The sequence below is a fragment of the Copadichromis virginalis genome, linkage group LG3 (assembly GCF_057382275.1).
Source record: "Copadichromis virginalis isolate Kocher_CV1m ecotype Utaka linkage group LG3, C_Virginalis_male_GT1.1, whole genome shotgun sequence".
Classification (NCBI taxonomy): domain Eukaryota; kingdom Metazoa; phylum Chordata; class Actinopteri; order Cichliformes; family Cichlidae; genus Copadichromis; species Copadichromis virginalis.
The window spans coordinates 34,577,294-34,640,895 of NC_140620.1; the positions used below are offsets into that span (position 1 = coordinate 34,577,294).

Genomic DNA, 63,602 nt, shown 5'->3' on the forward strand with positions numbered 1-63,602 from the left:
TTTAGTCAAACCGCTTCCAAACATGGCCTTAGACAAACAAACAGCACAGTCATCGACTTGGCCCCATACACCTTTTACATCATCCAAAGCTGTTGATGGGTACAAAAATGGAAACTTGGCTGATGTAGGCTGTACCCATACTACAGAAGAGGAAAATCCCTGGTGGAGAGCTGACTTATTAGCTGTCTATAAGGTCAGTGTTGTCACCATCATTAACAGACAAGATAATTTAATTGAAAGGATTCTTGGGGCAGAGATTCGGATCGGGGACTCACTGGATCAAAATGGAAATCAAACCCCGAGGTGAGACATGATTTCTGACAGCAGATAAATGTTTAAACAAATATTAGGTCAAACTGACACATTTCTCTTTGATGTTTCTACAACTCCATCAGGTGTGGCATTATTGAATCATTGGATGGTACACCAACATACACATTCCAGTGTAATGAAATGGAAGGTCGCTACATCAGTGTGATCATACCAGGATCTCAGAAAATTCTGACGCTGTGTGAAGTGGAGGTGTTTGCTTCTCTGCCTGGTATAGTGGTTGTGTTTTAGCGGTATATGTGGAAGCTGCTTGTTTTTATTTTCCCTTTTTTATATTTTTTCTCATATTTATTATTTTACATGGGAATAATTGGACTTAATTCACCTTGCTGACTTTCTAGCTTTTAGTGTTCATTTTCATTTACTTTGGAGCTGAAGGAAACATTACAGTTGAGCCTCTCAAAACATAACAAACTCTCCTAACAAACTTTGCTCTCCAGCACCAGAAGCTGTTACTCCTTCACCAACTCCTCCAACACCTCCTACTGCTCCTCCCACTGTGAGCATGCAGTTTGGTGGCAGGAACGTGACGGTGGTGGGAGAGAGGCTCTGCTGGTCCGATGCTCTGATGTACTGTAGACGTTATTACTGGGACCTGCTCAGCCTTCACAGCCAACAGGAGCAAAGCGAGTTGGAGCAGCCGCTGGGCCTCGTTCCTTTCTCTCTCACAGACCACGTCTGGCTGGGACTGCGCAGGTACTGATACAGAAGATGCTTCTAACAACTCAATGAATGAACAGGGAGGACACAGAGTCATCCAGGATTCAAAAGGTCATAGTTCAAGTTTTCTTGTGCAGGTACTCAATTCCACCAAATTAGCCCTGATAGTATACATTATCAAAACACAGATATCAAAAGCAGATCAAAATAATTTCACTCCTTACCAGGGCGTCTGTATCCACTAAGGATCCCCAGGCTAGGTCCCCAAGCCTACCTTGGATATGAGCGAGAGAGATATAACTGAAGCCATACCAGCTCGGATGTTGCTTGGATTAACAAGGTCTACATCAGGTGTTAAGGAACCAGGACACCCTGACAAGAAATGTGGCTACTGGACCAAGAAGGCCAAGAAGGCATAGATGGACAAGGGATGGGGACAGGGTGTTGTTGGAATGCTATTATGCAAATAACACCAGCAGAAGGGATTCCATGAAAAGGCTGTGGGACCTATGGAATCATCAATACCCAGCATCCAGACTGACGGTGAAACAACTAATAGCCAAGTATTCCAAAATTCAGAAGAACCAACTGATGATTTACCACTGTCACAACTAGAGATTCATGATGTACAACACAAATCACAGGTCAAGAGAGTCAACTGTACGAGATCAACAGGAACCTTCAGGAATTCAATAGGGATGTGACAAAAACCACTAGAGGCCAACTTCATGCCAATTACACAAGTCAAGTGTGTTACACAAGTGTGGGATTTACCAAGGAGATGCTCCATCTTCACTGCTGCTCTGCATATAAGATTATTGACAAGACTGACTACGTTTACTGCCTATGGAATGGAGCAATTATCAGCCACCTCCTCTACATGGATGATATCAAGTTGAATGCCAGGAGTAAACAAGACATCAATTTACTGATCCACATCACTAGGATGTACAGCACTGATATTGGACTTTCATTCGCACAGGAGAAGTGTAGTCAGATGGTAACAAAGCGAGGGAAGGTAGAAGTGAGGGGATTGCACTACTATAAGGCATCATTGCAGATTTCAAGGACAGCTACAAGAACCTGGGAATTGCACAGGCAATAGGAACCATGGAGAGGCTGCTAGGAAAGCTGGGACCATCAAATGCCTACAGAGAGTAAGGCAAGTCCTGAAGAGTCTGCTAAATGAGAAGAACAAGATCCAACGTCAATCAACACCTACACCCTGCTGGTGATTATATATATACACCTTGCTAGGATAGTAAGCTGGGCAAAGAAGGAGATCGAAGCCACTGACATTAAGACAAGCTTCTTACCATTAATGGAGGGTTTCGCCCCAAATCCAGCACCCTGAGACTAAGTGAAAGGAAGGAAGCCGATGACTGGTAAGTGGCAGAACCACTCTTCAGGATGAAACAACATAACATCCATGAGTACATGAGGAAGATGACCACAACTGACTGTGTGCTTAGAGAATACCTCAGACAGCAGAAACCCAAGAAAGAAAAGGAGCAACTAGAAGAACCATCATGGAAGGACAGGCCCGTTCACGGTATGTACTACTGTCAGATAGAAGAAGTGGCTGACATCTAGAAATCCTACCATCGGCTGGACAAAGCTGAACTGAAAGACAGCATAGATGCACTAATCATGGCAGCACAGGAACAAGCTCTGAGCAAAAGATCCTTTGAGGCTGGGGTCTATCACACCAGGCAAGACCCCAGGTGCAGGCTGTGCAAAGATGCGCCTGAGACAATCCAGCACATAACAACAGGGTGCAAGATGTTGGCAGGGAGGACATACATGGAACGCCATAACCGAGTGGCCTGTAGAGCATACAGGAAAATATGTGCTAAGAATGGCCATGAGGTCCTGATGTCAAAATGGGGGACTTCTAGATACGTACTGACAAACTGGTGATATTGAACCAACCAGAGATGGTATTTGTGGACAAGCAGAGTAAAACGGCTGTTGCGACAGATGTAGCTATACCAGGTAACTGCAACATCAGGAAGAAAGAACATGAGAAGATCAAGAAGTACCAAGGGCTGAGAGAGGAACTCCAGGAGATGTGGTGAGAGAGGGCAACAGTGGTCTCAGTGATAATCAGAGCACTCGGGGCAGTGATCCCCCATGCTGGGCGTGTGGCTTCAGCAGATCCCAGGAACCACACAAAATCTCTGTCCAGAACAGTGCAGTTCTTGAAGGATAAAGATCGGGGTTGTGGGAAATTTCTTTCATAGTGCCTGCAAAATAGTGACAGACCAAAAGTCCTGTTACCGTTGCAAATCAAAGTCACAACAGTTCAGACAATGAATGCTTGCATTTTCTTATTTTCATCGCTGCCATGCCAAACAGATAGCTTTAAATGCCCTAACCTCATATGACCCTGAATGGGTAAGAGGAAGAAGCTGAATGAATACTTGGAGTGTTCATCATTAAGACAGTGTCATAAAGATAAAATTGGATCATATAACTTGAAAATGTGAAACAAGTGTTAAAATCAGTAGGCTACATAATTAGCATTTTTATTCACTACGTCCAACAGATCCCTAAGAGGAGACGACTGGTTCTGGATGTCTGGACAACCCATGAATTTCTTTAATTGGCCACAAGATTTTGTCCCTCACTATTACTCCAGCATCTGTGGAGCCATGGGCAATGGAGAGCTTTTCATGTGGCAGGACCTGCACTGTGGGGAGCAGCTCAACTTCATCTGCCAATCAGGTTGGACTTATACCACACCAATGCATCTGCACACTTTATTGTACACTCGGGGTTCCTCAGAAAGTTTTGTGCTTCTGAGGATTAATTACTCTACCTTCTCTATTTATATATGTGTGTGTGTGTGTGTGTGTGTGTGTGTGTGTGTGTGTGTGTGTGTGTGTGTGTGTGTGTGTATATATATATATAATATTCTGTAACTCTGTAACTTCTGTCAGTGCTGTGCTTTTGGAAACCGAATTTCCCAGAGGAACCCACCCGAGGGATTAATAAAGTTTGATCTTATCTTATCTTCATTTAGGTGCTGGGGATGATATGCAAAGAGTGTATTTCCACAGCACCATTAATGTCACAACTTTAAAGTAAAGCCATACTCTAAGACTTTACAAGTTAAACTTTTTTTGTTGGTTTGTTTTTTTCAGTTTAACAATGTAAACCATTCTGTAGAAGACCTAATAAAAACTATCACACTGAATTTAGCTGTAATTATCAAATAGTATGGTACCTTGTGTTAACCTTTAAATGAAATCTGAAAGAGTGCAATGCACCAGGATCCTTTTTTTATGTAGCTGACAGCTGGTAACTGTGCAGGGGTCTAGCAAAGTTTTGCCAGGGGCCAGGTAGGGCATTAACAGGGAAAGGGGGGCATTTAAAATATCATTTATCATTTAAAATATCTAGCTTTTAAAAAAATAATTATCTGAATCTTACAACAAACGATTGATAGATTGATGCATATATACCATCAAAACAGTGTACATCACTGTCACAACAGCGTTTGTTTTCATTCAAAGGCTCTATGGTGGGCCGGTCTCTAGTCAAAACGCCCGAGCCGATTTTTTGTCCCAGTCCAGCCCTGTATGCAGCTCATCTGCAGTCTGGTGTTACTTACACCTTCCTAATTGGAATGGTCGGGGGAAGTGATCCAAACAGCCAGGGAAGGCCGGAAAAGAGCTGTTGTAGCTGGGTTTGAACTACGTGGCAAAGATCTTCTGGAGAGTTTTCCAGCCACAGGCCAAGGAGAATCTTCACACTGTAGGTAACGTCGACCCGGAGCTCCTTGGACGGATTTAGTGCCGCTGGGTGCATGGGGGCTGGCTCGTACTGTCACGGGTTGCCGGGGCAAACAGTGCGTGAATTATTTAGAACCCAAGATGTGGCAGCTCTGGTGCAAGTGAGTTTATTTACCAAATGTGGATTCAACAGAGATGGCGAGGGTGAACATGAAACTGAGAAAACCTAAACTGGGAAAAACTAACAGAAACTAACCAGAAACAGAGATGCAGGGAGTCAAAGGGAAATACGCAGAATGACCGCCGGAGATTACGCAGACAAACCAGCAACTAACAGAGGCAGACACAAGGCTTAAATACACAGAGGGATAACGAGGGAATGAGACACAGAAGGAGGGCACAGCTGGGAGTAATCAGACATGATGGGACAGGGGAAACGTAAATTGAACACACTGAGATTAGATACAGACCTTCAAAGTAAAACAGGAAACACACCAACTGAACACAAGCCACACAAACCTAACACAGACTGGGGGACACAGAACATAGGAACATGAAATGTGAAAAAGGAGCACAAAAATCCATAATAATAATAAACTTAAACTTAAACGCGGAGTCACAGACTCCGGACCATGACAGTAACTGTATCAACAGTCTGTTGTTTAAAAGGGAAAATACTTTTTTGATGTAGTATTTATGATCATGGTGGAAAAAGTGGCAGTGTAGGTGAGCCCCGTTCCACTCTCAATATTTCCATGGCTGACATCTACCAGCTGTCTCCTTAAGCCCCAGGTAAACTCAAAATTGGCAGAGGATAAGTGAAGACCTATCCACTTCATTTAAGTCAGGGGTAGGCAACTAATGGCCTCAAGTGCCAGTGTCCTGCCGGTTTTGGATGTGTGCTTGATCCAGCACAGCTTATTTAAAATGCTAAATTCCCTCCTCAGCATGTCTTGAGGTCTGGTAATGAATCAATCGTCTGGTTCAGGTATGTTGACCCCAGTGTTGGGCAAGTTACTTTGAAAAAGTAATTAATTATAGTTATTAGTTACTTCTTCAAAAAAGTAACTGAGTTAGTAACTGAGTTACCAGATTCTAAAAGTAATTAATTACTTGAAAAGTAACTACTGGTTTACTTTAAAAAATGTTTAACCCTCTGGGATCCGGGGTATAATTGGCTATTTTTAACCCCTTTTGATTTTACCTCTAAAGTTCACCTTTAAATATTATTTACTTTGCCTTGTTTGGTATCATCCTTTTCAGCACAACCTCATGTGTCTTTTACAGATGTTTTCATTTTGACATACTGTATTAAAAAAATTGATCTAAAATCAGACAGTAGATAAAGTTATATATTTTTTTACTGTAATAACTAGAAACATGTTTATTAAATCATATTTCATAACTTTAAATGCAAATATAAATTGTCAATTTTAAAATCATATGCACAAATTTTGCAGCCATTTTACCCTTTTTTTAATAACCATTTCAAACTATTTACAGAACAATCAGCTGTTCTGCATTCAATAAGATGCCACAAATTATTTGTGCCACTCCAAAAAATTAATTTCTGTCCATTATAAAGGAGAACATCACAGCCTGATACCTGCAGGTCTGACAGCAGCAGGTGTATCACTCCTGTTTCTACCTGGAGACAGCAGTCAGCTCATTGTTCTAACACACAACACAAAACTATCCACAACACTACACACTAACTACACAAGACAACACATTAAATACATACTCCAAACACGCTAAACGTCACAAATCTCTCAACATCTCAAAACTCGCTCTCTCTCCTTTTCTGTTGTCTTTCTTTCTCTCTCACTCTCTGTCACTCCCACTCCCTAAACCTCCCCCCTCTTTCTAAACAACCAAATGTCATGTTGCCATATCATTTTTGATTGGTCAACATGGTACATTTTTCCACCAACACGAAAGGGGTGAGGTTTTTTTGTTGTTGTTTTTTTTGCTCATAAGCAGAGAGTGCTTGCTGCGCTGTCCTTGGACAGTAAACGTGACGAAACTATTGAGGAAAAAACGCCGCGTATATTGTTTATCATGACTCTGGTTTTATGTGGCCTCTCAACACAATTTAAAAACTGGTATATATCACCTTGTTGCTTTGTCTTTAAGTGGTCATGTGATTGGCTTACCACGACTACTTTATTCTTCCTCAGTCAAACTGCAGCACTCATGCGATTGTTTTGCCCCCTTAGCTCCAGGTGTTGTGCCAAAAAGTGATGGTTGGGCAGAAAGTGATTGCCGTCCGCACAAGCGCGCGCAGCTGCTTAAAGCTATAGCGCCCAGATTACTTACAGCTATTCCGTGCAACTGATATAAGATGCAGTAAGCTGAACACAGCTTCAACTGTCTGTTTGTTGAAAAATAGTAACGGACCGCATTTTCTTGTTAGTAACAGAATTTTAATGATACAAATAGTAATTAGTTAAATTACTTGTTACTGAAAAAAGTAACGCTGTTAGTAACGCCGTTACTTGTAACTAGTGATGGGTCCAGCAACAATGACGCACCGACGCATGTATCAAGCTCACAGAGCGAAGCTTGTATCGGTGCGTGCGTCGCTTTAAGAAAAAGTCACGTGATCGATACAGCCGCTGTATCCTCATTGCCAACGTGCCAAGCTGTGTTTAAAAATACACATCTCTCCATAACAAAATGGAGCTTGAAAGAAAAACAGAAATGTTTCTGCTGTGTGGGATCATTTTGATCTTTTAACTGCAAATAGTTTGCCTGTGTTTGTTTCAGTGTAATCTATCAGAATAGGAAAAAACTGTCAGGGCTCTGTGTGCGGGTAGGCGGAGGGGAGGATCCAAGTGCAGGACTCGAACACAGAATTGTAAATCAAAACCACAGCTTTATTGCTGACATGAGAAACGAACGTGAAGTGCCATGAAACCAGAAACCAATAACACACAGGCATAAACTGAGAGTACGACGCGACACCGAGCATGGGAAAACACAGGGCTTAAATACACAGGGTAGTAATGAGGGAATGGGCAACAGAAGGGAGACACAGCTGGGGGAGATCAGGGCTAACGAGACAGGGGGAACAAAGCTGCACACACTAACCTAAGACACAGACTTTCACAATAAAACATGAAACACTAATAATAAACATCACTACAACAAGAGAATGAGAAAACAATCCAAAACACCAAGATAACTGAAACACAAAGTACCAGAGAAACAAAGAATAATCCATGATGCAAAAGTAAACCAAAACATAAACTCAATTGCTGGGTCCAACGGACCCAGAACCGTGACAAAAACAGCAATGTGACTTGCAGTGTAAATTGTTTATTTCATTTTATGCAGGTTAAATGTCGCATCTGTTCTGCGGAGCTTTCTTACACAAACAAAAACACATCTTCACTGTTTAGGCCAGGGGTCGGTAACCTTTCTGATGACGAGTCCCATTTAAAATTTCCTCAGAGGTCAGTGTGCCATATGATTGCATTAGCAATAAATTTAATAACGCTCTATATGAACAGTTACACACTATATAGAACCACTTTATAGAATTATATTTGTTCGCAGATGTTGGCAGCTATCAGCGAATAGTTATCAGCTATTTTGAAACAAAAAAAAAGACTTTTTATCCATAACAGCAAACAAACAGTACAACAGAAAATACAAATGCTATTTATGGTCTCCTCACAACAATGATAAGAAAAATAAACTAAGCCAATATGGCATGTTTGATAATACAGAGATACACATGTTAATCTGATCTCTGGTCTCCCACTCAGAGACACAGGTCTCCGAGTGTCCAGCATTCAGACGGCTACCTGAGGAGAAAATCTGCTCACACAGATATGTGGAGCCAAATACTGTCAATAAGGCCTCTGCAATGTTCTGAAGACAGTTAAACTTGTCAGGTAGTGATGTCCAGCAGGTGAAAATGCAGCTCCATGAACACGCACAGCTGTGGATTCCAGCTGCTTCGATGTTGCATTAACTGGCATTAACTCAGCCAGTTAATGCGAGACAAACCCAGCTGCTCATTAAAGATTTCTGGTTTGATCAGAAAATAAAACATTGGTCCAAACACCTGAAAATCCCAAAAACGCATTGTGTCTCGAGTCTACGGATGCATCCGTGTATCTCCGTGCTGATGCTGTGCTGAGCGAAGAGCTCCTGAAGCTTTTGAAGTGTCGGAATGTGGAAAGCTAACAACGACCCTCTCACCAGTAGGCAAAGTTATTTTTAGCCAATTACAAGTTGAATCTGGTAGTTGGGGTTGTTAGCTGAGATACCGTCATTAAGAAGCGGCACAACTAATGTGTCTATGTGAGCTGATTTGCGATGTGCACCGCTGGCCTGGCCATTTATTTTTTGATGCACCCTCTCAGATTAATTCACTGCGTGTCGTGCCCAGGAATGGACTGGGACAAAAAATCAGCCTCTGGCATTTTGACTACAGACCGGCCCACCAGGTATTAAAACCATAAAGCCTTTGAATGAAAACAAACACTGTTGTGACAGTGATGTACAGTCTTGTTGGTATATGTATGATTTCTATACATTTTACATCAGATAAAAACTTTGGTTGTAAGCTTCAGATAATTATTTAATAAAAGCTAGACATTTTAAATGAGAATAAGAAAGAAAAGTATTTCTTTGTGCCCCCCTTTCCCTGTTAATGCCCTACCTGCCCCCCTGGCAACACTTTGCTAGACCCGCCCCTGCACAGTTACCAGCTGTCAGCTACATAAAAAAGGATCCTGGTGTTATTTGTCTCTCAGAAACAGTTCATAACTTCACTTCAACTCATCCATGTCACCTAAAAGGTAAACCTGTTTCTCCATCACCTGTTCAGCTCTGATGATTCAGTAAGGACATCTCCTGGTTTCATCTTCATGTTTCCCTCTCACCAGATATCCAAACCGACATCATGACCAGCAGCTTTTACAGCTGTGGCTCCAGCAAACATCAGCTGATAATAGAAATTAATATTAAATAAATTCTAACAACAGCTGATCAAGCTTAAACGTGCTGCTGTTGTTTAACGCGACATCATTTCATGATTGAAGTAGAAATAGGAGAGAGAGGGGAGAGAATGAGAGAAGAAGAGGCAGCTGTGCAGCAAAGACAGAATAAATCCAGCTTTGTGTCTTTTTCATTGTAGCTGAAGTCCGGGACAAACTGCGTCCCCTCTCAGCTCAACACAAAACGTGTAATATTTTCTCTGAATGCCGGACGATTCCGTCTTTTTACGGGACGGTTGGCAACTCTACTAACTAACCTTATGAATTAAATAAAGTTCACTATCAGTAACATCAAAGCACCCACCCAGCTGTATATAAACTCTGTCATGCTAGCTAGTACGCAGTACAAGTTATTGTAACTGACTGTAAAAAGTCAGCACAACGAAAATAAACTCCACCTAAACTTGGTTTATATTTGACCCAGATAGACTGCAGGTCATAACTTCTTACCTGAACTTCAGTTCACCTGACACTCGGACCGGCGGCCGCCTCGGGTCTCTCCTCGTCCTGCCTCCGATCTCCCTCATCCACCTGCTGGCCTCCACCACTTGTTAATTTTACTGAATCTGAGGAAGCTCCGCGATGCCACCACCAAACAACTGAGTTATTTTTACACATCTGCCAGCATCTGGCCAATCCACCACCTTTCATTGTTTATACCGTTACAAAAAAATAAAAGATAAAAAATAAAAATCATCGGGCATACCGAGCAAATGCCTGGTGGTAGCTCTGTTTTGGAAGTTCAAAGCTAGAAATGTGTTTTGGAATTTGTACGTGCTTTGTCTCTAGGGGCCACCGCATATATTTATATATAAACATATATAAATAAAACCACTTTTTTTTACATCAGTAATTCCTTTTGTGCATAATTTATTATTGTTAATAATAAATTAATTAAAGCAACAAAACAACCTGAAGAGCCGGTTCGGAGCTGAAAGAGATGGCTTGATAGGTTTGTAGCATAAACCTATTCGCTGGAACGTTGAAGACAATATAATTACACTGCATAGCAAGACACAAGGTTCTGGTTTACTCATGCATGAGGGAGGTGTCTGGCTGGAGCCAAGTGTCGCCACTTGACCTCCGTCAGAGACCTTCAGCCAGGCTCCCCATAGCACTCCTTTTATTGTGGTTACATGAATATGCATAGGTTCATTAACATATGACGTCTACATACACACAAAGAGTACCTTGCCTGTGTGTGTGTGTGTGTGTGTGTGTGTGTGTGTGTGTGTGTGCGTGTGTGTGTGTGTGTGTGTGTGTGTTAGATCTGTGTGAGGTCAAGATGTGACCCTGTGAAGACTCTGGCGCTAGCTTGTACCAGGACGTCTGGGTCCGTCTAACAAAAGGCTCTTATACTTAGACAGATATACGTGTGCTTGCTATACCATAAATCAACAAGAAAAGATAAACTCTCCTAGGGAGTATGTGATTTATACCAAGGACACTTTAGAGGGATGAATGCACTTCCTTCTACACAGAGTTAATACAGACCTCCTTTAAGATGAAACATTCTTTCAATCTACAAATGATTATATACTTCTAAGCATATATGAGTAAATGTTTCTAAGCATAAATGACAATCAACAATACAAACTCTAACATGGCTCTTTTTAGTGAGCCGAGCCGAAAGAGCCTAAAAAGAGCCGGAAATCTCATCACTAGAATAAAACAAACAATGTGGGCTTCATAGATAATTGGCAAACCTTCTGGAGGAAACCTGGTCTTGTTAGGAGAGACGGCATCCATCCCAATTTGGATGGAGCAGCTCTCATTTCTAGGAATTGCTGTCAGTCATTTCCAGTCACGGTCATGGCTCCTGGTGTCTGTGCTGTTTACGGAGTCATAATTCCATCACTGATCTCTCTGCGCACTGTCAGTTTTAGCTGGGCATGCTCTCTTCATCCCTCAGTTTTCGTTTCAATGCAGCTGTAGGTTTAAAGGGCAGAGCATGTTGTACACCCCTGCAGTCTTCCTCAACGTCACCGTAGGGTCACTTTCCACCTTTTTGGATTTCACTGTTGTTCAAACTCTCCTCATGACGATTTCTAGGAAGCCAAGTTTTACAACCATCTGCTTTAACTCCTCTCAGGGTTGTCAGCTGTGCGGGAAATGGTCCCTGCTTCTCGCTGGTCCTCTTGAAGCCCTCTCTCCCACTCTCAGTCTGCATCTTATGCATGATCTCCTTCCGCCACACTCCACCTGTAATTTAAAAAATGAAAGCTCCCCCGGAAAACCGTTTTTTTGCCGCATGGTCCTTGCCATGTGTCAACTCAGAGAAGCACAAGAAAAATGTACATTGTCTCTTAACAAAATTCCAGGGCTTCTCCCCTGGAGTAGCTCCACTCCAGGCCTGTAACCGTGTGTAAAGGGGGGGAAAAAACACAAGCCAGTGGTGTGTTCTGCTGTAAACGATTAAATCACATGATTGACTCTCTGCTGCGGAAATAGTGATGTAGATGTTAGCACAGTGCATTTGTATGCATACTTTCTCACAGCGACCTTTGCATTGTAAGCAATACAAGGTCATGAATAACACACCGCTGGTAAATTCACACAGACACAGAAAGTGTCAATTAAAAGGTGAAGTTGGCATGGCCCAAAAGCTCTTGCAAACCTAGGATTTTGCTGTCACCTTTCTGCTCCTGCAAAAAAAAGCATACATACATACATCCACCCTTTTGTCACGTCTGGGTGGAGGTAGGTGCAATCTTGCGTATTGGTATCAAGTCAGTCAAGCCAGTCAAGCTTTTGTCAGTTCCCCATTTTTTTTATTGCTGATAGTGGAATCTCTCCTGTCGCATTGAGTTTCTACTACCAGCAATTTGACGTAATTTCAAAACAGAAAAAGAAGAATTTAGACTGGATTACTTTGCTGAATCCTTTAAAACACTCACTATCTGATTACGTTCCAAATAAGTGGCTTTCTCCAGAGCCCACTGTACTGTGGAGAAGTTTAGTTTACGATGGTTCCCGACAAAATGTTTTGTAGCGCTTTCAGTTCCAATCGTGGAGGCCTGCTCAGAGAAGAGAGATTACCAAACAAGACTCTCAGTGCACTGTGAAAGTGAAAAATAAAAAGGTCGAGGGAAGTCATGAAGCGTGCTCTTCATCTTAGGTGGGTAAATCAAAACTAATTGTTAGGTTCACCTTGGTATCAGGAGAAAATGCATCAGCCAGATTAATCTCAAAAACATTAATCCGTCAGCCACACACACACCACACAAGCCTAATGTCCTATTAGATATTGAGTTTCTTCCCATGTAACCAGGTGCTAATCCACTAGTTTACATATCACTTCTCATTCCACTAAGTGAACTGGACAAGATAGTAAAACAGAATCACATGCTTAAGATGCTGTCTGGTCTTCATGAGCTTTATTGCGTGTGCGCGCGTGTGTGTGTCTGCTAGTAGGATTAATGCATTTTCTTGTTTGTGTGTGTGATTTTGTGTACCTGTCCTATTTTGTGGTGTTCCACTTAAACAATCAGTTTTCCTCCCCAGGTTCCTTATCCCATTTTGATTTCCCACACTAAACAACAGCGTCCCTGCATGTGTCGCCCTCCTCCTTTCCCTGTGGTCTCCTCTCCCCTTTGCAGCAGTTAGTTGCAGTAAGTTCTCTTCAGCTTTGTGTTGTGTATTACCACTGTCTCTTCCCATTGCCATTTCACCCCAAACGTGGCAAATGTCAAACTCAGACAGTCTTCTCAAAGGTCCGGTCACATTCAGTGAAGTTGCAGCTTGTTGGAAATGCATCTCCATCAATCCAGCCATGATGATGGTGTTTTCTCCTTGCTGATGCCGTTTGCACATGCTGCTGCTGGACCTATCACTGCTCAGGACACTGCTGTTGTCTCTTGACCTGCCATGTTGTTGCTTTTGGAACTGTGTTTCTTGTCTTCAGGGAGAGGTTAATGTCCTTGGAGCTTGCTTTTCAGGATGAGGAACACATGGAAGTGAAGCTGCAAGACAATTCAGCCAAAACTCGGCCTGGGTGTTTCTAATAATGTTAACCTATAATTTTCTTCTGAGTGCTGCCAGTGGAGATTGATCCAGGTCTGTTTCCCCACCTGCAACTGACAGACTGAGACATTTTGATCATTCTCATCGTTGCTTAAACAACACATCATCCCTCTCTGGTTTTGAATTATCCTTTCTTAAAAACCCAGAAAGTGAGATTGTAGTTGTTCTAGGCTGAGAAACACAAAAACCTCTTACTATTACTATTATATTTTCATCAACAACACTCCTATTCTCTTTTAACCTGCAATACCACCTTCTCCCACTAGTTGGAGACAATTCTTGTCACGCACATTTCTACGCTCCACTCTTTCTTTCTTTTCTTTTTTCTTTTGTTTTTGTTCCCCCCCCCCCCCCCCCCCCATTGTTTTTACAGTTTAACACCCACAAACTAACCTAGTAACTCACTTGTTCAACATTTCTGTTCATTTCCCTCCAGCTGCTCTTCTGACTTTCAACTGGCTCATGCTGAGTGAACTCTTTGTCACACAGCCATTCTACCTTCTCTGCCATCTCGCACTACCCATCTCACTTTTACCCATAGTTCTTACCATACAGTCACATATTGAGTTCTGTCCCTGGCCGCCCGATGGCTTTACTGGATCCAGCTTCCCTTTACATTCAGAGCGTCCTCTGCAATGGCCTTCTTCCCTTCTTGGCAGAAAAGTGCTAAAACACCGTCAATCTGGTATTTATTATTTATTTATGGTGCTTTACGCTGCACCATAAATAAATAAGCATACGAATTGCAACCCTGTCTGTGTTGATCCTTGGGTCCTGTGCTACATCTGCGCTATCTACTCCATGTCATGTCACAGTTATCCCCTTGAACCTTCCCACATTTTGTCACATTACAGTCACAAACATGAATCAATTTTATTGGAATTCCACGTGAAAGACCAACACAAAGTGGTGTACACGTGATACATGATTCCACACATTTTTTTACAAATAAATAACTGCAAAGTGGGGATATTTGCAGTTCTGAACCGTAGTAAAGGGACCTCTGGCTAATACGTCGGGTTCCGTGTCGGGCTCGTAGTCGAAAACTAGCATTACTTTGTTGTCTGGGTCAACTTTGCCAGGGAGAGACAGAGAGAGGCGTTGAAAGGCTGCTCCAATGAAATCATTGTTTTGGAGAAAAACCTTTTCACTCTAACATATGAAACAGGAAAAGACTGTCGTGTAATCCCTTTATTTCAACAAAGTAACTGTATTCTGAACACCACCTTTTTAAACGGTAACTGTAACGGAATACAGTTACTCATATTTTGTATCTTAAATACGTAACGGCGGTACATGTATTCCGTTACTCCCCAACACTGTCCATAATTAACCTAATTAACCTGACTGAAACTGCTTCAGGTAATATTTAAGTTATGACATGATCAGATGAGTGTGAAACACAGAGAGACAACACAAAAGATAGGTGAACTGTACATAAATGACTGAGCGAACAGGGCACACAAACATGAGGACGAGACGATGATGTGACCAGAAGCAGAAACAAACTGAGGGCTTAAATAGACAGGATAATGGAAGAAAAGGAAACAAACCTAACTAATGAAGCAGAGGAAGTAAAACTGAACATAATGCACACAGGACAAAAAAGACTATCACAATAAAACAGGAAAAGACACAGAAAAACAAAACAATGACAAAAAGTCTAAAGTCAGAACACTGGGTCAACAATCCAGGTACCATGACAAATTGATTCAACAGTCATTAAAGTTCTTGTACTTAATGACACTTGTCATCTTGGCTAATACTGAAAACACATAAGGGGTGTTACCATGCAAAATGTTTTTTTTTAGAAAAGTGCAAAGTAATTTCTTTGGAAAATGCAAATATCCACTTGGATGTCTTGTCATTTATGCAAACCCTCGCTAGTGCTGCGGGAATGTTCAGACTAAACGAACTAGTACAGTGTGATATTAGAAGTACTCTGAAGAAATTACAGAGGAAGTAAGCCGATCTACAAGTCAGCAGGGATATACCAGTAACTCGCGTAATTTCTTTAATGTGGTAATGATGTGAGAATTTTTTACTAGACAATAGTGGAATGGATTATATTTGGATCTTCACTGGTAAGCCAAATTGTCTTCAACTAAATGTATTACTTATAAATAATCAGTTCCAGATATTTTGTACTTTTTCATCTTTAAAACAAAACCCAGACCAAATACCACAGCTATGTTGTGAAAACACACAATTAACAGACTTCCTCCTCCTTTAATCATATCCTGGCTTACACAGAGAAAATGAGGAAACACACATTGGACCTTGTATTAAATGTATTAGAAGCAGTGATGGGGAAGAGCTGACTCATGCTCATGCAGATCAGTCAGTCAACAAAAATAACAGTGAGATAAATAATGCTAAAAGACTCGCTCAGCAGAGATAATTAAGGAATATTTACTTCTTTAAATAATAGTTGATGTTCATTTCACCGTCTATATGATTTTTAGAATCACTGCATATGTTTACAGGAACTTTCTTCATGATGACAACTGCAGCATTTCCAGGTAAAGATTTTTTTCTCCTCTTTTGAAAACAATCTTTTTTTTAAAATAATAGTTACTCAATTTTATTATTACAAAACCTCCATTACTTAGCGCTGAATCAAAACACTATCCCGTCTTCAGTCAGTGTCAATTTGTGATTTGTGGAAAGGCAAAAGTAATTTGACTGCTTGCTTTAAATACCCAAAACAGGATGTATCCCTGGGTGCGTAACATACTGGAATTCTTCCTGACCTTTACGCTTAACATGCTCTGTTCCATGCTGCTCATTTACCATGTTACAATCCAACTGCTGGAATGTAGACCTAGAAATAGTGGATTGGTGCTCCAGTGATAACCAGTAGAGTGGAATTGAAAAATGTATGGTCCTGAAATCTGGATCAGAAATGTAAAAAAAAAAAAAGTGACCCTGATATAGATCCATATAATATAATCAATAATAATGGTATGGGGTCATCTCGCACATTTGCGGTGCACAAATAAATGAATGAATCTTGAGTAACCCCAAGCCCCCAGTGCAATCTATGAATTTTGACTAATTATGTCTGTTTTTCCCATTGAGGTCATCTTCTTCATAACCTGGCACTAAAGAAGACAGCTGTGCAGTCTTCAAACGGAGACAACATCGGACTTGCTATCAAGGCCGTCGATGGCAATAGAGATGAGAACTATCAGAAATCGTCCTGCACACTTACTTTACCACAGTCTGATCCGTGGTGGAGGGTAGACCTGGCAAGAGTGTATACAATTGGTGCTGTTGCGATAACCAATATAGCAGGATTTGAAAACAGGTTGAATGGTGCAGAAATCTGGATTGGAAACTCGACAAACTTCAGTGACCCTGAGCGTGTGAGGTGAAACAGCGTGATACAGACTAACATTATAAATTTGCAGTCAGTTATAGTTCCATCAATTTCTTTTCTTGTTCATACACAGGTGTGCGGTCATCTCTCACATTCCCAGCGGACAGACGTTTTACTTTCCATGTAGCTCTGTTGAGGGACGCTATGTCACTGTGTTCCTCCCAGGAAGCGAGAAGGTCCTAAATCTCTGCGAGGTTGAAGTGTACTACGGTAATCACATTTTTATTCTGAAGCTGATACAGAAGCCTGGTAGTTCACAGACTCCCCGGCTATGTTGACAGCCAAATGCGATCTTTAAAATCACCACACAGGGCACCTTCTAGAGAAACTGACTAATACTGGTTTTCCTCCAAGGATACCCATTACCCAATGTGGCACTCAAAGGAGAAGCTGCCCAGTCATCTACACTCTCCTTTGCCACTGCGTCCAAAGCCATTGATGGCAGACGGAACTCGTTCTATAGCAATGGGTTCTGTAGCCACACGGCTGAAGACGAGACCAACCCCTGGTGGAGGGTGGACCTGCAGCGAAGCTTTACAATCACTGCTGTAAAAGTCACCAACAGAGGAGACTGCTGTGCTGAAAGACTGGATGGAGCTGAGATCAGAATAGGAAACTCACTGGAGAACAATGGAAACAATAATCCCAGATAATGATTAGAAGTTAGTTAATTTTAGAATAATAGAACAGCAATATGTTAAAGTTTACAAGATATATACTATGTGCAGCATGACAACTAACATACTGAGGGCTAATTTTAAACCCCTGCTAAAATTAACAGTCTCCAGTTTATGGTAGTTTCATTTTAATGACAGTGGACAAAATATCCATAAAAAACCTATTATATAAAAGTTACAAATTGTTTTGGTATTTGATCCCCTACAAACCAGTCAGATTTCTGGCTTTCATAGATTGACTCAGTTCCTATTAGGCACAAATCAGTTAATCAGTTACGGATAAAACTGATCTTAGTTAAGTATAAAGCACACCTGTCCAGAAAATCAATTTCGTCCAGTCCAACCTTTCCACCACAATGGGCAAGAGCAAAGAGCTTTTAAAGGGACAAGACTGCAAAAGGCTGGAAAGAGCTACAGGAGCATCAGCAATAAGCTTGTCGAGAACACCAGACATACGGCCAAATCAACAAACTAGTAATTGTCCGAGCCAGTCTCCAGATAGAAAATCTGTGGAAGGAGCTGAGGCTTTGAGTTGATGTAAAACTAAACCTAAGAAACCTAAAAATCAACTCCTGACATGCTAAAGTTCCTCCTTAGCAGGAACTTGAGGAAAATTGAAAACACCCTGTTGTTTACGCTTCACTGCTGATCGCTTGTAGATGGCACAGTCTCGCTCTGCAAACCACCTAGTTGGGCTGGAGCTTGGCACTCTCATTGAAGCTCTCATTGAAGGAGGACACTTTTTCACCTTTCACTCTTACTTTGTGTTCCAACATAGTTGTAGGTGATAAGGACAGCACATCCTACACCCTTGTTGTCTTCCTCAGTGTTAGTGTGGAGATCTTTTTACTTATTTGGGTAATCACTGTGATTCTGGAAATAACCCAAAGAACACATGTCAGGGAATGGAATGTCGCCATGGCAACAGATGAAGATACTGGATATCCTAAAGGCTGCTGGTACCAGCCTTGATGTGGGTTTGGAGGGTTTTGCTTGTTCACCTGGAGGTTTCTCAGACAGTTGTCACTCACTGCAGCAGCAGAGGATTTTAGTGTTTTAACGTCTGTTTCAGCTGATCTAAGCAGTTATCAGTATCATCACTGCCATTCGGGACCCCCTCGGTGCAGCAGATCTTGCTTTTGCAGTCTGTGTCAGCCACTTCCTCCTTCAATACCTTGCCTGAATTGATTCCCTAGATGTGCTCCTGTGTAACAGAATCCCAGCTGCTGCTGCTCTCCTCTCTCTGTGCAGTTAGTCTGTGTGGTGAGGGATGGGTCCATGCTCTCCTGGTTCTGTGGAGAATGCAGGGTCCTTCTTTTGCCTTATCCTCAAACTGAGGTGCTCACATTTCTCCTGAGAGGGTTTGCATCCGTCATGCGATGGAGCCACTGCAGCGGGGCATGATCCGAACAGAGGGTGATAACGAAGGGAGTGGATCACCTGCTGTATCGCGAGACACTCTTTCTCTTTTTCTGGCACAACTGGGCCGCTGGCCCAACTTATCTGCTGGGTCAAAACTGCCCCCAGCCCACTATTCCAGGTGCTGGTGTGCACAAAAGGGAGGGAAAAATTAGGCATTATTTTTTAATTAATTAATTAATTAGGCAAAATTAGCATTATACAGCAGTTGTTTTGTTTGCTCTCAATTTTGACAGCCCTATTAAAGATTAATATCAGTCTGTACATTCTCCAGATAGCTTTTCTTCGAATTCTTTAATCCTCACTCACTTTTGCAACTTTGTACTTTTGTGTTACTCGCAGCAACAACTCCACCTCATTGTTAGTTCCTTTAACAAACTCAGTGCTTTTCCTCAACATTTTGTCCATAATTAACCTGCATTACTGTAATCCGATTGTTTTTTTTTTTTTTTAAAGTAAGGAGTAAAGTAAGGGATTACTATTGCAAAAAAGGTAATTAGATTACTGTTGCTTTCCTGTAAGCACGCTGCGTTACTGCATTACTGCATTACTAAACCGTGATTTTGTTAGTGAGAGTGTCTCACAACAATGATGTAAGCGCGTGTGATGTCCCTGGTATCAGCCTGCAGATCAACAATGGATGACATGGAGTGCAGGAGGGAGTACAACCATGTAGCATTTAAAGTGTAGAAGTACTGACCTTACTTTGAGTTCTAAACTGGTGAAAATAAAGTGACAGGACGTGTTGATTTTATTTATTTTCTGCTGTTATTTTACTTGCATTTATTTGAAAGAGTGAGTGTACACACTGTTATAGACAGTGTTGTTGTTAATGTATGTTTGGGGGCGTTGCACCCCTGAACCTTCAGCAGAGGTTTTTCAGGGTTTTCCCTGCCGGAATGTTATGTGAGAAACAGTTTCCTGTATGTGTTGCGACTAGCTGTGGTTGTTTCTGAAAGCGATCAGTAAACGTCCTAAAATTGGCACTTGAGTTTCTGAACATTTTTATCCTGAGGTTATAACACACACTAAAAAATATTTTATATGCTAGAATATGCAGAAAATAGGTTTAGAGGTTAAACAAATTTCTTCAAGTCAAAGACAGTTGCATATAGTTGATTTTTTTCTTGATGGAATGTGCATAAAATCAAAAGATTAAAACTAACAAAACAAGTTTTTAAAAGAGACTTTTCATTTGATTCAATTTTATATGATGTATTATGCAGAAAAATAGAATTGGGCTGAAAGGTCTATTGCTTCATTATGTATTCAGGTTGTGCATCATGTTTTTAAAAAGTAACTAAGCAACTAAGTAATAAATAATAATAACTACGGGGCGATCGTGGCTCAAGAGTTGGCAGTTCGTCTTGTGATTGGAAGGTTGCCGATTCGAGCCCCGGCTCAGACAGTCTCGGTCATTGTGTCCTTGGGCAAGACACTTCACCCACAGCCTACTGGTGTTGGCCAGAGGGGCCGATGGTGTGATATGGCAGCCTCGCTTCTGTCAGTCTGCTCCAGGGCAGCTGTGGCTACAACTGTAGCTTGCCTCCACCAGTGTGTGAATGTGAGAGTGACTGAATAGTGGAATTGTAAAGCGCTTTGAGGGTCTCGAAAAGCGCTATATAAATGCAATCCATTATTGCACAGCTGATTTAAATGGCTGAATTACCTCCTCAGCATGTCTGGAATTTCACCAGAGGCCTGGTAATGAACTAATCATTTGATTCAGGTGTGTTGACCCAGGGTTATAGCTAGATCCTGCAAGACACCGGCCCTCGAGGCCTGAAGTTGTCCACCCCTGCAGCAGAGCCTGTCTTTCATCAATATGAACTGCGGGTAGGTCCATGAAACTTAAGGGTGCACCAAGTGACAATCGGTTTCTTTCACTTGGTCAAAGGCTGAGCATAGGGTGTCATCACGAGACTGCTCTAATGGAAAATCTTCTACTGACCAAATCACCGGAGCCAGCGGTCCTCATACACTGCCCTGTCAGGTGTCCTGGTTGCCTGCACTCCTGCTTCAGTGTTTGTGCAGCCCTCTGTGGGTCGGGTGCCGCCTTTAGGACCCGGGGAGGCAGATCAGAAAAAAAAGGTTAGTGGGCAACAGCTGCAACTGGAAAGCCTTCAAGAACACCTCGGTTTAGAGTTAGGGTTAGGGGATTGTCACTGATAACAGAGGAGGGGCAGAGCCACAGTGACCCTGAACAGCCTCTCCAACACCTGCGTCTGGTGTTTGGCCTGGTCCTGTAGTCTGTTTAATTGCTGTCTCTGTGCCAATGCCTGTTCCCTGTGCATAGCTGCCATCCCTGCTAGCATCTCCTGCCATCTCTGTTAGCATCTGCACGGGCAATTGCACTGGCTAGGGAGGTAGCGCAGGTTGCAGGTCCGACATGATGACACTGGTTTCTGCACGACTTTGTTATCGCAGTCACGACTCTGGACACTTTGGTGTGATTTTTAATGGTCTTTACAAAGAACAGAGAATTTGTCTTGCGCCATTGTACAGTCTATGGCTGGAAAGCTTACCAGCTTACCTCTCTTCAGGTCCCGGCATCACTGAAAAGAGTGAGAGAATCATCACAAACTGAGGTGCAGCTGCCCTGCCAAGCTCTCTGGCACTACACCTCAAGCCTGCTACTCCTCCTGTGTAATGGAGCCACAGACCACACCTCTGCCACAACAGCATTTAATCTATTATTAGACTCAATTGCCTTCTTTCAAACTGTAAAAGAGCACTAGCCAGCACTTTAATCATGGTTTCCAGCATAGAGCATAGAAACTGAACATTTAACAGTATTTCCTGAAATTCTTTTGGGGCTGATCAATTCCTAACAACGTTTAAATTTTCAGCAATTGATTACACAACAGTGGTCAGTAGATTTCATCACAGTAGATGTCTTTCTGAAACTGAAAGTGCTGTAACTAAATGTAAGTATATTTGACTCACTATTGTCTTATTTGACACCTTGTGCCAACACAGAGCAGCACTTATGCTACTTCAACAGAGGCCGATTATCTTGTTAATAACTTTACTTTTTCCACTCTGTGTGACCTTGGATACTGTAGCTCCTCTGAAAAAGAGAGCCTCAAATCACAGGGACTTGAACCCTGGTATAATTCTCAAATTGCGCACCTTAAAGAAGATAACTCGTAAGCTGGACAGGAGGCATTTACACACGCACACACACACACACACACACACACACACACACACACACACACACACACACACACACACACACACACACACACACACACACACACGCGCGCACACAAACACAAACAAACTAAGAAGATTGTTGATTTATGTATCTGTGTTTTTCCAATTTTTGTGTTCTAGGTGCTGAATGTTTGTTTTGGGATTTTTTTTGTGTCTCACAGGTGCAACAGTTGGCAATACATAATGCATTTCTATTTGTTTCTATCCCCCAGCTCTATTTCTATCCTCTTTTTTCTCAAATTGCCTGTCTTGCCTTAGACATTGTCATACTGGTCTACAAATAATGTAATATCTGAAATAATACAAAAAGAAACAAATACATAAACAGATGTAAGATTCTCATGAACAAGAGGAACACATAGAAAATAGCATTACATTAGAATATTCAGTTACGTATAAATATGCTTCACTTTGGTGTTTTATTCAGTTTATCTTTCTTCTATTAGATTTTATTATTCTCACATTTAAATTTAATCCAGTTATATAGACATACTTCTGTTTCCTTTTTTGCTGTAAAATTCTGTTTTTGTCCATCACAGTTTTCTCAATACAGCTTCTTTGACTGAATCGTACATTTTAAAGAGTAAGAGAAAAGAATAAAAATGATTCACTATTTACCAATATAAAATATAAATATATATAAAGCTCTGTTATAGCACCCTGTGTCATTTTAAACATAAAATGCTGGGTTTAATAGCTGGGGGGACTTCAATGTCTTTCAATCCCACCTTTTTCAACAGTTAAATAAAAAACAAAGAAACTTTTCTGTGGAGGGAGCTGAAGCTTTGAGTTGCCCAGCAGAAGCTAAGAAACTGCAAGGAGGGGTTTGAAAACCTATAAGAACTTATAAGAACCCAGTGTGTTCATTTTGGCCATCAAGAATGAAGAGAGAAGAAGATTATTTTCTAGTCCTTGAGTCATGTTATTTCAACACGAGGCCCATAATACTAACATAATGCTGCCCCCACACTCTCTGCTGTCAGGTGTGCTTCCATCTCACATATCAATGCTGGTAAAACCTACACATACCGGTGTGATGGAGGCAGCATGGAGGGTCGCTTTGTGAACGTGTTTCTTCCTGGACAGCAGAAGACTCTCACCCTGTGTGAAGTGGAGGTGTATGCTGCCCCAGCAGGTAGAGCTTTAAGTGACTGGATCTGATCTACTGAAACACATCTGCCTGATACTGATTCATACTTGTTTGTTCTTTTTAACACTTTAGTGGAGCCGCTTTCAAACGTGGCCTTAAGCAAGCCAACAGTACAGTCATCGACTTCACATCCGTCTTCCAAAGCTGTTGATGGGTACAAAAATGGAAACCTCTATGGTGCAGGCTTTACCCACACTTTAGAAGAAACAAATCCCTGGTGGAGAGTAGACTTGTTAGCCGTGTATAAAGTCAGTGCTGTCACCATCATCAACAGACAGGACTGTTGTTCTGGAAGGATTCTTGGGGCAGAGATTCGGATCGGGGACTCACTGGATCAAAATGGAAATCAAAACCCGAGGTGAGACATGATTTCTGACAGGAATATTTATTATTATTATTATTCATTTTTTCTCCCATTTAAACAACACATTGTTTGAATAGATATTAGCTTTTTTCCCTTTAGTAAGTAAAACTGACACATTTCTCTTTGATGTTTCTACAACTCCATCAGGTGTGGCATTATTGAATCATTGGATGGTACACCAACATACACATTCCAGTGTCATGAAATGGAAGGTCGCTACATCAATGTGATCATACCAGCACTTCTGAGAGTTCTGACGCTGTGTGAAGTGCAAGTGTTTGCTTCTCTGCCTGGTATAGCCCTTGTTTTCTAGTGGTATATGTGGAAGCTGCTTGTTTCTTTTTCTTTTTTATATGATTTCTCATATTTATTATTGTACAGTCAAGAAATTGAACTGACTTTCTAGCTTTCAATGTTCGTGTTTTTTTTTTTTGGGGGGGGGGGGGGGATTCAGAGCTGATTGCAACATTACAATTTAACTTGTTAAACTAAAATAAAAACAAACAGTCATGGATGAAACAAACAGAAACCTAACAAACTTCTCTCCAGCACCAGAAGCTGTTACTCCTTCACCCACTCCTCCCACCCCTCCTCCGCCTGTGAGCCTGCAGTTTGGTGGCAGGAACGTGACGGTGGTGGGAGAGAGGCTCTGCTGGTCCGATGCTCTGATGTACTGTAGACGTTATTACTGGGACCTGCTCAGCCTTCACAGCCAACAGGAGCAAAGCGAGTTGGAGCAGCTGCTGGGCCTCGTTCCTTTCTCCCTCACAGACCACGTCTGGCTGGGACTGCGCAGGTACTGATACAGAAGATACTTCTAACAACTCAATGAATGAACAGGGAGGACACAGAGTCATCCAGTATTCAAAAGGTCATAGTTCAAGTTTTCTTGTGCAAGTTAAGAACGTGTGTGTGCGTGTTAATGAGATCAGAATAACATTTAGACAGGAGAAGTGGAGTCGAATGGTAACAAAGAGAGTGACGATTGTCAGTACTGAGTAGGACTGGGTGATATGACCCAAAATTCATATCTCGATATTTTTTTAGCTGGATGGCGATATAAGATATATATGTCGATATTTTTTAAAGCCATAAAGTAAGAACAAGAAGAGTTCTTAGTCAAAGCTGTGTCCCAGATGTCACACAGGCACTTTTATTAACATACAGCATATATGGAAATGAAAAAAACTACTCAAAAGTAAATTATGAGCATTTATTAAATAATAATGCTCCATAAATAAAAGAAAACAATGTTGTTTTTGTGCATAACAAAAAGCTCACAATTGTGCAGTCAAAATGTAAACTAAAAGACGATGAGCATAGTAACGCTCCGACAATCCATCAAGCAGTGCAGCTCCGTAGCTTACCAAAGTCATACCAAAACATTTTTTGACAGATTGCTGAGCGCTGTGTTCCACATAAAACCAGTTCGCAGTCATCAAGCACAACCAGAATTCATACATAAGGCGCACTGTCAACTTTTGACATAATGAACGGATTTTAGGCTGTGCAGCCCCTGTGGACTGCATGGTGTTAGCGTGGTTAGCTTTTTAACACGTTGATGCTGTCCAGCCCCACACACGGGGTAATGCGCAGTAACTCGTTAACGGAAATTTGCCGTGTCCATCTTGTCGCTGCCTGCAGGTGAAGCGATGGGGAAGGAGGGGGAGTTGTCTTCAGTGAAGGAGAGGCGAGGCCGAGTAACGTTGCGTAAAGACAAAAGTGGACGAAAGAGAGGCAAACTTGTGGCTCCACAACTATAACTATAACGTAACATAGACTATATCGATATAAAGGATATTGTCACATCTTATATCTCGTATAAAAATATATCGATATTTTAAAAAAAAACAACTTTATATATCGCCCAGCACTAGTACTGAGGTATAATACAAACAGAAGGCAACTTTACATCAAGGATAGTTGCAAGCACCAAGGAATCCACTGGTAAATGGAAGTATGAAGAGGCCGCTAGGACAGCTGCAACCATGCAAAACATTCAGACAGTAAGGTAAGTCATGAGAAGTCTTCTGAATGGGAAGATCAAGATTCAGGCAATCAACTCGTGTGCTTTGAGGGTCTTCAAATACCCTGCTGGGATAATAAGCAGGCCAAAAGAAGAGGTAAAACCTACTTACATCAAGACAAAGAGCTCTTTACCAGGCATTAAGTGTTCATCTTAGTCCAGCACCCTGAGACGCCGAGGACTAGTGAGTGTCAGAACCACTGTCCAGGATGAGACAACAAACATCCATGAGTAAATCAGGAAGATGTCCACAACTGATCATGTAAGGCAGGGGTCCCCAATCCCAGTCCATGAGGGCCGGTGTCCCTGCAGGTTTCAGATCTCACCCAGGGTCAACACACCTGAATCACATGATTAGTTCATTACCAGGTGTTATATTTCCACTGTAGTGTCAGTACACTATTAGAGCTTATGCCGAGTCAGACTGCACACACAATAGTTTGTTTACAAGTTGACTTCTTCTTTATTGGGATTGGCGATGGCTTGCATAGCACACAATAATTCTTGGTTCATACATAACATCTCCTCCCCACTAAGCTATGCGACCGTGGCACCACCCGCAGAAACATTTCCCATAACCAAAGTAGTACCCTTTTTTTTTATTATTACCACATTCATGAAAACTGGAACTAATGTTGCTTTCTGTATGAATTTCCTTTTAGTTGAGAATAATGTCTCTGAACGCCAACATTCTCACTGAACTACTTAATACGCTCACCCACCACGATAACGAGCGGGTGGCTTAGTGACTCTCACTGGGTAACGTCTTACAGACTCTGTAACCTGTGTACAGTCAGTCGGTGATGATTTAAGAGACTGGGGTGTTTCTGGAGGTACGGTGGTCCCCATAACTTGTTCAACAGTCTCTTCCTGCAGAGTTGTACAAGGGTGAAGCATGGTGTCACTACCACTCTGGGCTGGTGACATCTGAGAGCTTGTCGGAGGATCCACTGTGACCTGCTGAGATACTGACTCAGGTCGTGTCAGCATTTGATCCACATGACGTTTCCACACTCCTTGGGCTCCAACGTTCACCTTGTATGACACTGGCCCAGTCTTCTCCAGTACGACACCGTGCGTCCACTTGTCCTCTCCCTTCCTATAATCGCGCACCAAGACAGGCTCGCCAACAGTGAACCGTCTGTCCCTGGAGTGTTGCTGTCGGCATTGTTGTTGCGCATCTTGTGACCGACGCACGGCTCCGGCCACACTGGGCTTCAAACAATCCAGTCGAGAGCGCAGCTTGCGTCCAATGAACAATATAGCTGGCGTTTCTCTAGTTGTTGCATGGGGAGTGTTGCGATATGTCAAGAGGAACGTGTCAAGGCGTTGTTGCACAGGTGCTGTACCCCTGGAAGCTTTCAGTGCATGTTTGAATGTCTGCACAAAACGCTCAGCCAAACCATTAGTGGCAGGATGGTACGGCGCGGAGCGGATGTGTTTGACTCCATTAGCTTTCAGGAACACCCTGAATTCCTCAGAACAGAACTGCGGTCCGTTATCACTCACCAGGACGTGGGGAATGCCGTGGCGACTAAAGAGACCCCGTAGCACTTGTATGGTTTTACCAGCTGTGGTGCTATCCATAATATGCACTTCAGGCCACTTGGAATGTGCATCTACCACCACCAGGTACATGTGACTTTCAAATGGACCCGCAAAATCCACATGGATCCGTTCCCACGGACAGGAAGGCCACAGCCAAGGGTGTAAAGGTGCTAACCCAGGCTCTTTTTGCACACGCTGACAAGAGTGGCAGGCTTTAGCTTGAAGCTCAATTTGAGAATCAATGCCAGGCCACCAAACATAGCTGCGAGCTAAGCTCTTCATCCTCACCATCCCTGGATGTGGAGTGTGGAGCTCTTTCAGGACATGAGAGCGCAGCTTAGGTGGCACAACCACCCTCACGCCCCACATAAGGCATCCCTGCTGTATTGTGAGTTCATGTCTGCGCAGCAGATAGGGTGACAGCTCTTGATCTGTGTCCTTTGGTGCTGGAAAACATCCAGTTGTTACCATTTCCAGCACACGAGACAAAGTGACATCAGACAAAGTGTCACGTCTGATCTCGGCGACACTGACTGGTAATGTGTCCAGCTGAGATGCGTAGAATACCTCAACCACTCCCTGTTTCTCTTTCTGTGCAAGGGGCAGAGGTAAACGTGACAGACCGTCAGCATTGGCGTGATGTGCCCCCTTCCGATACTGTAAGGTGTAATTATGTGCTGACAGAAGGAGCGCCCAACGCTGCATTCGCGCAGCTGCCATTGATGGTGTACCTTTTACTGGACTCAGAATTGAGGTCAGTGGGCGATGATCAGTGAGCAAGGTGAACTTGTTACCATGGAGATACTGGTGAAACTTGCGCACTCCAAAAACAATTGTCAACGCCTCCCTCTCGATCTGAGCATAGTTTTGTTCTGCTTTGCTGAGGGTTCGTGAAGCATGAGCAATTGGCCGTTCTTGGCCATCAGGCATGACATGTGAGAGCACGGCTCCAACGCCATATGGTGAAGCGTCACATGCCAAACGGAGAGGCAGTTCAGGATTGTAGTGGGTGAGTATTTTTGGTGAGGCCAGACGTTCTTTAGCTTTCTGGAAAGCTGACTCGCAGGCTGATGTCCACTGCCATTTCTTCTCTTTAATGAGTAGCTCATTCAGCGGCTTCAGGACTGTAGCTAAATCAGGTATGAAACGTCCATAATAGTTGAGCATTCCCAGAAAAGAACGTAACTGGCTGACATCAGCTGGTGCTGGAGCTTCCATAACGGCACGCACCTTTTCTGGTGATTTGTGTAACCCTGCCGCATCAATTATGTGGCCCAGGTATTCCACTGATTCTTGGAAAAACAGGCACTTCTCCTGTTTGAGACGCAGGCCATAGTCCTCCAGCCTGCCCAAAACTGCCTTAAGGGTTCTCAGGTGTGTCTGTTTATCTGGACCACTGACGAGGATGTCATCCAGATAACAATGGGTGTATGGTAGGCCGAGAAGCACTTGATCCATAGCCTTCTGAAACAATGCAGGTGAGGACGCCACTCCAAAAGGCAAGCAATTGAAACGGAGCAGCCCTTTTTGTGTCGACATAGTCAGCAGCTTCTTAGACTCCTCTTCTACCTCCATCTGTAGGTAAGCATTTGCTAAGTCTAGCTTACTGAAATTCTGACCTCCTGCTAGAGAGCAAACAGATCCTCAATGCGTGGAAGTGGGTACTTATCCACACAGAGCTGCGAATTAAGAGTGACCTTGAAATCATCACAGAGTCTCACTGAGCCATCCTTCTTGTTGACAGGGACCACGGGCGTAGCCCAATCACTATGCTCCACTGGTGTGATCACCCCAAGCTCAGTCAGGCGTTTCAGTTCTGCCTCCACCCGAGGGCGGAGAGCATAAGGCACGTTACGTGATGGACAGAATTTGGGGACACTATCAGGCCTAAGAGTCAATCTGGCTTTAATTCCTTTCATTGTGCCCAGCTCCTTAGAGAAAACGGCTGAGTGTTTCTTTAGCACTGCCTCCAGATTGTCATATCCGCTTTGCTCTCTGGCATGGACCATCTTTAAGTCTTTCCAGTTCAGCTTAATCACTCTCAGCCACTCCCTACCAAACAGTGGTGGAGCATCCACCTTTACCACGTACAAGGGTAGAGTTGCACGCTGCTTATTCAGTTCAACTTGCACCTTGATGACCCCTTCTGGTGCCAGCGGCTCCCCAGTGTACGTTTTCAGCATGATGTCAGTGGGTTGCAGCGGCAACTGACTCAGCATACTTTTATATTGTTCCCATGGAATCAAAGACACAGCAGCCCCTGTATCCAGCTCCATCTCCATTTTCTTCCCGTTAACTACAGGCATTAGGGAGATACGTGAATATTTCTCTTTTTGTGACAAAGAATACAGCTCCAACTCACTATCAGTGTCGGGTCTGGTTCCTTCACTTTCACTCTCCTCTGCAGCAACATGATGAATTCTCCTCTTTTTGTCCTTTGCTCTGTTTTTAACTGCATTGCCTTTCAGCTCAGGTTTCCCCTCTTTCTCTTTCCTATTCCAACAATGGCTGCTTCTGGCTCTACCTTTACACATGCGTTTCGTGTGGCCCTTCCTTCCACACTGGTGACAGTCACGGTCTTTGTACCAGCAGTCATCATCAGTATGATTAATTTTCCTGCAGCGGCGACATTTATCACCTTTTTGTGACAGCACCGCATTCAGTTTAAGGGAACCACTCAACTGCTGCACTTCACGTGTTGCTGTCTCTGCCGACACAGCATAATCAACTGCTTTGCGAAACGTGAGATCCTTTTCAGTCAAAAGACGCTTCTGCACAGTTTCACACTTTAATCCACACACAAATCTGTCTCGTAGAGCATCTTCCAGATACGCACCAAACTCGCAATGTTCTGACAGTCTTTTCAGCACCGCCACATACTGTGCGACCGTTTCTTCTTCCCCCTGATTCCTCTTGTGGATCCGGAACCTTTCAGCTATTACCAGCGGTTTGGGAGCAAAATGAGCTTGCAAAACACCCACAATATTGTTATACTGCATTGTCCCAGGCTTGCTTGGAGCTACTAGATTACGCAGCAGACCGTACGTCTTGGGACCCATCACACTCAACAGCACCGGGACCCGTTTCTCAGGCTGAATGTCATTAGCAAGGATGTAATGCTCAAAACGTTCAATATACGTCGCCCATTGCTCACCAGCATCATCAAAGGGGTCCATCTGCCCAATCATTCCAGCCATGATGTATCCGCTGTCCACAGCCAACACTGTCGTTTCTGACTCGTCGGCGAAAAAGCAGCTAGCAGCTAGCTCCGATGCTAATTCACCACGCGATCGTCCGTTTTCCGTCCAAACTCGGCCATGCAGTCAGTTCATGCTCAGTAGACGGCCAAGTCTTCCAGACGTCAAAACTCGTCGCCAATTTATGTTATATTTCCACTGTAGTGTCAGTATGTAGCCGCTAAGACTGGTGGACCTAAATCTTCACCACCACGTCTGTATACATACAAGCAGAAAGGGGAGCGAGCGGGTCAGCGCTCAGGGCACAGAAACTAAGCTGGCTTCAAACACCATTTATTTCCATAAAAAAAACACAGCCAGAGTCACAAATACAAGATAAAATTCCCCGTATACAATAAAAATAGTGTTGCAACCCGCTAAAAACCCTGCCGGCAGAAATAACTATACACTATTAAAACAAGGCTAAAACATGTTTTCCATATGCTAAAATTACCCTCCCATAGTCCCATAATCCCACAGTCCAGCCACACATGGGCGAATGGTCCTTATATGAAAGAGACAGGAGAGGAACTTCTCTTCCGGTATGGTAAAACTCGTCAGCAGCAGACCAGGGAGGAGACTCCTATCGCAGACCTGTCTCCTCCTGACAGCGCGTCGCCGCACAGTCCCGCCCCGCTCCACACCTGAACACGGCCTCCCTCGTCTCACCGTCAGATGCAGGCAGAAGGGCATCCCTGCCCTGTTGTGCATTGCAGCCATCGCCACCCACTGTTGCTGTTCCTGCGTTGGGAGTGGATCGCCGAACGACTCGCGGCACCCCACAGTCAGGCAGCAGTTCCTTCCACACACGTGCGGGCTTGCACGCGTTCCTTTTTCTCCTGCTCACCTTTCATGCGACACTCCTCTTTTTGTCTCTGCGCTCACTATCCCCTTTAACAGGTCAACCTGGCGGCTGATAGGCCACCTTGGGGAACGCCCCCACCTCACAGGTGCCTACAATTGTCTGTTTAGTCCACAGTGGATTAAAGGAACATGGTACAACATTAACACACATAATATAAATATGAGGATAAAACCATGCCGTATAAATATCAATAAACAAACATGCAATATAAATATCACAATAAAATCATGCAAATAAAATCAACACTATGTACCAATACACAGATTGATAAAACATAAAAACACAAATTTCCACTGTGTGACAAGTACACTATTAGTGTCATGGTTGCAGTGTTGGGAAGGTTACTTTTAAAATGTATTCCATTACAGAATACAGAATACATGCCCCAAAATGTATTCTGTAACGTATTCCGTTACGTTACTCAATGACAGTAACGTATTCTGAATACTTTGGAATACTTAATATATTGTGGCGAGTTCAGACAAGGAGGAGACGGAGGTATCGTTTGGTCTTGCTTCCCGTGAGCTAGCCAGGGAGCACAGCCGTTTATTACATTTGCAGAAGAACACACTGCCGCTAGCTAACTGCTCAGCGCGGCAACCACAACACACATAGGGCGCCCTCTGACCCCGGAAGGACACACCGTCGCAGCGAGAGGGCGTCACCCGTCACCATGGTAACATACACAAAACATAACTGTACAAACAGAACCCCGAACAGCCCTGACCCGCTACAATATTATCATGCTTTTTATAACAACGTGAATGTACTATTGCTGTGTGATTTATTACTATTACTGAAGGTCCGCGACTCCGAACTGTAGTAAAGGGACCTCTGACTAATACGGCGGGGTCCCTGTCGGCTGGTAGCCGAAAAATAGCTCTACTTTGTTGTGTGGGTCAACTTTTCTTGCGAGAGACAGAGAGAGGCGTTGAAAGACTGCTCCAACGGAACTTAATGTTTTCGGAGGAAAACACGAACACAGCGTACAGTCGAGTCTTAATAGCGTACTTACAACTGGGCTCATCAGGCTCTCTTCTTGGCTGCAGTGGTTATTATTATATTTACATGCTTCCAGCTCCCGTTTTTGCTCGATGACTGCTCCTACCTTTCCACTCCCCTTTTTCTCCCTCCTCGCGCTCACAGACACATAATGTGTATGGCAGTCCATTCTCCCTGCAACATGGACTACACTGCCCATGAGGCTACATTCTTTAGAGCTATGCTTGTAGCATTCTGCCTGTTAGCTTAGCACAACAACAACAACAACGAAAAGGCGCTCTCTCACCCAGGAAACACACAGTCGCAGAGAGAGAGAGAGAGCGTCGCCCTGTAACCATGGCAACCGTAACGCTGCCGCCTGGAACAAAAGAACGTAGCTGTCAAACAAAACCCAAACAGTCCTGACCCGCGACAATATGAAACAGGAAAGTACCCCAGTGTAATCCATTTATTTCAACAAAGTAACTGTATTCTGAATACCACCTTTTTAAACGGTAACTGTAACGGAATACAGTTACTCATATTTTGTATTTTAAATACGTAACGGCGGTACATGTATTCCGTTACTCCCCAACACTGCATGGTTGGCTGTGTGGCAGGCAAGCAGAAGTGGTGGACCCAAAATTGCAGGACTCTTGGAGATGGGAATAAACTGAAAACGCAGCTTTATTGCTGGAAGAATGATTCACGAAATACAACTTACAAAAACAAAACTCTAAACCGAGGTGCTGGAGGACAGGACATTACAAACACACAGCAAGTTGAGGGTACGAAGCGACACTGACACAGAGAAACACAGGGCTTAAATACACAGATGGCAGTAATCAAGGGATGAGAGACAGGAGGGGAACACACCTGGCAGAAATCACAGCTGACGAGACAGGGGAAACGTAAACTGAGCACACTCACATACGACACAGACCTTCACAATAAAACAGGAAACTCAGACACATGGAACCAGACAAGACATTGAACTAAACAGACAGATTCACAAACAGACGGGGTGACACCATAGACAGACAGATACAGACGCAGACTCAGAGGCAGACCGAATATAACACGTAGAACTCAAACAATAATAATAATCATGATAATAAATTGGAAAATGATAATAATAAACTTAAAGCGCTGGGTCACCGACCCAGGACCATGACAGTACCCCCCCCTCAAGGGCTGGCCCCCGACAGCCCCAAAAGACAAACAGACCACCAAGCCAGGGTGGGCGGCGGGAGGCACAGGACGGAAGGCCCAGAACAGAACAAAAGAAGAGCCCCCCCAGAAAACCAAAAAAAATGTCCAAAGACCACACAGGGGATCAGAGTCCAAAACGTAGGTCAGGAGGTCGGCCTGGGGACTGATAGGTCAGAAGGCCAGCACAGTTCATTTCGGGAGGCTGACCGTGCGAAAGGCAGCAGCAGCGGGGCAGGTTCGGAGGCCGGCCGTGCGGACGGCAACGGCGGTGACGGGCAAACAGTTCTGTTCTGGGGGCCGACCGTGCGGACGGCAACGGCGGAGGCGTAGAAACAGTTCTCGGGGCCGACCGTGCGCATGGCAGCGGTGGCAACAGAGCAAGTCTGGGGGCCGACCGTGCGCATGGCAGCGGTGGCAACAGAGCAAGTCCGGGGGCCGACCGTGCGCATGGCAACGGTGGCGAAAGAGCAAGTCCGGGGGCCGACCGTGCGCATGGCAGCGGTGGCAACAGAGCAAGTCCGGGGGCCGGCCACGCGGAGGGCAGTGGCGGCGTTCAGGAGGTCGTCCACAGCGGCGACAATGCCCAACTAGAGGCCAGGAAAGCGGCCGGCAGAGACGAGGTGGAACAGGACGAGCTGGAACTGATGATGGTGTGACAACCGCAGGACCAGACGAGGCAGGACCAGACGAGGCAGGACCAGACGCTGAACCCGGACCTGGCGTGGAAGAAGCCACTGCGGCTGGACCAGGCGAGGCTGAAACCGGAGCTGGACCAGGCGAGGGTGAAACCGGAGCTGGACCAGGTGAGGGTGAAGCAGAAGCTGGACCAGGCGAGGGTGAAGCAGAAGCTGGACCAGGCGACGGCGTGGGTGAAGCAGAAGCTGGACCAAGCGACGGCGTGGGTGGTGAAGCTGAAGCTGGACCAGGTGACGGCGTGGGTGAAGCTGAAGCTGGACCAGGCGACGGCGTGGGTGAAGACACAGAGGCTGCAGCTGGCGAGGATGAAGACACAGAGGCTTCAGCTGGTGAGGATGTAGACACAGAGGCTGCAGCTGGCGGCGGCATGGAAGCCGGAGACGGAGGCGCTGCAGCAGGCGGCAGCGTGGACGAAACTGTGGATCCAGCTGCTGCTGCAGGTGTGGATGAGGCTGCTGGTGGAGCAGCTGGTGGCTGGACGGGCTCCTCAGGCCCCCCAGCTGACGAGGAAGGTTGCTGGACGGGCTCCTCGGGCCCCCCAGCTGGCGAAGCAGGAGGCTGGACGGGCTCCTTGGGCCCTCCAGCTGGCGAAGCAGGAGGCTGGACGGGCTCCTCGGGCCCTCCAGCGAAAACAGTCTCAGGACCAGTGGGCACAGGGGCCCCTGGAACACACAGGACAAAACCAGCAGGCGCAGGGACCTCTGGCAGGGACAGAACAGAACCAGCAGGCACACGGGCCTCTGGCAGGGACAGATCGGAACCAGCAGGCACACGGGCCTCTGGCAGGCACAGAACGGAACCAGCAGGCACACGGGCCTCTGGCAGGCACAGAACGGAACCAGCAGGCACACGGGCCTCTGGCAGGCACAGAACACGGGCCTCTGGCAGGCACAGAACGGAACCAGCAGGCGCACGGGCCTCTGGCAGGCACAGAACACGGGCCTCTGGCAGGCACAGAACGGAACCAGCAGGCGCACGGGCCTCTGGCAGGGACAGATCGGAACCAGCAGGCGCACGGGCCTCTGGCAGAGACAGATCAGAACCAGTAGGCGCACGGGCCTCTGGCAGTAACAGAACAGGACCAGCAGGCCCACGGGCCTCTGGCAGGAGCAAAACAGAACCAGCAGGCACGCGGGCCTCTGGCAGGGACGAAACAGGTTGCGCTGGCTTCTTTATGTCCAGGGGTCCAGAGTTAACTGAATGCTGATATTTAACCTCTGGGGAGGCCCCGGAGAGAGTAAAAGTCTCAAATTTAGCCAGGTCTTGAGGAGCAACGAAAGTCTGTGTGGGGGCATCCTCCTCCTGAAAACGAGTGGGTGGAGATGGTGGCTGAATAGACGGTGGAGCTGGCAGCTGAGGTGCAGGCCGTGCTAAAGGCTGAGGCGCTGGAAATACAAGATAGTGCACTGAGGTCGACTGAGCTGCGAGTGACTGGAGAACAGGAGGAGACTGAGCTGCAGAGGACTGAACTGGGGACCGCTGGGCAGCTAAGTGAGCTTCTGGCTGGGCAGCTAAGCAAACTGAGGGCTGCTGGACTGCGAATTGTGATGACTGCTGGGCAGCTGACTGCACTACCTCAGTGGAGTTTTTAAAAGACTCGGGAAATGCTGGCTCTTCAGCCTCTAGCGGTCCAGAGTCTGCTGAGGGAGGACACGCAGACTCTGGGGAGGCCCTGGAGATTGTGTCAATATCTACAACATTACCACTTGAAGTCTTTAAATGAGTGTCAGTAGCCCAAGAAACGAAACATTCGGGCGCACACTGAACAGTCTCTTGAGGTGGCAGTTCAGAGAATAAAACAGTCTTAATGTTCTCAGAGCTGAGGTTAATTGTCTCCGGGGTGGAAGCCGCAGCTTTAGCTGATACGGGGTTAACAGGGTCAGATGGAGCAGAAGAAACATAATCCTTTTTATTGACATTCCCAGAAGGAGTGTGGGAAAAACTGTCGTGGTTACTCACAGCTGCTGATTGCTCTGGGAAGGGGCTGGAGTGCGGCTGTAGCGAGGACTGGTAATGGCGCCGGTGCCGTTTCCTCCTGGAAGTGGGAGTGGAAACTGCAGAGGAGAATGGCGATGGCGGAGAGGCCGACTCCTCATCCTGCGCCCACATGGCCGCAAGGAAAGAGGCTGGCGAGCGACAGTCGGAGCAGACCGGAGTCGGTAGTTCGCTCGGTGGCAGCGGCAAGGGGTTGATATCCTGCCGCGGCGATCGCTGTGGTGTCGCAGAAGGCTCCGTGTTCGGCCGCTGCTGTGTTGCAGGAAGCTTACGCTGCTTCGCAGCGCGCTCCGTCAGTTGCTGCTGTTGCTGCGGAGGCCTCGGAGTGGAGTACTGCGAACGAGCAAAGGCCGCTAGCTCCTGAGCCTGAAGAACCTCCTGGGCTTCGTGCATCTCGTCAATTAAGCTCATGAATCCCTTGAGTTGGCAGAGATGTGGATTCCCCTCGAGGATTGTTCCAATAGCGTTTAATCCGATCGCCATCGCCTTAGTATCCTTTGTGTGGGAAATCCGCTCCATTAGGGCCATGACGTGGGCGAGATCGCGCTCCCGGGATGAGTCCGCTGGGTCCATGTACTGGTCGCGTCGTTCTGTCATGGTTGGCTGTGTGGACAGACCACTGTACAGTATGCATATAGTATGTTGTGATAGAAGTAGCTATACCTAGTGATACCTGGAAGAAGGATCATGGGAAGCTTGAGAAGTACCAAGGACTGAGAGTGAAGCTAGAGAAGATTTGAAGGGTAAAGACAACAGTGGTCCTCATGGTAACTCAGTTCTTGATGGACCAGCATTGGGGTCGTAGTGAATAGTGATGATGCTGAACTGGGTAAGAGGAAGAAAATGAATGAAGGCTTGGAGTGATTTGGGGTTTTTGTTTATCCCATCATAAAGACCACATAGCTTGAAAATGTGAAAAAGCAGTTAAAATCCATAGGCTACATAAATGGCAGTATTTTGATTCACTATGTCCAACAGATCCTTGAATAGAGATGACTGGTTCTGGATGTCCGGACACTCCATGAATTTCTTCAACTGGCCACAAGATTTTGTCCCTTACTATTACTCCAGCATGTGTGGAGCCATGAGCAATGGAGAGCACTTCATGTGGCAGGACCTGCACTGTGGGGAACACGTCAACTTCATCTGCCAATCAGGTCGGGCTGAGATGACGCTAATGCATGTGTGCACTGTTGTTCCTCAGAAAGTTTTGTGCTTCTGAGGACTGATTACTCTACCTTCTGTTCATTTAGGTGCTGGGGACAATGTGCAAAGAGTGGATTTCTACAGCACCAAGAATGTCACAACTGTAAAGTAAAGTTCCCTGGGTGGGACGCCAGGTGGGCATATATACAGTGGGGCAAAAAAGTATTTAGTCAGCCACCGATTGTGCAAGTTCCCCCACTTAAAATGATGACAGAGGTCAGTAATTTGCACCAGAGGTACACTTCAACTGTGAGAGACAGAATGTGAAAAAAAAATCCATGAATTCACATGGTAGGATTTGTAAAGAATTTATTCGTAAATCAGGGTGGAAAATAAGTATTTGGTCACCTCAAACAAGGAAAATCTCTGGCTCTCACAGACCTGCAACGTCTTCTGTAAGACGCTTTTCTGTCCCCCACTCGTTACCTGTATGAATGGCACCTGTTTGAACTCATCATCTGTATAAAAGACACCTGTCCACAGCCTCAAACAGTCAGACTCCAAACTCCGCCATGGCCAAAACCAAAGAGCTTTCGAAGGACACCAGGAAAAGTATTGTAGACCTGCACCAGACTGGGAAGAGTGAATCTACAATAGGCAAGCAGCTTGGTGTGAAAAAATCAACTGTGGGAGCAATCATCAGAAAATGGAAGACATACAAGACCACTGATAATCCCCCTCGATCTGGGGCTCCACGCAAGATCTCATCCCGTGGGGTCAAAATGATCATGAGAACGGTGAGCAAAGATCCCAGAACCACACGGGGGGACCTGGTGAATGACCTGCAGAGAGCTGGGACCAAAGTAACAAAGGTCACCATCAGTAACACACTACAACGGCAGGGAATCAAATCCCGCAGTGCCAGACGTGTTCCGCTGCTGAAGCCAGTGCATGTCCAGGCCCGTCTGAAGTTTGCCAGAGAGCACATGGATGATACAGCAGAGGATTGGGAGAATGTCATGTGGTCAGATGAAACCAAAGTAGAACTTTTTGGTATAAACTCAACTCGTCGTGTTTGGAGGAAGAAGAATACTGAGTTGCATCCCAAGAACACTATACCTACTGTGAAGCATGGGGGTGGAAACATCATGCTATGGGGCTGTTTTTCTGCCAAGGGGACAGGACGACTGATCCGTGTTAAGGACAGAATGAATGGGGCCATGTATCGTGAGATTTTGAGCCAAAACCTCCTTCCATCAGTGAGAACTTTGAAGATGAAACGAGGCTGGGTCTTCCAACATGACAATGATCCAAAACACACCGCCCGGGCAACAAAGGAGTGGCTCCGTAAGAAGCATTTGAAAGTCCTGGAGTGGCCTAGCCAGTCTCCAGACCTCAACCCCATAGAAAATCTGTGGCGGGAGTTGAAAGTCCGTGTTGCTCGGCGACAGCCCCAAAACATCACTGCTCTCGAGAAGATCTGCATGGAGGAATGGGCCAAAATACCAGCTACTGTGTGTGCAAACCTGGTAAAGACCTATAGTAAACATTTGACCTCTGTTATTGCCAACAAAGGTTATGTTACAAAGTATTGAGTTGTATTTTTGTTATTGACCAAATACTTATTTGCCACCCTGATTTACGAATAAATTCTTTACAAATCCTACCATGTGGATTCATGGATTTTTTTTTTCACATTCTGTCTCTCACAGTTGAAGTGTACCTCTGGTGCAAATTACTGACCTCTGTCATCATTTTATGTGGGGGAACTTGCACAATCGGTGGCTGACTAAATACTTTTTTGCCCCACTGTATATATATAAGGGGTGCAACGATACTCGTATCAATATCGAACCGTTCGATACAGTGCTTTTGGTTCAGTACTCATATGTATCGAACAATACAAAATGTTTTATTTATTTTATCAACTTTTCTTCTGACGATGCTGTCTGTGTTGAGCGCTCAGTGGATCTGTGTTCAACTACTCCACTGAGCGCAGCGCAAGCTAGCAAGACAGAAGCTAAGCTCGTTGCAACATGGCAACTGCCTCAACGCTCCCCGAAATTGAACCTCCCCCACCCTCATTCAGATCTGGCGTTTGGAAATATCTTGGTTTTCATGTGACGTATGACCCTGATGGTAAGCGCGTCATGGACAAAAGTAAAACAGTATGTCGGATGTGCCACGCAATGCTCAATTACATTGGTGGGAACTAGTGCGTTAGCGCAGTTAGCTTGTTAACGTGTTGACGCCTCCAGGCCCACACATGGGGAGATCCGCGGTAACGGAGATTTGCTGCATTATGGCGTTAATGTCATTTTAACGAGATTAACACTGACAGCAGTAGTGGCAACACAACGAATATGACTGCACATTTACTCCGACATCATCCTAGTGCAAAGACAAGTGGAAACAGACAAAAACAACAAGCACGCATGCTACAAACTTTACCCGAGTCATTTAGACAGCCGTTAGCACATGATTCTCCTTATGGGGACCTGACATGTTTAATATGCTGCTGAGAATATAGCCCAGAAGAAGCGGATAGTATAGCTTTTATTTTGGAAAGAGACATTTCTCTGTAATAAACTCTCTTTTCCAAAGATGAGTGATTTCTCGATCAGATAGATTTATTTTCTTATTACTTTGTTGTTTCAGCAACATTAAATTTAAAAACTGTACTTTTGAGTTAAAATATATATTTATAATTTTAATAAATGCCAAATTAAAAAGGCATGACACCAAAGTATCGAACTGAATCGTTGCACCCCTAATGTGTGTGTGTGTATGTATGTATGTATGTGTGTGTGTGTATGTATATATATATATATATATATGTATATATATATATATATATCATCAAATGGAGCGTCATAGTCTACAACTAAATTGCAATATCTGAATTGCTTGTCACTATATATTGTTTTGCAGCATCCTATATAGTATATACTATACCATACTATAATGATCATAGCATATGTACCCATGTTTCCTGTTTGCTAGCTTAATAGAAACAGTAATTAATATTCATGAACCTCATTCAATTAAAAGATGTAACTCTGAAGATGGTTCTGGATTATATGAAAAACGTTAGCAATTAAATGTAGATTACAATAAAAAAAACAAACACAGAACTAAACTCAAAATTCACCAAGTGAATTGAATTTGCATTAAAAAAAAACTATACAAGTAGGGCCCTGTGGTGCTTTTAGGCTCCTACATTCACTTGTAGGTTTGTGTGGCTTGTAGTGAAGCAGCTTATTTAGAGTAATAGTTGCATCTTGGTTAATATATGCTACCAGTCTATGCCTCTCTCTTTCTTTTGCTCTCTTTCAAGTCATTTGGGTTTATTTGTTGTTTGCTTGCTTTATCTGTTGATTTACTTACAATTTATGACATGTTCAACTTTTGGGTTTTAATAAATTTGCCTCTCATACAAGTTATGTCATTTTACCAAATGAACAAACACAAACACTACAGGGAGTGCAGAATTATTAGGCAAATGAGTATTTTGTCCACTTCATCGTCTTCATGCATGTTGTCTTACTCCAAGCTGTATAGGCTCGAAAGCCTACTACCAATTAAGCATATTAGGTGATGTGCATCTCTGTAATGAGAAGGGGTGTGGTCTAATGACATCAACACCCTATATCAGGTGTGCATAATTATTAGGCAACGTCCTTTCCTTTGGCAAAATGGGTCAAAAGAAGGACTTGACAGGCTCAGAAAAGTCAAAAATAGTGAGATATCTTGCAGAGGGATGTAGCAGTCTCAAAATTGCAAAGCTTCTGAAGCGTGATCATCGAACAATCAAGCGTTTCATTCAAAATAGTCAACAGGGTCGCAAGTAGCGTGTGGAAAAACCAAGGCGCAAAATAACTGCCCATGACCTGAGAAAAGTCAAGCGTGCAGCTGCCAAGATGCCACTTGCCACCAGTTTGGCCATATTTCAGAGCTGCAACATCACTGGAGTGCCCAAAAGCACAAGGTGTGCAATACTCAGAGACATGGCCAAGGTAAGAAAGGCTGAAAGACGACCACCACTGAACAAGACACACAAGCTGAAACGTCAAGACTGGGCCAAGAAATATCTCAAGACTGGTTTTTCCAAGGTTTTATGGACTGATGAAATGAGAGTGAGTCTTGATGGGCCAGATGGATGGGCCCGTGGCTGGATTGGTAAAGGGCAGAGAGCTCCAGTCCGACTCAGACGCCAGCAAGGTGGAGGTGGAGTACTGGTTTGGGCTGGTATCATCAAAGATGAGCTTGTGGGGCCTTTTCGGGTTGAGGATGGAGTCAAGCTCAACTCCCAGTCCTACTGCCAGTTTCTGGAAGACACCTTCTTCAAGCAGTGGTACAGGAAGAAGTCTGCATCCTTCAAGAAAAACATGATTTTCATGCAGGACAATGCTCCATCACACGCGTCCAAGTACTCCACAGCGTGGCTGGCAAGAAAGGGTATAAAAGAAGAAAAACTAATGACATGGCCTCCTTGTTCACCTGATCTGAACCCCATTGAGAACCTGTGGTCCATCATCAAATGTGAGATTTACAAGGAGGGAAAACAGTACACCTCTCTGAACAGTGTCTGGGAGGCTGTGGTTGCTGCTGCACGCAATGTTGATGGTGAACAGATCAAAACACTGACAGAATCCATGGATGGCAGGCTTTTGAGTGTCCTTGCAAAGAAAGGTGGCTATATTGGTCGCTGATTTGTTTTTGTTTTGTTTTTGAATGTCAGAAATGTATATTTGTGAATGTGGAGATGTTATATTGGTGTCACTGGTAAAAATAAATAATTGAAATGGGTATATATTTGTTTTTTGTTAAGTTGCCTAATAATTATGCACAGTAATAGTCACATGCACACACAGATATCCCCCTAAAATAGCTAAAACTAAAAACAAACTAAAAACTACTTCCAAAAACATTCAGCTTTGATATTAATGAGTTTTTTGGGTTCATTGAGAACATGGTTGTTGTTCAATAATAAAATTATTCCTCAGAAATACAACTTGCCTAATAATTCTGCACTCCCTGTACATTTCTTTCCTCTATAATGCCACTTTTGATTTAGCTACATGACAAAACTCTTTCAGTATGTAAAAGTTTCATCTTATTTGTTATTTTTAGTTAATTATAATGATCCTGATAGTGACAAGTCTAAACTTTGTTCTTTTTCACTCATTTTTTATTTTCTAACATTGCAATACAGCAGCTACCCATATTAAATTTTCAGGGTCGAAAAAGACTCATACACCCAAGTTTTGTCTTTATTTAAATTTTGATCTAGAATAATAAGAATAATGTCTGAAAATGTATAATAATAAATAACAATCAAACATAATCTGTGAGATTAAAATGTGTTTTATGGCTGGCTTTAAAGATTAAAGGGACAGAACCAATATTGTGAATTTCAATTTAGTTTTATTTATAGTGTCAAATCACAACAACGGTCAGCTCAAGGTGCTTTATATTGTAAGGCAGACCCTACAATAATACATACAGAGAAAAACCCAACAATCATATGACCCCTATGAGCAAACACTTTGGCGACAGTGGGAAGGTAAAACAGGAAGAAACCTTCGGCAGAACCAGGTTAAGAGCGGGATGGAAGATGTGGAAGAGAGACAGAGATAAATAACAGGTATGATTCAATGCAGAGAGGTTTATTAACACATAGTGAGTGAGAAAGGTGACTGGAAAGGAAAAACTCAATGCATCATGGGAATCCCCCATTGCAGCATAAGTAAGGGAGGATTCAGGGTCACCTGATCCAGCCCTAACTATATGCTTTAGCAGAAAGGAAATGTGGTGTGGGAAAGAGTAAAATAGGAGGATGATCTCAGAGTACAGAAAGGAGTGGAGATGTGCAGAATATTAGAGAGATTATGGAGACTTGAAAATACGAAGCAGAATCTTAAAATCATTGCCGTATTTTAGCTGCTGAAGGCAGGGGGTCCTATGAAAGCTGTTCTAATAAAAACACAACAGCTGCATTTTGAATCTGCTGAAATCTGTGTGGTAAGGCAGGAAGGATAGAATTACTTGATTGATATGAGATCAAACCAGAGCCTGTACTAGTATAGCATTACTGTTAGCTGTGAGGGAAGGGCATAGCCTATAGCCAGCTTTGTGCTTCAGTGTCACTGGCCATATAGTTTCAGCAGTAAACATGCAGCACTGTTATGTCTGTGCGGACATGTAGAGTAACAGGAACTCTGATGGTTTCTATGTAATTTCACAAGTATTCGTCTGGAAAGACATAAAAGTAAAGAATGGAAAAGAAATAAAAGTAAAAACTGCAAAAATGTTCAAGCTGTTCTATTTTTAACTGACACAATTATTATTTACAAGATTATATCAAGGAGAAAAAAGCAGCTGATGCTGATTAAATGGTACACTGTACCATGTACACAGTGCTCCTTGTTATTGTTTCCTGCTCCATAATTGTAACATCACAAGTTAAACACCAGGGGGCGCCATTGGGGTGTTTAAGGCTAGACTATCATAGGTAGCGCTCACTTTAGTTAAGTGGGCTGAAACAGTAAAACTTGCCTCTCTGCCAGCGTCAAGAAGTTTAACTGCACGTTTGAACTCTGAGATATCTTAATATGAGAAAAAGAAGCACAATTTCAACAGTGCGCCTCGTTTTTTCTACATGGTAAAGAAATGCTGCCGTAGTAAAAGAGAAATCTGTCAGCATGACTCTAACTTTAAGAAATTAATGTGTAAAATTACAGAAAACGTTCTGGTCATTACTGATAATGTCCTTAAATTATAAAACAGAAACTTCCCATTTTATTTTATTACTATTGTATTTTCTTTTTTAAAAAATGATTATGTTACACGTTGTAAAAAAACCCTCAAACTTTAACCATAAAAACAATAGAAGAAATTGCAGTTAGAAGTCCAAAATGTTTGCCCTCATTCACATTGTCCAAAGCTGTCCAGTGGGCCAGATTGGAGTCATTGTGGGTCTGACTCTGGCCCCTGTGCCTTATATTTGACACCCTTGGTTTAAGACCAATAGTGAGGCCACTCCTTAATGCAACCCCTGACGGTTAAATTTAACATCAATAAATGAACCATAGTGTAAATCAAATTTGCTTATAATGGCTCTAGAATTGAGTAAAGAGTGGTTGTGATTCATGTAACATCATGCACCGACTCAAAACCATCTTCAATCTGACTTTAATTTAGCTGCTCCGTGATTTAAATTTTACATCAATAATTCAGTTATCATTGAAAATTCACCAGGATCAGGATGTGAGAGATATATCTGGCCTTTCAGCTGATCACTGAAGCCTCATCAATGGTCAGTGAAAGGGTGGCTGTCAAGAAATTATTTTAAAGGTAGAGAAAAGGCTGAGGTATGGAAATTACTGGGAAAAAAAACCCTGTTGTCTGATGAGCTGATTAATAAAAATTTGACATTTTTGTCAAAGTCTGGAGGAGGCCAGGAGAGAAGTACGATTATACAAACTCTGGTTTGCGCTTTATATACTACACTTTTCCAACTAAATATACAGAAATGAGTTGTGGCCAAAGATGTTTAGACAGTACCAGGATCTATTGCACATTGCCCATTTTGTGCACATTAATAGCGGTGCAATTGTTTTAAATAAACTATAATTCCCAACAAACAGGAACAGTTCCTGCTGAAGATTAAAGCGTATACCTGTATACACTGGTTGCTTTGTGCACCACCTGCCATGTCCATTTTTGCTTGTTGTTACAGTGCTGGTAATTGCTGCAGTTTTCTCCTGAACGAGTAATAAAAACAAAAACAAATGCACGGTTATTACGTGTACCATAAAAGCACTATTCAGTTAATTATCTTAAAACAATACAAATCTTTACATCATCAAGGCTGGAGATCAAACATTAAGCGATCTCCTGCTGTGGTGCTGAGAAGAGCGCCAATAAACAGTCAGACTGTGTGCACACATTAATATGACAGACTGGTTGCAGAAAGAAACGTTTTCTTCGCAGACTCATATATAATCTGACACAATCACCACTGTTCAAAGCATGCACATTGAAAAAGCATGACTATTGTGCTTCTACTGAAGCACTGTAGTGTGATGAGATTGCTTAAAGTTTTAAGTTTTGACATGTGTTAAATAACACAAATGTAAAAAAACTTTTATTGTTAGTAAAGAAGAAACAGAAGAAGAAACAGGTTGACAGCAACGGCGGTGGTTCTCCTTTGTTTACATACCAATGCTCACTATCCGTTTACAGTGTCATGTAGCACAATTACATTTTAATTCGGTGGAAAATTAAAAACGGCTCATCAAATATGAACATTTGGTTGGATTGCCTTTGGTTTATAGTATTTTAGGGAAAATGGTGAGACCCCAGAGACAATGGAGATTAAATAGGGTGACCAACCGTCCTCTTTTTTTTGTGCACTTGTTGACTTGTAAAACCTCTATGACAGTTTTTATTTTACCGTTCATTAACCACACAGAGAAGGCATAGTTTAAATATGTTAAAGTTTTCTTTAAGTAAACAGTATTATTAAAGTTCTTTATGACTGGCACAAGTGTCCTCTTTTTTTGGAAACCAAAATATGGCCACCCTAGGTTAAATAACCCAACTTTGCTTAAATTAAACCAAAGAAAATAAATAAAAATGTGGCGACCATGGCAGTGATGCAGTAGTTTGTGGTGACTTTAGCAGACAGACGAGCAGAGACGCCGACACCTGAAGAAATCACTTGGATGAGCGACGTTTCTCACACTGAAAATGCTACGAATCAACTTTGTGGACTTTCCTTAATTGGATAATTGAGCGCTCACAAGACCTGCTGCAAGAGCCGATGTCTCCCCTGCACCAGCAAAGCTTTCTTTGCTTATGTACTAAAGGAGATATTGAAAATGTTTCCACACTGCATGATGTTTAGCAAGAGGAAACTTATCTGTTACGAGGATGAATCCCAGAGGGCTTGATTACTCGCCAGTGCTCTGTCTCCACACAAAGCGCAGATGGTAACTGATCTCAGAGCAGTGGAACCTGAGCCAGCCAGCAGCAGCTTGTCTGATTTATCAACAATACACAACCACAAACATTTGTCGGTCTCTCAGCTTGCCAACCCACATCCCCATGAAATTAACGGGTGCTACATATTTCAGTGGGGTTCAAGTCAAGCAGAGTCCAGCGTGCTTCTGCAGAGAACAGCCACTGAAGCCACAAGATAGCAGTAATTTAAAGGATGGATGCAAACAAGGGAAAATCTTTAGAATGGAACAGTGTTAGGGATTAAAACCTTGGTAAGACTTGTACCTTTTGCCTTAGACAAACACAACCGTGTTGCAGGGACACGATACTTTCTTGTGTATGATGTATAAAACAGTGCAGTTTATTTCTCATCAAACAAATTCAAACCTGCATAGATCATTAGTATTAAAGTGAAGTGGACACCAAACTCAAAAACTGCCAGTCTATTTCAGTTTTTGGGCTCCAGGTTTGCATTCATGTTGCACATATATAAACATTATGCTTCCTTGCTGGTCTCAGACGAGCTGGGGAGGTCTGACAACTCAAAGATTCAAAATTCACACCATCAATAATAATTATTAACAGTCTGGTGTTTGACATGGAAAATGCTATTTTGTTGCAGTATTGTGGACGATCATGGCAGAAAAATTGTCAGTACAGATGAACCCTATTCCACTCCTAATATGTCTGTGGCTCCTTAAGCTCCATAAAAAGTCACAGTTTGGTATATTTCTTGGCTAATAATATGCTATACATTACAGCTTACATGAAAAGCACACTTCAAATAACCCTCCTCAATCTCAGACAGACAGGATCTTGAGATATAAAAAGAAAGAAAACCACTGATCTATAGCACCACTAGTGGTCAAAAGCATATACAACGGCCTTTAAACTCCTCTCCTTTAGCTGAACACAACTTCCCCCTATAAACATTAAGAAATACTCCATCTTATACATAAAGTTGTTTTTTTAACAAATAAAGATCAAATACAGAACAACAAATCTTTTTAATTAAATATTAAAAATGAACAATAAGGAGCTACTTGGCACTGCTCTAAGGCAGCGGTCCCCAACCTTTTTTGCACCACGGACCGGTTTATGCCCGACAATATTTTCACGGACCGGCCTTTAAGGTGTCGCGGATAAATACAACGAAATAAAACTAGTACCGGTACCGAAAAAAAGAAGATTTATTCATAACACACCTGAAAAGACCCAGGAAAACCGAGTTAACGATAAAAATGATAACAAAATAACGCTGAAAACCGATAAAAACCCTGAAAACCATACATTTCACACCTGAGCCTCAACTCTCGCGGCCCGGTACCAAACGACTCACGTGTCCGAGGCCCGGGGGTTGGGGACCGCTGCTCTAAGGCAAACAGTAGTAACTTACAAAGCAGTCATAACTCAAAGCAATTTAAAGACTAAAAACTAAAAAACACTTGTTGGACAAAGTTGCAAATTTCACACACCTATTGTCTCTGCTACAATAGAAGCATCAATGCAAAAAAAACCCCAAACAAACAAACAAACAAAAAAAAAACAAACCTTAAAAATAGCAGATAAGATAAATACAAATTTTGGGAAAACATTATTTTGACAAATTTCCTTTAAAAGCCATAAAAAGTGCTATTGGTCACATTCTCCAAATAAGAGATTGCTGCAATGACTGAACTCATTTTGAATCAGAGTCCGATATAAAAACACAACAACTTAATTATTTGGTTAAAAATATTATATGGATTTTTTTTTCTGAAAAATCTAAAAAAAACCCCCCAAAAACCCAGAAACATCAATTCTATTAAATTCTCTCAGGAAAGGTCAGTGAGGAGAAAGTGATGGAGAGTAGAGTCATCCACACCATCCTCTGCATGTTCCTGCAGTCTTTTGGTTCAGACAGTCCTTCAGTCCTGGTCTTGTTTCGGTTTAATTGACAGGCACCCCGAACATCCACCGAGTCCCTTCTCCTTTGTGTTGTAGTCAAAGCGAGGCAGAACAAGAACGCTGCCATCTGGATCGCCCTTACAGGCGCCACTGGTGGCTTCAGCCAGCGCTCTCTCCTCTTCCACAGACATGATGCTTTTCACCAAGCATGTGATGGCAGCGTCGATGTTGGTGTTGTCCTGGGGAGAGAAAGAGAGAGAGATAGGATGAAGCTGAAGGGTTGAAGAAGTTTCGATGGAGGTAGAAATAGTGAAATGTCTTAACAGTAAAATCCACCATATTGTCCATTTAAGTATTTAAGGGTTGTCTTTAGGAGCTTAATCACTCAGGAAAAACTTGGACGAATGACTAAAACTCGTCTTGTTTGGATTTAAAAGAGCTCTGGGTAATGACCCAAAGAAAGAGATAATGGACACAAGCAGCAGGAACAAGCTTTCTCTGAAGGGTGGCTGGGCTCAGCTTATTGATAGAGTTAGGAACTTGGTCATTTCATTTTGGTCAAAGGGAGCCAGCTAAGTGAGCCACTTCCTGTATGTCCCGGGGTAGACTTAGGACACACTGGTGTCCTAGGTCTACCCCAGGACCGGCTTGGGAATGTCTCAGTGCTTTGTCTCTAAGAGCTGGAGGAGGTGGCTGAGGACAGGGAGGTTTGGGCATCTCTGCGCACATGTCTGCAGAGTCCAGAACAGCTGGAAAAGGGTGCATTTTCAATAGAATGGTGACCTACTGGGAACCACAGCTTCAACTTCATTTTGTCCTAAATTTGCTTTGCATGATTTACAGTTGCCTTGGTGCAGCAAAGATTATCTAACAAGGAAGAGACACATTAGCAGTCACAAAGAAAACACAGATATACTTCCTGCAGACCCGAACAACAACAACAACAAACAATGCAAAGATGTGCAATAGAGAACGTGTTCATTTAAGCCATCACCACGTGGCTTCTTTTTTTAAAACGCAGCTTTCTTGAGTTCGAGAGATACCGCTTACCCAGTACGTTCTCTGTTCACAACTTTCCCTCTAACAGTACAAAATCCTACAACTACCATAACAAACACTATTGTGGGTTAAATCAGTCTACACAAAATCATGTGATTGCTTTAACAAGTTGCCACACTGTTCCTCTTATGCCAACTCATTTTGTTATTATTTATTACCAATTTGCTTTTTTTGAGTTTGTATTGCAGCCCTTTAGCAGCAATTCCTATTTTCTTGTGCGTGTTGTGAACTGTAGGGGGATGAAATATTTCTGTATGCTCGTTCATTTAATGGCAATAAAGATCTTCTCGTTCTAATCATTTAACTCCTTTCTCTTTCAGACCACCGTCTCTTTAAGGCAACTTTTTTCTGATTGGGTGCCCACTGGAAACAAAGGGTTTGAACAGCAGGGGGTGGAGCTTATGTGTGCCTGTGATGACCGTATTAGGGATTTCAGCTATTGCTGATGTTGAGTAAAAGAGTAAACAAACATTAAAATGGAGCATTCACGGTTGTCTGAATCCTGAGCTTTTGGCACGTACACTGAAACTTCATTACCTGAAACTCTGATAATCTTTAATGGGAGCAGCTACAGCTGAACATCTATATTAATCATTTTTCCATCGTAAAGGTGAAATATTTCAAATATTAACGTCTTTAAATAACTGATCAAATATTCTTTTTGTCTACAACATCTACTAAAAAAGGAAACTCACTAAAGTCTACTAGAGCGCTCCTCATTTCCTGAGGTGGTGTGTGTGTGTGTGTGTCTCAACTTGTTTCTGTTATGTAACGGGTAAAAAGAGGACATGAGGCTTTGAAGGTTCTGTAAGGTGAAGAATGAAAAGCTGTGCTTCCAGCCTTCCACCTTTAATTTAAATAAATTGGATCAACAGATGAGCCACAGTAAGCGCCGTGTTCTCACTTTTTTTTCCTTTTAAGATTTAACTGAATTCCAAGTTTTTCTGTTGGTACTTTTAGCCGATACGAACTAATTGAATTCTGCGAGTTGGCAGCTACGAGAGCCAGCTGTGACTGAATCATGAAAACTTATATAACTGGATATTATGTGAACATGGCATTCACTATAACCTGATGTACCTAACTTCTTTTCTTCTAACAGCCTAGAAGAAGACATGCTTTATATTTGTAAGGGGCCAGTATGTAAATGAGACGGTGCTGACAACACTGTTTTCAACCCTGTACCCTCTGGGTGTCATCACCCCAGGTCAGACTGTGGGCTTTTGAAGCTTTGGGGTTGAATTGTTTCTTTGGTTGATAGATAATTTTTTAATCCCAATTGTTCAATTGTTACAGCAGCACATGCGTATTAAGCTTAATATTTTCTAGAGTATTTTAGTATTTTGTTTTTTCTTAATTAATTAAATATATTCCTCAGTTTTATTCATTCTGAATGTTTCCTGGATAACACAGCGAAGTTCTTCTAATTGTCGGTGGTTCTCCGTTTAGTTACAGTTCTCACTTCTTGTTTTATATTAATAGTTGTCTTGTCTCTAGAGTGTGTTTAGTTTTACTTCCCCTTCTGTCTCATTGTCTTAGATTACTGTCACCTGCCTCTTGTCACCCTTGCGAATACATAACAGTCTTCCTCTTAGTCTTTGTTAGCTTCCTCTATGCGCATTTTCCACTAAGTTTTGGATCGTGTTTGTGTTTCTGGTGGACTTTTCTGGTGGAAATTCAACAATACAAAATAAAGCTTTACCTAAAACCAACCTCCATTTGGGTTCCAAACACTCATTTGATTCATGACACCAGGGCTAAGAAAAAATGAAGCCATCGCAGGCGTGCTATATGCTGCAGTTCCTGTAGTGGCCACTTGAGGCTGCCTCTAAAAGCGAGTCGGTCCCCATTGACTCCCATGGTAAAATGCACATGCGTGCAGCAGAAATAAACATTTTTACAGCCTTACATTACTAGCTGCCTACAACATTTTTTAAATTTCTCATTCAGTATTTATTGGTCAAAAAACAAAATTTTCCCCTGGATACAAACTTTGGTGACCGTTAAGTTACAAATGGGGACATACGCTGATCGTGACATGTGAAACAAATGCAAACAGAGAACGTGACATCAGATTTGCAGGCGAGTGATGAATATGGAAATCTGAAGAATTGGGATATAAGAAAACATTTTTTTCCTTTCTTTTTAAAAAAAACTTGATCATAATCATCAGAATGATAATGAGAATAATAACTGTATATGTGATGATAATCATACAAAGTTTTGTTAAGATTGGCACACCAGTTGTGGAAGCGATACACACAGACATATATACACATGCTAAACTATAAGCTTTACAGTAAGACAGGGGGTGTGGCTTGTTTATTGTGACCAAATCTAACACCCATTAAATGCTGACAGGAAGACAGAAACAGAAAATAATCTCATCTTGCCTTGGCAGAGGTTTCATACCAGTCGACAAATCCGTACTCTTTGGAGAAGTTCTCCAGTTTGGGCAGCTTGGGGCACAAACCATGACGCCGCTGGTCACATTTGTTGGCCAACAGAACAGCTGGAACTGGCCTCCCATTGCTGAGGGCAACCTAATGAATCCCAGAGGAAGATGGAAAAAGAAATGCAATGAAAATTTACGAAAATAATTCATGATGAAGCAACAAAGACCTGTCGAAGCTTCCAGTAGATGAGCCTCAATTTGAAGTGCTTCACTGTAATCTGCAGTTTGTGAAGGGATACAGCAGCATCAAGTGATGGCATCTGTCTGTTATGTTATGCCTATTTATTTATCTATATTGATATCAGAGAGGCATCAGGCTTGTAATACAGTGATAAAAAAAATAAATACTGATTTGGCTATCTATTACATAGTTGATAGGCAGAGGGCACTGAGAGTAAGATGACAATATAAAACGGATTGCTTGCAGGGATGGGCCTCTGTCTGCAGCCCCTGCTGAGCATTACAGTTTCAGCTCAATGTTTCAATGTTAAGCTGTAATGTATGCAAATGTGCTTTTCGTCAATCTTACAGCCCTCAAAGCATAATTTGTATTTGTTAAGAAGAAGCTCTAAGCCTCACCGAAGATCTTTGAACATAGTTAGCATCAAGCTGGAAAAACACTGTCGGTAATAAAGGAGACATTTCTCACAAGGAAACACACATATGCACACACTATATATAGCCTTGACTTGTGGTCTTTGTTTTATACTTGTTTTTCTTCTCCTTAATGTCTTTATTGAGGTCTCTTCTTTTTCAGTGAAAAGTATTTTAAAAATAAGATTAAAAAAAGAAATACACCTCCAAATATAACTCTTTAACTGCTGGATGTGTAAAAGAAAACAAAACAACTTCACTTTTGTGTAAAGTACTTCTACTGCTTTGAAGTGGCAAATGAAATCAGTCAGTCAGTCAGCTGTCTGTCATTTGATACTAAGCTGACAGTAAGCTGGTCATTTGAGGACTGCTTCCTCATGACCAAACTGGAAAATAGCCCAGATTAGCAAACGGGGATTCTGGGGATTAGAGGAAATCAAGAAAAAACTAAATAAAAAATGAACACACAAAAATGTACAAAAGTTTATTTCCCATTATTTTTAGATCTTGAATACATATATTATCAAAACATATATATCGTAACAAAATGATATGTGTAGAATACAACTGTCTTTATCCCACCTGCTGCGTTCTCCCTGACATTGCTGAGTCACAAACTAGGCTAGCTATCCTGAATACAGTACTTCCAAAATGAATTAAACAAGGAAAAGTGAGGTAAAAAACAAAACAAAAAAAACCTCCACCACCAACAACAGGAAAACAGAAAAGGGGATGCACAACTATTGAGAAACCACTTCTTTTTTTTTTTTTGGCTAAATCAGGATGAAAACACAACATTTAACTTTAAGCAGTGGCTTTCCACCAACGCAAACAAGGCAGGCAATTGTTCAGTAAAATATAAAAATAGACATCAATTAAAGCCAAAGTAAAGTGACCACTCTTCTATCTCAGACAGTGCTCTGTCATAAAGCTTCTCCTGTCGCTTGTTTGCATCTATCGTTTAAATTGTTGACATCTTGTTGGCACAGTTGACCACAGTCTCTGGAAGCAGGCTCAACTCTGCTTGGCTTAGGTTCCACTGAAATATGAAATATGCAGTGCATCAGTTTTACAGGCATAGGTATCCTGCCAACAATGGCTAGAGGTTTTCAAGCTGCGAGACAAAGCACATGCATACTGTGGAGAAATGTTGGTCTTTCACTTTGACCTGATATGCTGCCTCTAACTCTGCTTTCACTGATCTAAGATCAGTTACAATCTGCAAAGTGAAATAGAACCAAGACTAGCAAGTAAACAAGCTTCTGTGATTTATCATCTTAAGTTAAAAGAAAAACATGAAAAAAAAATTTTTCTTATTTATTTTTCATATAATATAAGCTTCTAGTGAAAGCTATAAGGTGCCTTTTTTTAAGTAAGGTCTCTCCAGTGTGCATGATTGTGCGCATTCCTGTATCACATGTTTAATTATTAGAGAAAGAGGAAACAAAGCCTAGTGACTTGATCTGGGCTTGTCCATTTAACCTGTTGAGCATGAGCCCCCAAACAAACCATTAGTTATGCTAGACTCTGGTTAATAAACTACATTAAGATTATGTACAACCCAAATTCCAAAAAGTAGGGATGCTGTGTAAAAAGATTTGCTTATTGTGAATCCGGTGGCAGCAACATGTCTCGAAAAAGTTGGGATGTGTGCAGCAAAAGACTAGAAAGGAAGAGCTGAAGGAATATTTTGCAGCTAATTAGGTTTGCTGCCAACAGGTTGGTCACATGATTGAGTAGAAAAAAGAGGCAGAGTTTTTCAGAAGTAAATATGAGCAGAGGTTCATGGGTTTTTCTTTGTTTTGCTGTTGTTTTTATTAACATTTTAAAATGTTCCAACTTTTTCAGAAAGTCTGATTTACTTCAATCCTACAACAATATTAGATTTTTCACCCTGATTCATGCAAATTTATTTGCCTCAGCCCCAAGTTTGTAGATTTTTATTCAGAGCAAAGAAATACATTTCTTAAAACTTTTTAAACTGCACTCATTTCCTCCTTCACAAAATCCTTGTGGTGGGGCATGGCTTGCTGTGCCATGCAGGGAGGGCGGACGCACCTGCGTGGCATCCGCAAACATGCCCACTGACTACAACAAGTGCGAGTGGTGGTGTATTGTGGTGTGATGCATCTGCGGCTGACAGCTGAGAGCTGCAGCCGCGGTCAATAAAGATGGCTCAAAACTATGACCTGTGGACTCAACGTGCCTTATTCCCACTAGGGCTGCCACGATTAGTCGATTAGTCACGATTACGACTAATTTAATAGTCGACACGTCGTTTGAAGCTTTGTAAGATCCCAAAAGATGCAGGGATAAGTAGTAGGATTTAAGAATGTAATAATGGACTGAAAAAGAAGATGGCAGCATGCATGTCCAGGGATGCCCGCTGCCATTAAACCCCAAAGAAGAAGAAGCAGTGTCCGGTTTCATAGCTGTGTCCAAATTTAGCGGCCGCATCCTTCGGAGGCCGCATTTGTAGGCCAATTACGTTACAGCAACACGGCGAAGCATGCCCAAATTCGAAGACTCCCCCAAACACGGCCCAAAAATGCGTCCTTCATTTCTCCAGTTATGAAGGATGGGTCGGGTGTATGCTTCGTGGCCCAAACAATCCCAGAATTCATAGCGCGGCCCAGCCAATTCCAGTTTTCAACAATGGCGGCAGCTAGTTAGTTTTAATATATTTTTTTTTCTCTTTTTTTTTTTTAAATGTTAAACTTTATTAAGAAACCGTATACAGAACATGTATACAATCAGAACAAAATTAACATATGCCAGGGGGTGTAATACAAAGAATTACATACATTCAAATAATTTGTAATTACTACAAATAGTAATAGTTTTCATAGCCTTTTTGTTAAGTGATCCACTAATCAATTTTATGTAACATAAAACATCATTATAGTAATGTTTAAAATTAGGTTTTTTGTTACTGTATTTGCATTTGTGAAAATAAAATTTAGCTAAGATAACTAACAAGTTTAGTTAGTTTTAATATTACTCTTATAGGGCTTTGGAGCGTGATGTCACGGGGGTGGGCGTGGAAAGGATTTTGGCCTGATGCGCCATTTTCCCGGTCCAAACAAAGCGCAAGCGACAAAGGAGCGAAAGCACACACAACAGCCATGGTTCGTACTTGCTGCGTGGTCAGCTGCAATGTTCGATCGCACAACCGGCAAGAGAATAAGCTTAAAAAGGGTTTGTCTTTTTATTCTTTCCCAACCTGGAAGCAACATGAGGCAGCTCATATAGCGGACCTTACCAAACGAAGGCATCTAGCCTGGATAGCAGCCGTGAGACGAGCTGGTATCCAGTTCGCTTCCATGTCCAGATATCACTTAACTTACCGGACAATTTCATTCCGGTAAGTTCTATATATGTTCATATCACTCTTTATAGCTTAATAATATGATCGTTGGTGGTCTCGGAGGTTATAGAAATTGCGAACAAACATCGAATGGAGTGACTTTGCAGACATACGTGCTATGTAACGATTTGCTAATTCTTTCTCACAACTTTTGGGAAGCCTGCCTATGAAATGGCTGTAATATCTTGCCCGATTATCAATGTGGTCGTTTGCATCAACTTTACAATTGTGGGCACATAATATGACAACGAGATTTTAGCAGTTCATTGATAAATGTATAACATCAACTGTAGTAGGGGGTGAACCATGGCCATTACACTCGATGCACTCCAGCGATTTGTAATTACAAAACTGGTTCGCAGTGTAAGCGCTTACTCCACAAACAAGATATGTGAAGATATCGGGGTAGGACAGTGGCGGTAAGTCGTCTGGGTCTTTATTCCACTGCCATATTTCATATGGGTCCACATTTGCGATGCACTCTGGACGTAATAGGTCTCTATACCATCCGTTTTCTTTTGAGCTGCTTTTAAGCATGTTTCTTGTTGTCGTTGTTCCAACACACTGTGTTTGTTTTGATTTATGGACCCGGAAAATGGCACCGCGCTCCCACAATACATTGCGACGTGACGTCAACTCCTAAGCCCTATTATTCTTTCTGCTTCACAAAATAAACTTTTAACATATTTTCAGGCAAGAATGTAGCTGTGCAAACTTCAAATATCTGCTCGGTTTATCAAGACACCACATATCTGCAAAAGCGCTCCGACGTTTTCAGAGACGTCTGTTACCCACCAGCTCGACAGCTAGAGGGTTCAAGGGTCACTAGAGCCGGTGAGAACACCGGACTCCCAGCACATCATTTTCAACCCCCCCGCGGTGTTTCGCTACTCAGGTTGAACATGATATGCACTCAGATAATTTAAAAATGTTATTGTTTGGCTTTTTTCAGTGTTTTATTTGTTCCTCAGTAAATCGGTTTGGCTGAGATTAAAGTTATAGTTTTACACAGCTGAATAAACGTCAAACAGAGAACTGATTAAACAGAAGTGTGAGATGGGAGAGAATTTACTCCAGTGTCCTGTTATACTTTACATGGAAAGAACAGACGGCCGAGTTTATTAAACTCCACCGAGACAATCTGCAAATTTCGTTAAACTTTAATAAACTATCATCTTGTCTTTATTTTTAGTTAGCACATACTGTACCTTAAACACTTAAAGCTGTAAGCTAATGATAGTTATCTAAGAGCAGATGCTGCTGGTGCAATAAGCTGTAGTTTTACGTCCAATAGACGCATGATCTGATTAGTCGACTAATCGCAAAAATAATCGGTGACTAGTCGACTATCAAAATAATCGTTTGTGGCAGCCCTAATTCCCACCACACTCCTCTTCTCAATTCTCCACCTCCTTCATCTCTGATTTTTTACCTTTGAGTCCAGGTCTCCTTTCCATTTAAGGATGGCCTGAAACGTGGACAGCCGGGTCATGTCGAAGACGACGAGCGCACCCACGGCCTCTCTGTAGTACACACGGGTCATGTTGCCATATCGTTCCTGCCCTTTTTAAAGAAAACAGAAGACAAACCCAGGCCAATGTTAATTTACAGACGAGACTTTTTAAAAAAAAAATTTAAAGCAGAAAAATAGAAAAAAAAAGGAGAGAAGAACGGGAGCAACGGTGAACAGACAACGCTGCTTCTGTAAGAAAGCACACAGCGCCAAAAAAGACAAAGCAGAGGGAGGTACATAAACAAATATACAATTTTGCTATGTGTTCGCAGCATATGATAGGATATGAGTGACTGTGTGTTTGACACAGACCATACTTGAAAAATGAGTTTGAGAGATCGCAATGTTACAGACCCGCACCTAGCAGAGAGGTAGAAAGTGAGTAAAACTAGAGGGGAGAAATGTGACATGAGCCAGAGACCGTGCTTATCAATGCTTATCCCTAAAAGCCTTGGTCTCTAAGTTTTACGTAAAATTGAAAGGCAGTCTGCGCTGCCATGCAGCCCCGCCTACCTACCTCTGGGTAGTGCTCCTGCCTCCAAAGATCCTACATGTACGGTGATGTGTGATGAGATGTGACTATGGTGTCATTAAAAAGGGAGAAACAGATGACCGCACACCACACCCAGCAAAGCCACTTGAATGGTCCAACCCGTCCTATTTGTGTGAGTGATGTGTTGTCAGAGGAAGCGGGGGAAGGAGAGGACTAGGCCTGGAGGAGAGAGCCAGCAAAGCACCCCCCATTTCGAGGAGGCGAGGAACAGCAGATCCGGGACTCATGTTGACTGGAACCCCACACAGCAGCCCCCACTGCAAAGAGTAGTCCAGCTGGATTTCTCAAAGCCCAGCACGAGCACCTCACTCAACCAACAATGAAGACAAAAAAGCACAACAGACCAGCCAGAGTCTGACATACGCCACAGCACCAAGCCATCTAAAGTGATGATAGCTTGGGTGATCACATCAGTTTCTGAGGGTCACACCATTAATACCAAAACTGGTCACTTTTCATAATAATAACTAACATCTTTGCCAGTATCAAACATTTAGCCCTAGTTTCCCAGCACAATAAGACACTTTTTTTTTTGTATACAGGAACTGCATATGTTCTTCTCACTGCTGACAGACACACACACTTGTTAAAAAAATGTTGCAAATGAGAGAAGCATGTGTGTGAACATTTCAGTCTCTATCCTGGAAACTAACTTGCTCCACATGATCCCAATATACCGGTGAATCAGCAGTGGAGCATCTGACACACACAGACACACAACCCTGCGCATGCGCCCAAACACCGAGCACACAAACTGTCTCCTAAAAGCAGATGGTACCTTTCCCTTTTTTTCTGCACACCATCTGATCAGTACTAATAGTATGAGGTCAAAGGTCAACACCACCAATGACCAATGTTTTCAGAATTTAAAATAAGCAAGTCCGGCAATCTAAAAACCAGGAGACCGTGTTCACTCAAAGGTAAATGTACACATGATCATTATTTTTTGTATATAACAGTTTATGTAAATAGACCAGAACATGTGTAATATCCTTTTATTTTTTGTTGTTGTGCTCCTACGAGACTGACATCGCTCTTGCATCCTATGTGTATAATGCGACAGGCAGAGTCAACACCACGTGAGAGCTCCACCCAACAGGCAGCTCATACACCCCTCTGCATTTAATCAGCGTTATCATTAATATCTAAATCTCTTCCACAGCGTGTCTTTTCCCCGCCTTCCCCCTCACCCCCAGCAGATGGCCGCCGGTCCCTGAGTCTGGTTCTGCTGGACATTTCTTCTTGTTAAAAGGGAGTTTTTCTTTCCTTCTGTTGCCAAAATGCTAGATCATGGGGGTGTCATCTGATTGTTGGCTCCTATGGATTGGAACCAGCATGGAAAGCAAACATGACAACTAAAAACAAAACAAAGACAACAACAATAATAACATCTGTCTATCACACACAACGCCTACTATGTTAAAGTAATAAACACCATGTTTTTTTGTGGGTGAGGGAAGTCGTGATGTCACCATATCAGAAACGAAAACACAAAAAGAAGACATTATAACTTATAAAAAAATGACTATACAGAGAGAACATCTATGTAAAAGCACTCTGTGAAGGCTGACCTAAAAAGAACGTACACCAACTCACATTTTTTTATCTTGACATTTGTAACTATAAAACATTCAAATGGGAAAATGCAAAAACTTTGTGACTTGAAAATGCTCCTCGTGACCCTGAACAACCGGCTTCCCTATATTAAGAAAAGCCAGCACAGAACAGCTGTACGGTCACCACATCCACACCGTGAGGACAACATGCCGGCTGTTTGTGTGACCGCAGCAGCTTCATTGTCGTTTAGCAGCAAGTCGTGACCTGCCTCGCTGCTAAAGTCCGCCTAGAAAACAGCCTCAGCCGGACCTTTTCATTTAAATGATAACTCTTATCAGCTGGCACGTCACTCAGCACACACAGTGTGTGTGTCTTTGTGTGTCTGTGTGTGTGAGAGGGAGACAGCAGTGAGACCGGAAAGAAAGGAGTTCCCAAAAAATCTAATTACATGCAATTAAAGAGACACATGGGAGGGTTTTATAAGCTGAATACAGAGAGCTTGTTATGTGCCTCTGCAGGAATGATGGCTGACCACATTTTTTTTTCAAGGCCACTTCTCAAATTGTGCAACATAATTGTTAGATGCATCAGCAAAAAGCAGCTGAAGAGTGTGAAAATGCAGATTACTGCACGTTTGTTCTGGGGTTTACTGCTTACTTGCATTGAGCACAGTACAGATGCATTTGCTTAACTTTGAGCGAGTTTGTTTATATGTATAGTGGTACTTAACTTTTACAAAGTACTTTCTAACAGATGCCTGACGCTGTCACATGTTGGCTTACTCTTGCAGCATCGGCATACGCCACAGCTCCAGGAGCAGCATACCACTGACCACTCTGTGATCTCCGAGCTTCTGGGAATTTACTCAACTTGACTTTAAGATTCTGTTACTTTTATGCTGCATTATGCTTCTGATGTCAGAGGAAAGTGTCTCTAAATTCACAGGGAAGTAAACACAGTTATCTCCCCCTCAACCATCTACAACATGACATGTTGCAGAACCAGAAGTGAAACATGTAATTCACCTAATAAATGTGTTTGAGGGACTCGTTGAAGATATCTGTACTTATTATGAATGGAAGACGTCTGCTTATAAAGAGTGCATCTTTGTACGGGAGTACGTTTTGACATTTGTGCCATTTTAAAAGAAAGAGTCTGACTGCGTGATAATCATGCAGGACAAAAAAAATGCACACTGCAAGTTCGGAAATATTCTAAGATTATTGATTAAGTAACAAAACCCTTCTTCTTCTTCTGTTGTTACAATAGATAATCTGCATCCTCATCTATTACAATGATCCTCCTTCATCACATCCATGAAGCTCCTCTGTGGCCCTCCTGCTTTGTCCAGTATATCCAGTGTCCCTCTCCTGCACATGTCCAAACCATCTCGGTCTTGTCTCTCTAACTGTGTCTCTGTCTTATACACATTGTTTACAGTCTTGAACTTTCCTAAAGATGTTTTTTTCCCTAGAATTTACCCAGAACAGGTGCACGTATCCATTGCAGTTCTATTAGACATCTTTAACCTGCCAACTTCCTCACATCCACACGAGGATGAGGAACAGGAAGAGGTGAGCAAGCTGGCAGGTTGAAGAATCTGTGTACCAGACTCTTCTTGGGTGCGACGGCAGCAGCTAACGTCTTGTGTGTCCTGCCGTGTGCTGTGTTCAAGACACTCTACTGTAAGTAATCCTGACCCGACTGTCCCAAAATGACCCCCAAGCTTATGGATGAAGACGACTGTACGTGACTATGACCCTCACACTGCTCTCTCTATCTCTATGTCATGTTTAGTCAGTGGTGGATGACGTGACGTGGTCAGTCCCTTTGCTTTCACTGCAGCAGTACGCCTTCAGATTCGTGGGCTCGTATTATTGGGTTACAAGTACTGATGCAGTTCTGAGTAAACATCAGTCTGCTGTTGCAGCTGGTGAAAGGGGAACTCGGCCAAGGTCATGTTTTCAGTGCTATTTGTCTGCATGCCTGTGGAGCAACAGGTTCTTCGGAGGATTTGTAAAGGAAGTCCTTATGAAATGCGGGTCCTGTATACGTTGCACATTACTGGTTACATCTTTCTATAGTCGCTGTAGGTCGAGCAACGCTATATTACAGATAATGCATGCAGCCCAACTCTCTTATTACCTCCTTACTTGTTGTCCGTACTTGCACTGGTCTCTATTTCTTGTTCTAACTGCACTTTGTGTGCACCACGGACCCTGAGCTTCATACTTTCGTCTCTCTGTGTACTTGTATGTGGCTGAGTTGACAGTAGAGTTCACTTTGGCATTACTGATATAGAGCTTTGACCTTTGAGCCTCGATGGACGTTTGAAGCTTGCATAATTCTGAGGGACACAGAGTCCCCCCCCCCCCCCCCTTTTTTTTTTTAAAACACAACGCCACAAGGTGGAGTTAACTTTTTATTGGTTTGCTGAGGTCATTAGGAGCCGATTTTCATGCAACTTTGTAGCAACATGGTGCATGCGCAAAGGAACAGCTCGATAAAATTTGGTGTGGATCTGACGTGTTTTGGAAAAATATCCAGATATTTACGTTGGGTTTGGTTGAGTGGAGAGTTGTCATCTGCATCTACTACTAAAAACCTTTCGTGATAGTGTTTCTTGAGTGGGTGAGTGAGTGAGCATTAACCTGTACAGCGGTGTGTCATTCCACCCACAAAACAATAACAGTATGGTTCACGTACCGGCGATGTCCCACAGCTGCAGCCTCACCACTGTTTTGTGGTCCCAGTTGAGCACTTTGAGTGCGAAGTCCACTCCGATGGTGGCCCGGTAATGCTGGGAGAACACCTGGTGGACGTAGCGCTTTATGATGGACGTTTTGCCAACTCCCAGGTCGCCGATCACCAAAACTTTGAGCAGGCGTTCGCGCTGCATGATTACTGAAGACCCCGGTTACGAATTCCGCGTGAACGAGACGTGCAAAAACTGCGAAGAGTGTCACGCTTTTAAATAGTGGATTCTCGCATAAAAACAAACACCATCGAGAACTCCCCGAGAGCAACTTTGAAGCGCAATAAGGTTTTTAAAACAGGTTTTCGCAAATAAATAAAACAGAACGCGCTATTAAAGTAGATCAGGCGCAAATGACAACAAGTGCGCATATCTTAATGTTCATGTTAAAAGTTATAAATGAAAGCGAGTGTGCCCGAGAGCCGCAGATGCACAAGGGGAGGCGGCACAGGAGTGATCTCATGTAACAGTCCACAGCTGATGACTGCTGACCTCGATGACGTCCCGGGACGCTGGTGCTCACATCTCCGTGGCCGCTCTATGTCCCGGCCAAACACCCACGAGCTGTTTCACAATTTAAACAGTGAAATGGAAAAGAAGAAGATCACGCTTTACGTAAAACTCTGATGAGATAAGGACGAGAAAAAACGAGGCGCTGTTATCTGATGAGTCTGCGGTCTGTGCGCGCTTCTGCAGCAGTTTGCTCTACTGCCACGACTTCAGAGAACAAACTGCGTTTCTGACAGCAGCTCACTGTCTTATAAAGTCACGCCCACATACTGTGTGTGTGTGTGTGTGTGTGTGCTTTTCAAACGCACAGCGCGCATATTAAACGCTGTGATGTGCAGAGGTTGGACACACAAACAGGAACAGTTCTGAGGCACTCTGACACCTTCTTCGGTCTAAGTTTAGTTTCCTCTGCTGTCATTGTACTCGCCCTATCTGTTGGTCTTTGCTCAGGGGAACTCAGTGGTTTTACATGAAGTGCTATTTACTTAAAATGACTCAGTAAACCAGCAGAAAATACAGCGAACAAGTTCACAGGGTGCAGGCAGTGTGTTAAAAGCTTGGTGGATGGGACAGTGCAAAAGTATGAGACGAGGAGTGAGCAGAGGAAACTTTCAGATCCAGGGCTGAGGGTTTTCATCAGCTTGACTTTGTTTTCTATGAGTAGGTTT

General features: G+C 43.0%; 3 protein-coding genes across 3 annotated transcripts; 2 read left to right on the forward strand and 1 right to left on the reverse strand.

Moving 5' to 3' along the window:
- The first annotated feature begins 453 nt into the window (after positions 1–453).
- Positions 454–4,080, forward strand: LOC146714306 (snaclec agkisacutacin subunit B-like). Its single transcript, XM_085439715.1, has 4 exons — positions 454–541; positions 771–1,026; positions 3,539–3,717; positions 4,016–4,080. The coding sequence occupies exons 1-4, from the start codon at positions 454–456 to the stop codon at positions 4,078–4,080; spliced, it is 588 nt and encodes a 195-aa protein (XP_085295841.1).
- An 11,741-nt stretch (positions 4,081–15,821) lies between these two features.
- On the forward strand, positions 15,822–37,850 carry LOC146714307 (uncharacterized). The gene is made up of 10 exons (XM_085439725.1): positions 15,822–15,846; positions 16,844–17,135; positions 17,218–17,354; positions 17,499–17,790; positions 23,440–23,594; positions 23,682–23,967; positions 24,121–24,266; positions 24,523–24,769; positions 37,511–37,689; positions 37,786–37,850. The coding sequence occupies exons 1-10, from the start codon at positions 15,822–15,824 to the stop codon at positions 37,848–37,850; spliced, it is 1,824 nt and encodes a 607-aa protein (XP_085295851.1).
- A 9,822-nt stretch (positions 37,851–47,672) lies between these two features.
- On the reverse strand, positions 47,673–63,142 carry LOC146714308 (ras-related protein Rab-38). Its single transcript, XM_085450773.1, has 4 exons — positions 62,376–63,142; positions 57,479–57,609; positions 52,024–52,173; positions 47,673–48,810 (listed from the first exon to the last, which is right to left on the reverse strand). The coding sequence occupies exons 1-4, from the start codon at positions 62,566–62,568 to the stop codon at positions 48,592–48,594; spliced, it is 693 nt and encodes a 230-aa protein (XP_085306899.1). The 5' UTR covers positions 62,569–63,142; the 3' UTR covers positions 47,673–48,591.
- Positions 63,143–63,602: the final 460 nt, after the last annotated feature.

Excerpts from the sequence above, each read along its gene's own strand:
- LOC146714306 (XM_085439715.1), top strand. The coding sequence starts at position 454 with ATGGAAGGTCGCTACATCAGTGTGATCATACCAGGATCTCAGAAAATT. Across the intron at positions 542-770 it reads GGTGTTTGCTTCTCTGCCTG|CACCAGAAGCTGTTACTCCT; the intron begins GTATAGTGGTTG and ends TTTGCTCTCCAG. Across the intron at positions 3,718-4,015 it reads CAACTTCATCTGCCAATCAG|GTGCTGGGGATGATATGCAA; the intron begins GTTGGACTTATA and ends ATCTTCATTTAG.
- LOC146714308 (XM_085450773.1), bottom strand. The coding sequence starts at position 62,568 with ATGCAGCGCGAACGCCTGCTCAAAGTTTTGGTGATCGGCGACCTGGGA. Across the intron at positions 57,610-62,375 it reads GCAGCTGTGGGACATCGCCG|GGCAGGAACGATATGGCAAC; the intron begins GTACGTGAACCA and ends TTCTTTAAAAAG. Across the intron at positions 52,174-57,478 it reads AAGGAGACCTGGACTCAAAG|GTTGCCCTCAGCAATGGGAG; the intron begins GTAAAAAATCAG and ends GGGATTCATTAG.
- LOC146714307 (XM_085439725.1), top strand. The coding sequence starts at position 15,822 with ATGGATTATATTTGGATCTTCACTG. Across the intron at positions 17,136-17,217 it reads AGTGACCCTGAGCGTGTGAG|GTGTGCGGTCATCTCTCACA; the intron begins GTGAAACAGCGT and ends GTTCATACACAG. Across the intron at positions 24,267-24,522 it reads AGTGTTTGCTTCTCTGCCTG|CACCAGAAGCTGTTACTCCT; the intron begins GTATAGCCCTTG and ends ACTTCTCTCCAG.